The sequence below is a fragment of the Phyllobates terribilis genome, unplaced genomic scaffold, assembly GCF_046119375.1.
Source record: "Phyllobates terribilis strain yellow unplaced genomic scaffold, ASM4611937v1 Scaffold_2__4_contigs__length_985480577, whole genome shotgun sequence".
In the NCBI taxonomy this organism is placed as follows: domain Eukaryota; kingdom Metazoa; phylum Chordata; class Amphibia; order Anura; family Dendrobatidae; genus Phyllobates; species Phyllobates terribilis.
In genome coordinates, this window is record NW_027362762.1 from 613,051,673 (window position 1) to 613,123,761 (window position 72,089).

At 42.5% G+C, this 72,089-nt stretch overlaps 1 protein-coding gene across 2 annotated transcripts; it reads left to right on the forward strand.

Annotated features, from left to right (window-relative positions):
• Positions 1–15,357: 15,357 nt before the first annotated feature.
• On the forward strand, positions 15,358–51,102 carry HMGA1 (high mobility group AT-hook 1). 2 transcript variants are annotated; one of them, XM_073666515.1, is made up of 6 exons: positions 15,358–15,525; positions 20,709–20,820; positions 28,156–28,224; positions 32,753–32,848; positions 42,339–42,377; positions 50,083–51,102. In XM_073666515.1, exons 1-6 carry the CDS (start codon positions 15,371–15,373, stop codon positions 50,134–50,136), a joined length of 525 nt encoding a protein of 174 aa, XP_073522616.1. In that variant the 5' UTR covers positions 15,358–15,370; the 3' UTR covers positions 50,137–51,102. The 2 variants fall into 2 exon arrangements, with proteins under 2 accessions (XP_073522616.1, XP_073522617.1); XM_073666516.1 differs by lacking the exon at positions 15,358–15,525 and adding an exon at positions 15,595–15,747.
• Positions 51,103–72,089: the final 20,987 nt, after the last annotated feature.

The following is a 72,089-nucleotide window of genomic DNA, read 5'->3' on the forward strand; positions in this document are numbered from 1 at the left end:
TCTACAGAGCTTGACGCCTGGAGGTTTAAATGGGGAACTTCTATTCACCAGTTTTTATAAACAGTTGTGAGTTTGCCGAGTCTTCATTCTCACCCCCTGTGCTCTCTTTTTCACACAGGATGTTTATTGCATCAGCTCCACTTTATTGCATCAGCTCCACTGTATCTGAAATCTGTCCTCATTCAGGTTACTTCCCCTTTGAAGCTAACTGAAGATGGCCCAGGTCTCTTGGATCCCCTAAAGACATCTTCGACATACATCTATTGGGTCTTTGACGGTGGAAGGGATGATACTCACCGCTTGAGGGACCCCCAACCTCCTCGGAGCCATGGAGAGAGCGGGACTGAGGGGGGTGAGGAGGAATCTGGGAACCAAACTCTACAACCTTTACCTTTCTTCCTACCATTCATTCATCTCCAACATTTGATTGTTGACTGGAATTCCGACACGGCCAGCACAACCGGTATGTCTGGGCCCTGGTTGTTCCCGCGGCCTCAGAAGAATTGGGACGGATAGGACTCATACGATTTACTCGCGGTTCTCGTGGCACCGTTACTTGATGGAACCTATCACGTGGGCGCAGTTACTATGTACCCAAGAGGACAGTTGGGTCATCTATTTATATATCGACTATCTTTGTACACTTTTTCCACGTGGGCGCAGTCACTATGCACCCAAGAGGACAGTTGGGTCATTTATGTATATTGATGTATATTGATTATCTTTGTACATTTTTCCCTTGTTTATTATTTGCTCCTCTTGTTCGCCATTAGGCTTCATTATCTGTGGTGGTCAATAATGGCTATACTATATTGGATGCACACAGAGTAGCCATTGATAACCTTGTTGGGTAATAGAAAATATTCACCCACTAAAGCACACCTCGGTGAATAATTTGGGAATCTGTACTCCCATTTCACAAAGAGTGTACCTAAGGAAGAATCAATACTTATAACTGCGCCCATGTATGATATGAATTGAGTTGCATTATTTTGCAGTTTGATGGTGCCACAAGTGCTCCAATGGCGGAGTCGCGTTTATCATGCAATATCAGACGTTTAGTGAGGTCATTTATAAATCTCATTGAAAGTAGCATGTATATATTTTTCCTATGCTTCCTCTTTTTCTAGTAACAGAATATTCAATATTAATTGGACATCATTGAATTTTGAGGGACCCTGATCTAAATTAACAACTTTCTCCTTATAAGTACAAATGTCTATCTTTCAGAGGACACATAGGGGTTTGACCTTTGTACACGCTCTTATGTGTCTTATTATTATTATTATTTTTGACATGCTGCTATTGTCATGTCATAGTCTCACTCTGACTGAGTCGAATTTTATTACTGTACCCATGCTCAATTTGTTGGGTTTAGGTGGAGAGTTCTTGTTTTAGAATCCCCCATTTGATCGGGCCAGTATTTTCTTTGTGGCCAACATTGTGGACGCTTCTCATGAAGCCGCGCATGCGCCAATGTACGGGGACTGTTAGGTCTGTGCGCGTGGGTCTCCTTAGCAACTCAGGACGCATACTATACTGACCGCATTTGACATGTCTATGCCGGTGTGAGTACTTCCGGTTCAGACATACACACTTCCGTTCCGCGATGTCCGGGGCTCCGGCGTCTCTTGAGATACAGCTGTTCTCTGGGTAAATTACAAATTACTTATTACTTAAACTTTATATATATTGACACAAGGTATGGGATCATACATGCCCCTGATGAAGCCACCCTGCGTGGCGACACGCGTTGGGCACTGAGGTCCCAGCTTCACTTTCCAGAGCACATGCTGTCTTAAATTAAGTATATGCATTTAGGGTCATGTTGCGGGTGTAGATTGCCATATTGTGTGGCGAGTTACTTTTCCTGCCCTTATAGTCATGGTGACTAACTAATTTTTCTGTGGATATTTATTATTGGTATATTGTTTGCTTATTGAACAATCATTATCTGCACTTTGACTATTCTAACTGAACGTGTATTACACCTTTGGCCTGGCACCCGGGTACACGGGGAATAGGCATTTACCAATTGATTGAAAACTTTTACTCATTTTGATCATGTAAACATAGTGTGTAATTTACCACTTCTTGTTTTGGGTGTGTGCAATATAGGGCTTGTGCAAATATTGACCACTACAGATATTTTATACAGCCTGTGCGGCTGGTTTGATTATGTGCATTATTTGCACTCTATTCTTTAATACCATGGAAAGGTTTCTTGTGTAGCTGGCTCCTCATATAGTGGTTCACTCCACTTTTTTAATGGTGTTTTAAATTGTTGGTATGTCCTTTACTTGTGTCTGATGATGTTCAAATAAAATTAATTAATGCACTTTAAAATATATACATCTCTTTTTCTCATCTACTATTTTGGTGATCACTGCTTATTTGCACGTTCTTTCTCTGCTTGTTAGTTTATGTCATTTTTTTGCGTGCAGCAGGTGGATCCCAATTACCAGATGGTGCCCTCCTTAACTGGTTGTTGTTCATATCTCTGTAGTAAGCTTGGTTCTGCTCCCTTATCTCTGTACTAAGCTCCTTTCAGTTTCCAATTCTACAACCCCTAGCAAAAATTATGGACTCACCGGGCTCGGAGGATGTTCATTCCGTTGTTTAATGTTGTTGAAAAATAGCAGATCACAGACATGGCACAAAACTAAAGTAATTTCAAATGGCAACTTTATGGCTTTAAGAAACACTAAAAGAAATCAAGAAAAAAAATGTGGTACTCAGTAAGGGTGATTTTTTTCAGACCAAGTAGAGGGAAAAAATTATGGAATCACTTAATTCGGAGGAAAAAAATATGGAATCACCCTGTAAATTTTCCTTTTCAAAACTAACACCTGCATCAAATTAGATCTGCTCGTTAGTCGCCATCTAAAAAGGAGTGATCACACCTTGGAGAGCGGTTGCACCAAGTGGACTGACATGAATCATGGCTCCAACACGAGAGATGTCAATTGAAACAAAGGAGAGGATTATCAAACTCTTAAAAGAAGCTAAATCATCACGCAATGTTGCAAAAGATGTTGGTTGTTCACAGTCAGCTGTGTCTAAAATCTGGACCATATACAAACAACATGGGAAGGTTGTTAAAGGCAAACATACTGGCACACCAAGGAAGACATCAAAGCTGGAGTCAATGTCTGTGACCGAACTGTAAGAAACCGCCTAAAGGAAAAGGGATATACTTACAGAAAAGCTAAACAAAAGCCATCATTAACACCTAAACAAAAAAAATAAGGTTACAATGGGCTAAGGAAAAGCAATCGTGGACTGTGGATGACTGGATGAAAGTCATATTCAGTGATGAATCGCGAATCTGCATTGGACAAGGTGACGATGCTGGAACTTTTGTTTGGTGCCGTTCCAGTGAGATTTATAAAGATGAATGCAAGAAAAGAACATGCAAATTTCCATAGTCATTGATGATATGGGGCTGCATGTCAGGTAAAGGCACTGGGAAGATGGCTGTCATTACATCTTCAATAAATGCCTAAGTTTACATTGATATTTTGGACAGTTTTCTTATCCCATCAATTGAAAGGATGTTTGGGGATGATGACATCATTTTTCAAGATGATAATGCATCCTGCCATAGAGCAAAAACTGTGAAAACATTCCTTGAAAGAAGACACATAAGGTCAATGTCATGGCCTGCAAATAGTCCGGATCTCAATCCAATTGAAAATCTTTGGTGCAAGTTGAAGAAAATGGTCCATGACAAGGCTCCAACCTGCAAAGCTGATCTGGCAACAGCAATCAGAGAAAGTTGGAGCCAGATTGATGAAGAGTACTGTTTGTTACTCATTAAGTCCATGCCTCAGAGACTGCAAGCTGTTATTAAAGCCAGAGGTAGTGCAACAAAATACTAGTGATGTATTGGAGTGTTCTTTTGTGTGTTTGTTTTTCATGATTCCATAATTTTTTCCTCAGAATTTAGTGATCCCATAATTATTTCCCTCTGCTTGGTCTGAAAAAAATTACCCTTACTGATTACCACATTTTATTTCTTGATTTCTTTTAGTGTTTTTTAAAGCCCTAAAGTTGCCATTTGAAATGTTTTGTGCCATGTCTGTGATGTGCTTTTTTTCAACAATATTAAACAACTGAATGAACATCCTTCAAGCCCGGTGATTCCATAATTTTTGCCAGGGGATGTATGTAGCAATCTTGGTTCCGTTCTCATGTCTATGTAGTCAACTTGCTTCTGTTTTCTGTTGCAGTATCTATGTAGGCAGTAATCTCGGTTCTGCTCCCTTTTCTCTGTAGTAAGTTTGGTTCAGCTCCCTTATCTTTCCAGTGAGCACAGTTCTGCTCCCTTATGACTGTAGTAAGCACGGTTCTGCTCCCTTATCGCTGTAGTAAGCACGGTTCTGCTCCCTTATATCTGTAGTTAGCTCGGTTCTGCTCCCGTATTTCTCCCCTATCGCTGTAGTAAGCCCGGTTCTGTACCCTGAACTCTATAGTAAGCTCAGTTCTGCTCCCTTATCTCTGTAGTAAGCTCGGTTCTGCTCCCTTATCTCTGTAGTGAGCGCCTTTCAGTTTCCATTTCTATGTAGCAATCTTGGTTCCGTTCCGTGTCTATGTAGTTAGCTTGCTTCTGTTGCAGTATCTATGTAGGTAGCAATCTCCGTTCTGCTCCCTTATCTCTGTAGTAAGCTTGGTTCCGCTCCCTTATCTCTGTAGTAAGCTTAGTTCTGCTCCTTTATCTCTGTAGTAAGCTCGGTTCTGCTCCCTTATCTCTGTAGTATGCTTGGTTCTGCTCTGTTATCTCTGTAGTAAGACGGGTGTTGCTCCCTTATCTCTGTAGTAAGCTTGGTTCTGCTCCCTTATCTCTGTAGTAAGCTTAGTTCTGCTCCTTTATCTCTGTAGTAAGCTCGGTTCTGCTCCCTTATCTCTGTAGTATGCTTGGTTCTGCTCTGTTATCTCTGTAGTAAGACGGGTGTTGCTCCCTTATCTCTGTAGTAAGCTTGGTTCTGCTCCCTGATATCTGTAGTAAGCTCAGTTCTGCTTCCTTATCTCTGTAGTAAGCTCAGTTCTACTCCCTTATCTCTGAAGTACGCTCGGTTCTGCTCCCTAATCTCTGTAGTAAGCTCTGTTCTGCTTCCTTATCTCTGTAGTAAGCTCTGTTCTGTTTCCTTATCTCTGTAGTAAGCTCGGTGGTGCTCCTTTATCTCTGTAGTAAGCTTGTTTTTGCAACCTAATCTCTGTAGTAAGCTTGGTTCTGCTCCCCTATCTCTGTAGTAAGCTTGGTTCTGCTCCCTTATCTCTGTAGTAAGCTCGGTTCTGCTCCCTTAACTCAGTACTAAGCTCGATTCTGCTCCCTTATCTCTGTAGTAAGCTCGGTTCTGTTACCTTATCTCTGTGATAAGCTAGGTTCTGCTCCCTTATCTCTGTAGTAAGCTTGGTTCTGCTCCCTTATCTCTGTATTGAGCGGCTTTCAGTTTCCATTTCTATGTAGCAATCTTAGTTCCTTTCTCGTGTCTATGTAGTTAGTTTGCTTCTGTTGCAGTATCTATGTAGGCAGTAATCTCGGTTCTGCTGCCTTATCTCTGTAGTAAGCTCGGTTCTGCTCTCTTATCTCTGTATAAGGTTGGTTCTGCTCCAATATCTCTGTAGAAAGCCCGGTTCTGCTCCCTGATCTCTACAGTAAGCTTGGTTCTGCTCCCTTATCTCTGTAGTATGCTGGGTTCTGCTCCCTTATCTCTGTAGTAAGCTTGGTTCTGCTCCCTTATCTCTGTAGTAAGCCAGGTTCTGCTTTCCTATCTCTGTAGTAAGCTCGGTTCTGCTCCCTTATCTCTTTAGTAAGCTCGGATCTGCTCCCTTATCTCTGTAGTATGCTTGGTTCTACTCCCTTATCTCTGTAGTAAGCCGGGTGTTGCTCCCTTATCTCTGTAGTAAGCTCGGTTCTGATTTCTTATCGCTGTAGTAAGCTCAGTTCTGCTTCAATATCTCTGTAGTTAGCTCGGTTCTGCTCTCGTATGTCAGTAATAAGCCTGGTTCTGTACCCTGATGTCTATAGTAAGCTCAGTTCTGCTTCCTTATCTCTGTAGTAAGCTCGGTTCTGCTCCCTTATTACTGTAGTAAGCTCAGTTCTGCTCCCTTATTTCTGTAGTAAGCTCTTTTCTGTTCCCCTATCTTTTTAGTAAGCTCGGTTCCGCTCCCCTATCTCTGTAGTAAGCTTGGTTCTGCTAGTAAGCTTCTTTCAGTTTCCATTTCTTTGTAGCAATCTCGGATCTACTCCCTTATCTATGTAGTAAGCTCAGTTATGCTCACTTATCTCTGTTGTAAGCTTGGTTCTGCTCCCTTATCTCTATAGTAAGTACGGTTCTGCTTTCTTATCTCTGAAGTAAGCTTGGTTCTGCTCCCTGATCTCTGTTGTATGCTTGGTTCTGCTCCTTTATCTTTGTAGTAAGCTCGGTTCTGGTCCCTTATCTCTGTAGTGAGCGCCTTGGTTCCGTTCTCGTGTTTATGTAGTTAGCTTGCTTCTGTTGCAGTATCTATGTAGGCAGTAATCTCAGTTCTGCTCCCTTATCTCTGTAGTAAGCTCGGTTCTGCTCTAATATCTCTGTAGTAAGCCCGGTTCTGCTCCCTTATCGCTGTAGTTAGCTCGGTTCTGCTCCCATATGTCTGTAGAAAGCCTGGTTCTAATTCCCGATCTCTATAGTAAGCTCGGGTCTGCTCCCTTATCTCTGTATTAAGTTTGGTTCTGCTACCTTATCTCTGGAGTAAGCTCTGTTCTGCTCCCATATCTCTGGAGTAAGCCAGGTTCAGCTTTCCTATCTCTGTAGTAAGTTCGGTTCTGCTCCCTTATCTCTGTAGTAAGCTCGGTTCTGCTCCCTTATCTCTGTAGTAAGCTTGGTTCTGCTCCCTTATCTCTGTACTAAGCGCCTTTCAGTTTCCTTTTCTATGTAGCAATCTTGGTTCCGTTCTTGTGTCTATGTAGTCAACTTGCTTTTGTTTTCTGTTGCAGTATCTATGTAGGCAGTAATCTCGGTTTGCTCCCTTTTCTCTCTAGTAAGCTTGGTTCTGCTTCCTTATCTTTGCAGTGAGCTAGGTTCTGCTCCATTATCTCTGTAGTAAGCCCGGTTCTGCTCCAATATCTCTGTAGTTAGCTCGGTTCTGCTCCCGTATGTCTGTAATAAGCCCGGTTGTGTACCCTGATCTCTACAGTAAGCTCAGTTCTGCTCCCTTATCTCTGTAGTAAGCTCGGTTCTGCTCCATTATCTCTGTAGTAAGCTCAGTTCTGCTCCCTTATCTCTGTAATAAGCTGGGTTCTGCTCCCTTATCTCTGTAGTGAGCGCCTTTCAGTTTCCATTTCTATGTAGCAATCTTGGTTCCATTCTCTTGTCTATATAGTTAGCTTGCTTTTGTTACTGTATCTATGTAGGCAATAATCTCCGTTCTGCTCTCTTATCTCTGTAGTAAGTTTAGTTCCGTTCCCTTATCTCTGTAGTAAGCTCAGTTCTGCTCCTTGTGTCTGTAGTAAGCCAGGTTCTGCTTCCTGATCTCTATAATAAGCTCGGTTCCGCTCCCTTATCTCTGTATTAAGCTTGGTTCTGCTTCCTTATCTCTGTAGTAAGCTCGGTTCTGCTCCCTTATCTCTGTAGTAAGCCAGGTTCTGCTTTCTTATCTCTGTAGTAAGCTCGGTTCTGCTCCCTTATCTCTTTTGTAAGCTCGGATCTGCTCCCTTATCTCTGTACTAAGCTCGGTTCTGCTCCCTTATCTCTGCAGTAAGCTTGGTTTTGCTCCCTTACCTCTGTACTAAGCGCCTTTCAGTTTCCATTTCTATGTAGCAATCTTGGTTCCGTTCTCGTGTCTATGTAGTCAACTTGCTTCTGTTTTCTGTTGCTCTCTTATCTCTGTAGTAATCTCGGTTCTGCTCCCATATCTCTGTAGTAAGCTCGGTTCCGCTCCCTTATCTTTGCAGTGAGCTTGGTTCTGCTGCAATATGTCTGCAGTAAGCCCGGTACTGCTCTCTTATCGCTGTAGTAAGCTCGGTTCTGCTTCCTTATCACTGTACTAAGCTCGGTTCTGCTCCCTTATCTCTGTAGTAAGCTCGGTTCTGCTCCAACATCTCTGTAGTTAGCTCGGTTCTGCTCCCGTATGTCTGTAATAAGCCCGGTTCTGTACCCTGATCTCTATAGTAAGCTCAGTTCTGCTCCCTTATCACTGTAGTAAGCTCGGTTCTGCTCCCTTATCTCTGCAGTAAGAGCCTTTCAGTTTCCATTTTTATGTAGCAATCTTGGTTCCATTCTCGTGTCTATGTAGTTAGCTTGCATCTGTTGCAGTATCTATGTAGGCTGTAATCTCCGTTCTGCTCCCTTATCTCTGTAGTAAGCCCGATTCTGCTCCCTTATCACTGCAGTAAGCTAGATTCTGCTCCCATATCTCTGTAGTAAGTCCGGTTCTGCTCCCCTATCTCTGTAGTAAGCTCGGTTCTGTTCCCTCATCTCTGTAGTAAGCTTGGCTCTGCTCCCTTATCTCTGTAGTAAGCTCGGTTCTGCTCCCTTATCTCAGTACTAAGCTCGATTTTGCTCCTTTATCTCTGTAGTAAACTCGGTTCTGCTACCTTATCTCTGTGATAAGCTAGGTTCTGCTCCCTTATTTCTGTAGTAAGCTCTTTTCTGTTCCCCTATCTTTTTAGTAAGCTCGGTTCCGCTCCCCTATCTCTGTAGTAAGCTTGGTTCTGCTAGTAAGCTTCTTTCAGTTTCCATTTCTTTGTAGCAATCTGGGTTCTACTCCCTTATCTCTGTAGTAAGCTCGGTTCTGCTCCCTTATCTCTGTAGTAAGCTCGGTTCCGCTCCCCTATCTCTGTAGTAAGCTTGGTTCTGCTAGTAAGCTTCTTTCAGTTTCCATTTCTTTGTAGCAATCTGGGTTCTACTCCCTTATCTCTGTAGTAAGCTCGGTTCTGCTCCCTTATCTCTGTAGTAAGCTCGGTTCTGCTCCCTTATCACTGTAGTATGCTTGGTTCTGCTCCCTTACCTCTGTAGTAAGCGGAGTGTTGCTTCCTTATCTCTGTAGTAAGCTTGATTCAGCTCCCTTATCTCTGCATCAAAAAAAAACCCCATTAAAAGATAATTTTTAATAGATTACATTAAAATCTTGCCTTAAGGCTCACACTAAATACCAAATACCACAGAAATAGACAGAAGTGAACAATAAAAATAAAAAGTTTTGATCCGTCCACTGTCAGTAAATGATTACTTCAAGTGTTAGAGGGAAAGGACTGCAAGCTATCAGCAGGACACCTTAATAACTTTTTCTCTAATCTCTCCTCCTGATGAACCTTTAACATGGGGAAACGCGTCGAGGAATAAGGAACCCCACAGCATTTTGGGGAGGCAGGATTCCCGCATACAATGATAAGATAACAAGATAAGTAAAATCCTCTGCACCTTTATTCTATGTGTAACTATACTGGTGAATGTATTGCTTTCTAAAATGTATTGGGTGGACGGGACCCGTGCACACTATAATGAGTTTCTGGATATGTATTCTTATTACTGATGTTGGTAGCTGGGTAGGATAGATTTTGTCTTTATGCCTCTTTCTTGTCATATTTTGCGTGGGATGATACCTGCCATTATATACCAACTGGGGGAAACATTATCACATTGTTAGTCTGGAGTAGAATAAGGTTCCTACCTGGTAATTATTGCATTTAAAGACTGCACATGGATAGTCATCCTCTTTGGTTCATGTATTGAGACTATGAGGGTGAGACGAAGAAACATTGTGTGCATATAATATTTATTCCTTACCGGGTTCATCCTTAGAACCACAGCAGACCAGTGTCATTGACTGGCTGCACTCCTAGTGGTGTTTTGTATAATAATGATCCTTCACTGAGAAGGGTGAATAAGCTTTGATTGAGAGATATTCAAATTAATGTTTCTCTCTGGGGCTAATGTATATGTCACAATTTTCCCTCTAACACTTGAAGTAATCATTTACTGACAGTGGACGGATCAAAACTTTTTATTTTTATTGTTCACTTCTGTCTGTTTCTGTGGTATTTGGCATTTAGTGTGAGCCTTAAGGCAACGTTTTAATGTAATCTATTAAAAATTATCTTTTAATTGTTTTTTTTTCATGTGAGACATATTTATATACCCATGAATTCAATTTATTCTTGTAATCTGTCCCTTATCTCTGTAGTAAGCTCGGTTGTGCTCCCTTATCTCTGTAGTAAGCTCGGTTGTGCTCCCTTATCTCTGTATTAAGCTCCGTTCTGCTATCCTATCTCTGTAGTAAGCTCCTTTCAGTTTTTATTTCTATGTAGCAATCTTGGTTCCGTTTTCGTGTCTATGTAGTCAGTTTGCTTCTGTTGTAGTATCTATGTAGGCAGTAAGCTTGATTGTGCTCCCTTATCTCTGTAAAAAGCCCTTTTCTGCTCCAATATCTCTGTAGTAAGCTTGGTTCCGCTCCCCTATCTATGTAGTAAGCTCAGTTCTGCTCCCTTATTTCTGTAGTAAGCTCGATTCTGCTCCCCTATATCTGTAGTAAGCTTTGTTCTACTCCCTTATCTCTGTAGTAAGCTTGGTTCTGCTAGTAAGCTTCTTTCAGTTTCCATTTCTTTGTAGCAATCTCGGTTCTACTCCCTTATCTATGTAGTAAGCTCAGTTATGCTCACTTATCTCTGTTGTAAGCTTGGTTCTGCTCCCATATCTCTGTAGTAAGCTCGATTCTGCTCCCCTATCTCTGTAGTAAGCTCGGTTCCGCTCCCCTATCTCTGTAGTAAGCTTGGTTCTGCTAGTAAGCTTCTTTCAGTTTCCATTTCTTTGTAGCAATCTCGGTTCTACTCCCTTATCTATGTAGTAAGCTCAGTTATGCTCACTTATCTCTGTTGTAAGCTTGGTTCTGCTCCCTTATCTCTGTAGTAAGCTTGGTTCTGCTCCCAATTCTCTATAGTAAGCACGGTTCTGCTTTCTTATCTCTGTAGTAAGCTTGGTTCTGCTCCCTGATCTCTGTTGTATGCTTGGTTCTGCTCCTTTATCTTTGTAGTAAGCTTGGTTCTGCTCCCTTATCTCTGTAGTGAGCGCCTTTCAGTTTCCATTTCTATGTAGCAACTTTGGTTCCATTCTCGTGTTTATGTAGTTAGCTTGCTTCTGTTGCAGTATCTATGTAGGCAGTAATCTCAGTTCTGCTCCCATATCTCTGTAGTAAGCTCGGTTCTGCTCCCTTATCTCTGTAGTAAGCTCGGTTCTGCTCTAATATCTCTGTAGTAAGCCCGGTTCTGCTCCCTTATCGCTGTAGTTAGCTCGGTTCCGCTCCCATATGTCTGTATAAAGCCTGGTTCTAATTCCCGATCTCTATAGTAAGCTCGGGTCTGCTCCCTTATCTCTGTATTAAGCTTGGTTCTGCTCTAATATCTCTGTAGTAAGCCCGGTTCTGCTTCCTTATCGCTGTAGTTAGCTCGGTTCTGCTCCCATATGTTTGTAGAAAGCCTGGTTCTAATTCCCGATCTCTATAGTAAGCTCGGGTCTGCTCCCATATCTCTGGAGTAAGCAAGGTTCCGCTTTCCTATCTCTGTAGTAAGTTCGGTTCTGCTCCCTTATCTCTGTAGTAAGCTTGGTTCTGCTCCCTTATCTCTGTACTAAGCGCCTTTCAGTTTCCTTTTCTATGTAGCAATCTTGGTTCCGTTCTTGTGTCTATGTAGTCAACTTGCTTCTGTTTTCTGTTGCAGTATCTATGTAGGCAGTAATCTCGGTTTGCTCCCTTTTCTCTCTAGTAAGCTTGGTTCTGCTTCCTTATCTTTGCAGTGAGCTCGGTTCTGCTCCATTATCTCTGTAGTAAGCCCGTTTCTGCTCCAATATCTCTGTAGTTAGCTCGGTTCTGCTCCCGTATGTCTGTAATAAGCCCGGTTGTGTACCCTGATCTCTATAGTAAGCTCAGTTCTGCTCCCTTATATCTGTAGTAAGCTCAGTTCTGCTCCCTTATCTCTGTAGTAAGCTCGGTTCTGCTCCATTATCTCTGTAGTATGCTTGGTTCTGCTCCCTTATCTCTGTAGTAAGCTCAGTTCTGCTCCCTTATCTCTGTAGTAAGCTCGGTTCTGCTCCGTTATCTCTGTAATAAGCTCGGTTCTGCTCCCTTATCTCTGTAGTAAGCTCGGTTCTGCGCCCTTATCTCTGTAGTATGCTTGGTTCTGCTCCCTTATCTCTGTAGTAAGCTCGGTTCTGCTCCCTTATCTTTGTAGTAAGCCTTTTTCTGCTCCCCTATCTCTGTAGTAAGCTCGGTTCTGCTCCGTTATCTCTGTAGTAAGCACGGTTCTGCTCCCTTATCTCTGTAGTAAGCCCGGTTCTGCTCCCATTTCTCTGCAGTAAGCCCGTTTCTGTTCCCTTATCTCTGTAGTTAGCCCGATTCTGCTTCCATATCTCTTTAGTAAGCTCCTTTCATTTTCCGTTTCTGTGTAGTAATCTTGGTTCCGTTCTCGTGTCTATGTAGTCAGCTTGCTTCTGTTGCAGTATCTATGTAGGCAGTAAGCTCGGTTGTGCTCCCTTATCTCTGCAGTAAGCTCGGTACTGCTCCATTATCTCTGTAGTATGCTTGGTTCTGTTCCCTTATCTCTGTAGTATGCTCAGCTCTGCTCCCTTATCTCTGTATTAAGCTTGGTTCTGCTCCCTTATCTCGGTAGTAAGCTCGGTTCTGCTCCCATTTCTCTGCAGTAAACCCGGTTCTGTTCCCTTATCTCTGTAGTTAGCCCGGTTCTGCTCCCATATCTCTTTAGTAAGCTCCTTTCAGTTTCGGTTTCTATGTAGTAATCTTAGTTCCGTTCTCGTGTCTTCTGTTGCAGTATCTATGTAGGTAGTAAACTCGGTTCTGCTCCCATATGTATGCAGCAAGTTCCGTTTTGTTCCCATATCTAGGCACCAGTCTGTTTTTAAAGCCTGTTAATTCTGCTTTAATGCAGTGGCCAGAGATAAGCAGGCCAAAGGTGGTCCACCGCAACTCAAGGGCCGCTGCCTTGTGATTGCCCCCAGGCTCGGACTGGGACACCGGAGAATTCTCTGGTGGTCTCAGGTCCTCAGCAGGCCCCTGAGCAGGACGCACGTTGCCCGCTGGTTAACATGGCCGCTGGGACACCTGCACCCGGGCCCAGAGATGCAGGTGATCTGCTCATCGCTTGTATGCAGCAGAGGCAATCTGACAAGTGCTGGTTCTATTCTATGGAGACTATTGAAGCAAGCAGAAAGTGTAAAAAAAATGTTTTTAAAAATATTAAAAAACTATAAAAGTTTAAATCACCCCCCTTTCGCCCCATTCAAAATAAAATAATTAAAAACAAAAACCCACATACACATATTTGGTATCGCCGCGTTCAGAATCGCCCGATCTATCAATATAAAAAAAGAATTAATCTGATCAGTAAACGGTGTAACAAGAAAAAAATTCTAAACGCCAGAATTACATTTTTTTTGGTCGCCGCAGCATTGCAATAAAATGAAATAACGGGGTGATCAAAACATCGGATCTACCCCAAAATGGTATAAAAAAAAGTCAGCTCGGTGGAGCGATAAATAAGCCCTCACCCGGCCCCAGATCATTAAAAATGGAGACGCTAGGGGTCTCGGAATATGGCGCCATTATTTTTTTTTTAGCAAACTTTGGATTTTTTTATCACAACTTAAATAGAAAAGAACCTATACATGTTGACCTGGAGAATCATAATGGCAGGTCATTTTTAGCATTCAGTGAACGTGGTAAAAAAAAAACAACAAAAAAAAAACCCTGTGGAATTGCATTTCTTTGGGGAATTTCACCGCACTTGGAATTTTTTTCCCGTTTTCCAGTTCATGATATGGTAAAACCAGTGATGGCGTTTAAAAGTACAATTTGTCCCGCAAAAAATAAGCCCTCACATGGCCATATTGACAGAAAAATAAAAAGGCTATGGGTCTGGGAAGAAGGGGAGCAAAATACGAAAACACAAAAATGGAAAATCCAAAGGTCGCTAAGGGGTTAATTAGGGGAAGATTCTTTATTTCCATTAGTGATTAAATACTTGGAACACAGTAGGCTTAGTACTTAGGCTGTGTGCCCACAATGTGTTTTTTAAGCGTTTCCGCAGCGCCAAAAATGCTGCAGAAACGCTTAAAAAACGCTTGGTAGAAGGTCTGCCATGTTCCCCTATGATAATCCGCATGTGCTATGCACATGCTGCGGAAATTTCCGCTGCGGGTTATCGCTGCGGAAAAAAATGCTAACAATTATTTTGCGAAAGCGCTGCATTTTCGCCGCCATAGACTTGCATTGGAACACATGGATTCCGCATCACTGGATCTGTACATGCGGAATCCAAGAGTTTCAATGTGCGGATGGTACCCGGGTCTGGAGGAGAGGAGACTCCTCCGGACCCGGTTACCATAGTACCTTTATAAAAAAGAATAAAATAATAAATAAGCATTATATTTACCTTCTGATGGCCCGCGGTGCGCTTGTCTTCGCTTGCCGGCAGATCGCGGTGGACTGAAGGACCTGCGCTGACGTCATTTAGTCATGTGACGGGTCACGCGACGCTGACATCGGCAGGTCCTTCAGTGTACCGCGAGCTGCCTTCAAGCCAGGACGGAGCGAATAAAAACTGCAGGGGTCATCGGAGGGTAAGTATAGATTTATTTTTTACCATTCTTTCGGTCACAGTATATAAAGCCATGCCGGTTGCATGGATTTATATAGTGTGACCAAGTTGTCAAGCACTTTTCAAGTGATGCTAAAATCACTTGGAAACGCTTGTCAACCCGCATGCAAAAACGCATGTGAAGAACGCTTCACATCCACATGTCCCTGGCAGGAAAAATGCATGTACAATCTGCATGGGTTTTTCCTGCCAGGGAGATGCAGAAACACTCAGGAAAAATCCAGAGCATTTCTGCATCGTGGGCACATAGCCTAATTGTACATCCCAGTTATAGTGGTGCACAGTAGATGTGCAGGAGCCACCTGTGATTTACAGTCCACGCTCCACTATAACAGGGGTAATGGCTATCAGGTATTTGCATATAGCTGTAGGGTGGGCCCAAAGGATCAATTCCCACTGTGGGCCCCAGACACCCCAGTCTGACACTGATTGTCCCCAGGGTGTAAAGTGCCAGCCAGCCCCTGCTGACACATGATGATGTATGATTTCCCCTGCATAGTTTTATGCCCCACCAGCCATGGGATAGGGGGCACCGGCCCGCTCCCCAATGTGCCACATAGCAGCGCCAGCCACGTTGTCTCCATTAATGGTATGGCACTATGGATAATTTTGGGGTTTGGTGATGGGCTGTGAATTTATTTCAGGGTCAAGTAAAATGGTCGCTGAAGGACACGGAGTGCTGTCTGACCTCTGCTTGCCTCATAAGCAGGCAGGACACACATGTGCCTTCTGTGCTGTCGCCGGCAGGCTAAGGCGAGACGTACATGCACGCTGCACACGGCGCTGTCGGAGCAGGCCGCCCCACATGGCCACCGTCTGGCTGCAGGCGCGGGGGCACGGGAGGAGGGCGGCCCATTGTCAGGGGGAGCTCTGAGGTGATTTCCCGCGTCACCTGCTGTGCGGCCTATGGAGGCGCTGTCACGTGCTCCCCACGGCCGATGATAATAATAGCAGGTTGGCGCCGAGGATTAGACGACGCCTTTCTTTCCTCCTACAGATGACACAAACCCGCCCTCCAAGCCTTTAATCTTCTCCGCTAGTATAAATATAGGAGCGGGGGAGGGGCAGGGGTAATTGTCCTTTCCTGCACAGATAGGGTAAGCATTGTGTGCGGCTGCTGCCATGCTCCGAGCTGGCGGTGGGGTATTTGTGGGCTAGCCGGGCGCAGGACGATGCCATGTGTTCGGTGCAGAATTCCGGCCGCTAAACGCTTGTAGTAATGGCGCCCGGTGGCGGGTACAGAGGGAGCAGGATGGCTGCTGGGCTGCATTGTATGGGCTGTGGTATCGGGGAGGCCCCTGGCGGCATGGCCCCCTGGATGCTCGGCCCTTGGCGGCATGGCCCCCCTGGATGCTCGGCCTCCTGGCGGAGCAGTGCGTGCAGCTGGGGAGCGGGAGATGAATGGGTGCAGCGCGTGCTGGGCAATGGCTTCCTGCTGCCTGACTGCCACTTGTTCGCTCAAGTAACCGGTTCCTCGTGTGGGGGCAGTAATTCATGTATGGAGTGTAACTCCTGTGGGGGCTTCTAGGCCAGCCAGGTAGTAATGAAGTGGTGAACTCCTGCTGCCATTGTAGACACCTGTCTCCACTATGGAGGTCCATGCCTTCTAGTAGGGAGAGCCCTCATCAAGAGTCCTGTAAGAGGGGTTCTCTGGGACTTTGTGGGGTAAGAACTTGCCAGCAGGTAGTTGCCTGTTCTGCCGCACTGTTTTGGCACAGGCGGCCATTCTCCAGCCTCATTTTGCTATTGTAGACATTTATGAAAGTATCCAAATCGAACCCAAAGTACTGTGAATGGCGAGGGGGCTGCAAATGCGATGCTTTATTAATATACCTCTATGGGAGTTCCAAAAATGGTGACACGCGCTTGCTCTGCTTGTTTGCAGCGGTCCTATTAGTGATTAGAGCCACAAGTTTGTTTCCTCTTACAGCAGCACTAGATTAGGCCCCATTTTCTACATGTAGATTCCATAAATGGCTAACAGGAATACACCTAAAAGATGTGCGGGCAAGGCCCTCCCCCCAAACAACTTATGTTGCTCTTTCAAAAACAAATTCCACATTCTGTGACTTGGGCTCTGAATGCCACTATTTTTTATTTAAAATGAGATGCAATTAAAGTGTAGACTTTTAGGTTTAACCCCTTCACGACATGCATCGTACATGTACTGCGCATGCTGCGTCCCCGTTTCCCCTCCGTAGTGCGGGCTCCAGCGCTGAGCCCGTAGTTTTCCGGCCACATATCAGCTGATTCTTACAGCTGACATGTGCCCACAACAGCCGCGGGTGGAATCGCGATCCACCCGCGGCTGTCAATAGCTGAATGCTGCTGTCAAACTCTGTCAACGGCTTTTAACTCGCGCTTCCAGGAAGCGTGTTGTTGGCTCCACCCATCGGTGACCCCGGTCACATGATAGCAGGTCACCCATGGGTTGGCATGACAACCCGGGGTCTGGTTGAGACCCCTGTGGTTTTCATAGCCAATCTGCTATGAGAGCCACCCAGTGGTCATTGTTCATAGCAGAAGCAGATGAGCACTTTTGTTGCACATAGCTGGGCTGTAACAGAGGCGATGGGGCAATCACAGCTTTAAGTCTCCTAAGGAGACTATTGAAGCCAGTAGTAAGTAGAAAAAAATGTTTTTAAAAACAGAAGTTTAAATCCTCCTCCTTTCGCCCCATTCAAAATAAAACAATAAAATAAATCAAATCTACAAAAAAATTAATCAGATCGGTAAACAGCGTAATGATAAAAAAATCTAAACGCCAGAATTACGTGTTGTTTTTTTTTATCGCCACAACATTGCAATAACGGGCGATCAAAAGATCGTATCTGAATCGAAATGGTATCAATAAAAATGTCAACTCTGCGCGCAAAAAATAAGCCCTCACCCGGTCCCAGATCCCGAAAAATAGAGACGCTATTACGGGTCTCGGAAAGTGGCGACTTTTTTTTTTTTTCACCACTCAAATAAAAGAACCTATACATGTTTGGTGTCTATGAACTCGTAATGGCCTGGAGAATAATGATGGCAGCTCAGTTTTAGCATTTAGTGAACATTGTAAAAAAAAAAAAAAGTGGAATTGCACTTTTTTTTTTTGCAATTTCACTTCACTTGGAATTTGTTTCTCGTTTTCCAGTACATGTTATGGTAAAACCAGTGGTGGCGTTCAAAAGTACAGCTCGTCCTGCAAAAAACAAGCCCTCACATGGCCATATTGTCCGAAAAGTAAAAACGCTATGGCTCTGGGAAGAAGGGGAGCAAAAAATCAAAACTGAAAAGGGATGCAGGGTGAAGGGGTTAAAGGGTTTGAACACAATATCCTGTGAAACATTTAGTAATTGCAACCATTTTTCTATAGAGCCTCCTCATTTCAGGGGCCCAAAAGTATTTGGACAAGTTATCTCTCCCATAAAATGTTCATTTTTAATATTTTGTAGAGTATGTTTGACTACCTGAAGTCCAGAAGCCATGGACATCGCTCAACACTGGGTTTCCTCTGTGATGCCTTGCAAGGCCTTTACTGCTGCTGACTTCAGCTGTTCCTTCTTTGTGGATCTTTCTACCTCAAGTTTTGTCTTAAAGTGAACCTGTCACCAGGTTTGAACAATATGTGATAAGACTACCACCTTTCAGGCCTGATATACAGCATTCTATAATGCTGTATATATGGCCCAAACCCAGCCTGCAAGACAAAGAGCTTTTATTATACTCACCTGAGGGGCGGTCCAGCACCTCCCTTCTTTCCATGCTGTCCTTCTTGCTTTGTGTGGATGACTCATGCCTATGTCCCTGATGAGGGAAAAGTTCTGTAGTGTGCAGGCACCGGGAAAGGTCAAAGAGCGCCGACGCATGTGCACTGTAGTACTTTGTCCTAGCCAGGGCAGAGAAGTACGCCTGCGCAGAAGCGAGATGCTGGGCAGACTGTGGATGACGTAGGGACAAGTTATCCACACGAAGCTAGAAGGGCGGCATTGAAAGAAGGGAGGCGTGAGATCAGAGACACCCCACGTGAGTATAATAACTCTTTTTTTTTCGTCTTGCAGGTCGGGTTGCGGGCATATATACAGAATGCTGTATATAGGGCCTGACTGGTGGTAGTCTTATCTCTTATCGGTCAAAATTGGTGACAGGTTCCCTTTAAAGGGAATCTTTCACTCCTAGGGATGTATATACCTTATTAATATGGGCATACCGGTGATAGAAATGTTAATCAAGTCCTACCTGTATGCCTCTTTATTAGTGGTCTTGATGTTGTGAAATCTTATTACATCTTTATGGTAAGGATTCTTCCAGGCTGGTAAGGAATCCTGGCCTTCTCTCTTTATTTAAATTGTACCCAACTCATGAAGGGGGTCTTTTAACACCTTTAAACACTTAAATACTTCCATAAGTCGAGTTTCTATGGGGTTAATTAACCCCGATCGCTTTGAAAAAAGGCCGATGCCACAGGGTGTCAGTTGTAATAAACAGGACATAACACAGTTTTTTTTTCCTGCAGTGGAGCGCTATTCACCAATTTCTGACTGCCATTTTAAAACTGATCAGGAATAAGGCCCCTTAACCGCTGGTTTAATGCATACTGGTGATCTTTGAGGGGTTAAGAGATCCAGGCACAAGGAGAAATCTCGCTGCGATCATGCTGCAGAGCGAGTTTAAAAAGAACCTATTGGGTCTTGAAACATTTTTCTGCTTGTGTAGGGGTAACATGCTTTTAAATCCTGTTTAGCAGCTCACTGTCAGTCATTGTGGCAGTGTAGAGAGCATTGATTTACTGGCGGTGGGATTTTAAAAAAAAAATGGGGCCGGTGTCTGCGCATGCTCAGTTTTAGCAGAGCTCTAAAAAATGCTAATGCGCTGCCTCTAGCCATTTTTTCCCGAAGCCCATTGCCAGGGGATCAATGTGCTTAGCAGGGACTCTGCTCCTGCCTTGCACCACTGATATTTTGCTGAGGCTCTCTGCCGAGAGATCAATGTCTCCTGCCTCGCACTGCCGGAACACCCCTTCCTCTTGGCCCAGGGCCTGCAGCATTGCCCTATTCCTGCTGCCAGCTTTCTGCAGCGGTAACCCTGCCACCTGTGACACTGCACCGCCACCACCACCACCCTTCCTCCCTACCTGTAAGCTAAATTCAGGCTAATTAAAACTCCCATTTTCACATTAAAAAATATTTTTCCAATTTATTTTAAATTTGGGGTATTTCTTATGGTCCACAAAATATGGTAAATGTCCATTGGGCTATCAAACAGCGGAGCACTGAAGTCTGTCGACATTTGTCAGGTCGGTAATAAAAGCCGATCTGCAACATAAGGCCCCCTGCGAAGCTAATGCTTTAAAGGGAGCTGTCCTTACTGCACAACTTCTTTACAGTTAAAATGCTCCAGAATTTTAAAAAAACCTACCTCTTTGACTCGGCACTGCTTTTTTTTGCTGTCCCGCGGTGTTCATGTGTCATTGTCACATCACTCCTGTGGCTCTGAAAAGCTGCCGCCTTAAAGCTTCCGCGACGTCTGCTGTGACTGCGTTTTTAATTCCTTCACGTCCTTGCAATTTTCTGTCTTTGCGTTTCTGTTTTTTGCTCGCCTTCTTCCTAGACCAATAATTTTATTTTTTTCTGTCAATATGGCCATATGAGGGCTTGTTTTCTGCGGGACAAGTTGTACTTTTGAATGACACCATTTATATTACCATATTGTGTAGTGGAAGTCTGGAAAAATATTCCAAGTGAGGTGAAATTGCAAATAAAATGCATTTCCATAAGATTACCCAGGTCAGTACAAGTTCACAGATGACAAACATATAGCGCTTTCATTTTTCTGGGTATGGGTGATGGCTTATTTTTTGCAACGTGATTGACTTTTACGATCCCGTATGGATGCCGGCTGCAAGCCAGCGTTCACAGGAGATTCACAATGACAAGCATGGTGGCCTTCTGTGGATTGATTTCACTGCAGGCAGATAGTTGGGGGCAGTGACAAAGATACAGCACTGGACCCAAGGTTCTTCCTGAGCTGTCACAATACATGTTATTCAATTAAGGCTCTTGTTATATTCCAGTCTGTTTCAGATTGTCACCATGAGTGAATCAAAGGCTAAAACTGCTGCAAAAGGGGCTTCTGCAGAGCAGACTGAGAAACGAGGTAGAGGTCGTCCTCGGAAAAAGCCACAGGTAAGTGCTACAGTACAAGCTCTTATGTCTTTTTCCTGTCTAAAATAAAGAGAAAACAAAAAACGGAACCACTTGTGCTTTAAAGGGGTAGTCCAGTCCAAATCGATAAGTCTGTGGTCACTCAGCATGACTGCAGACTTGTGAATCACCCCAAGCACACGCACTGTGTGATGCTGGTTTCTTAGCAGGGATCAGTGGGTATGTATGCGTTATACATACTTCCGGCCAGAGCCCTCCTAGTAGGCGTGGCCTTGCTACATACAGCTGTATGGAACAAGTCCACACCCTCTGGCCAGGAGTATGTATAATGCATTTGGCTCAGACTGGCCAAATCTCCACAGCGCCCAATGCATACGCTGGGTGGGGATTCATAAGTCTGCAGACACAGTGACTCCAGACTTAACTATTTGGACCAGACAACCCCTTAAAGGGAATCTGTCATCCCTGGGACTTATCAGACCTCTAATATGGGCATACAGGTGATAGAAATGTAAATCTATACCTATCTGTATGCCTCATATTGGAGGTTTGCTTGCTTTGGTATTGCTTTTTAATAAATTAGTTTTAACGTGCTTCCCGTCTGGGGACGCAAAGAAATCCTTGCCTATCTGCTTAAGGCGCAGTAATTCCTGCTGTCTGTATCCTTGTGGAGCAGGGAACTTGTGCGCAGGTGAGTCGCTCAGCTTTCCCAGCACCTGTGCACAAGTTTTCTTAAAAAAAAAAAAACAAAACAAAAAAAAAAACTAAATTTTTCAAGATCTGGGGCCGGGTGAGGGCTTACTTTTTGTGCGCCGAGCTGATTTTTTGATTGATACCATTTTGGGGTAGATCAATGTTTTAATCGCCTGTTATTGCAATTTTGTGGCATCCAAATAAGCATATTTCTGGATTTTTTTTTTTCTCGTTACGCCGTTTATCGATCGGATTAATACTTTTTTTTTTTTTTTTTTATATCGAACAGGCGATTCTGAACGTAGCAATATCAAATGTATGTTTTGGTTTTTTTTTTTTGAATGGGGCGAAAGGGGGTGATTTAAACTTGATGATATATTTTTAAACCCTTTTTTTTTATTTTTTTTTATTTTACTTTTTTGCATCCTTCAATAGTCTCAAAGTGACACTAGAAGCAGCACTTGTCTGATCGCCTGTGCTACTCACAGGCGATCAGATCGCTTGTGTAGCAGATTTGCTCACTTACAATTAGCACCGATCACTAGGCGGCGCTCATAGCAATCTAGCAATGACAACCACAGGGGTCTCCTGCAGACCCCGGCTTGTCGGGCATATGACTACGCTCCATGTCATAAAGAGGTTAAAGAATTAAGTGTGTAGAAAAACTTGGCACTCAGGTAGACTTAAATCTTGAATACTTTTAATGATAAAGTAGCACCATGAAACAGATGTTACCGTCTTGTAAGACCTTCATCAGTGCACACATTGCTTAAAGCAAAATTAATGCACAGGGGAAGAATGCAGTGTCCAGCATCAGAATTTTTAGGTTTGCTGACCAGGGAGAGGACAATTTCGGTGGTGTGAAAAATCTGTGCAGGACATTGTTCAGGGGCCTAGACCAAAAAAAGCATAGATCCTATCCGTTAAATGAAAGGATCCAGATGTTAGCCCAGAAGGAATGGAGAAAGCTGGAAAAGAGGGCCTCTCTTCCCCATCCTTTTAAAATAAAATATCTTTTCGATGAGCCTTTCATCGTTATGGGACAAAGCCCCTAAACTGGATGCGGCAATTATAAAGTCCTTTCAAAAAGGCTGCTCTATCTTTTTGATATGGAGGCATTAAGGGATCCCCTTGATGAGGAAAACAGACATCCTTTCTTAGGGGTACATGGGAGGCATTGACCAGGGCCCTGAAACCTGCGGTGGCAACAATGTGCACGACCAGGTCCTTAATCTGGCTGGATCACTTGGAAACAGTTAAGACAAGAATGACAAGGGATATCCTCTTGTCCACTACTCCGCTTATTCGTGGAGCAGCGGCTTTCTTATCAGACTCCTCTGCGGACTCTGTTCGGCTGGCGACAAGGTCTGCTGCCCTTTCCAACGCAGCCCGCAGGGCCTTGTAGTTGAAGTGCTGGCCAGGGGATATTCAGGCCAGAGCAAGATTATGTAACATCTCATGTGAAGGAGTATGTGTTTGGCCCAAATCTAGACAAAATCCTGGAGAAAGCAGAATAACTATCCCTACAAACTGTGCAAACTCTCCAATGGTGGCTTGATAGATCAAACCTGTACAGGAGGATTCCTTGGGTTATTAAAGTCTCACGGGTTGTCAACACCGATATAGAAGGATTTGGTCCAGGGCGTCTGGACTAGAAGCAAAAGATCACTTTTGTCAAATTCAAATGAACTATTTTCTGTAGAGCGGGCAGTAAGTAGTTTCCTTGTATCACTTACAAGGTCAGCATGTTAGGAACCTCTCAGACCACCAAGAGTCAGTCGATTACATAAATCACCAGGGGGGAACTCTGTTCAAACCCTTGATGGAGTTGGCCGATGGCTTATTCCAGCCAACGGAGGGTCCTCTCCTTTCTGTTGACAGTTCTGCATATAAAAAGGAAAGGAAAATATCAAGGCGGACTTTCTAAGCCACAATCGTCTAAGACTGGGAGTGGGAGCTAAATCGGGACATCTTCAACCAGATGGCTCTACGCTCGGGAGACCCCACATTTGAACTGTTTGCCACCAAGCTAAACAGAAAGGTAAAAAAAGCTCCGTTCCCTGAACCCCAGGAAGATTCCCTAGTGGTAGACTCTCTTCTGATCCTGTGGGATTTCAGCATGGCTTGCGCCTTTCCTCCAGTAGCCCTGATCCTGTTAGTCATAAGAATGATCAGGGAGGACAGGGCAAGGATGGTGATAATCGCCCCCTTTTGGCCCAGAAGACCATGGTTTTCATGGCTAAGTAAAATGTTGGTGTCTGATCCATGTGTTCTTCTAGAAATCCCAAATCTTCTTTCTCAAGGGCCAGTGCACCATCCACAAGCAGTCAACCTCCACTTGACTGCGTTGAATTTCAGAGGGCGCTGTTAAAGGAAAGAGGGTTTTCTGTTAATCCCCTCTCCACCCTGCTTTAGAGTAAAGAAGGCAATCACGACCAGGATATATGCTAGGACTTGAAGAAAGGGTTTTTATCCTCTTCAGGTTCTAGGGTTGAGAATTGAGTGCTGGTAGAGCGCATATTGGAATTTTTGCAAAAGGGTCTCTATTTGAGTCTATCCACCAGTACCTTAAAGGTCCGGGTGATGGCACTCTGGGCTCTGTACCAGGGCTGTGGAGCCTGTAAGCCAAACATTCGACTGACTCAGACTCCCTCATACATGGCTCATGTTTAAGAGATAAATTTACGGTAGGACACACTTTTTTCAGCTAAAAATCTAGACCCTTAGATCAGGAATAGGGCAGACATTTATAGGACATTTCATAACTTTCCCAAATTCTTATGAAAAAATATTCCCCACAAACTGTATTGAATTACTGTACCCAATTTATTATAAATTTTAGGAGTCGGTCCATTTTATACCGACTTCGACTCCACCAAAATGGGCACACGACTCCCAACTTCACAGCCCTGCTCTGTACAGTTTTTGATTTAACTGGTAATTACTGGGTGTAATTAAAGCATCAACGAGATCTAGGCCCATTTCTAAAAAAAAAAAAAATAAATAAATAAATTGTAAAATGGGATTTGAACTTGGTCCTAACAGCCTTGACGAATGTATCTTTTGAGCACTTAGAATCTGCTCCCCTTAAGATTGAATTGTCACTTAAGACTTTAACATCTGCCAAAAGAGTCAGTGATGCGCAGGCTCTTTCTATGGCACCAACTTTTACTCAAATCCTATATGACAGAGTAATTTTTAAGCATAAGGAGAAAGGATTACCAGCTTCATGAATAGTTCAAACAATAGGTTTCTTTATTGTGAAAAAAGCTCTTTAATAACAGATTCCATAGTCAGTGTAGCCAGGGCAACGCGTCTCGAACGCTAAAGATGCGTTCTTTGTGAAGACTGGCTTGCAAATGGCATACCCATGATATATAAACCATTGTTCACCAATCGCATGCAAAATGGAAGTCACATGATACATAGATTTGCATACAAAAAATATAAAACCAATTTGCAGAGTATATGCATAGTAAAAACAATCACATCACAAAGAAGAAATCACATATGCATAGAAAAGTTACTCGCTATAATGAAACAGTAGTTCCTGCCGTAAATTTAGTCCATTTGGTTGGCAAGTGTTCAGATGATACATCCAAAATGCTTCTCGATCAAGTAGGCGTCTCCTATTATTATGCCTTCCCCGAGGATCAAAGGTAAGTTTTTCAATGCCAAAGACCTGAAATGAGGATGTCTCTCTATTATGCTGCTCAATAAAATGTCTGGAGGCGCAAGAAATGTTATGATTAGTGACATTAAGAATATCAGAACGATGTTCTGCCACTCGCTGTTTTAGTTTTCTTATGGTGCATCCCACATATAACAGATCGCAACTGGCACATCTTATGATGTAAACCACATAATTACTGTTGCAATTCAGACAGCTTTTTATATTGTGTTTCACCAGAATCTGCATTAGTGAAGTTTTTAGTGATTTTTACATAGCGACAAGTGCCGCATCTGGTGTAACCACACTTGTAAAACCCTTAAGCCAGGTATGCAGTTTTTGTCGATTCTTTGGGCGACTAGATGCCAATAGCCCCCCTATTGTTTGGGCTTTTTTTGCCACCACCAAAACTCCAGAATCAAGAATTTTAGGTAATACAGTATCCTCATATAAAATAGGAAGATGTTTCAGTATTATATTTTTGATCAGTTGAAATTGTGAACTATATCTAAAGGAAATAACAACATTTAGATTTTTATGTGCTGTAATATCATTGCGATTAATCCTTGTCCTAGACAGATCAATGAGATCCAGTCTGTTTTTACTGTCCACAATTTTTTCTGCTCTCTTTAAAGACCAATCCGGATAACCCCTAGATTTCAATTTATTTTTACACCTGATGAATTCTTCATCCAATTTATTTGCATTGTTACAGTTGCGTTTGATTCTTGTCAGTTCCCCCACAGGTATAGCTATTATAGCATGGCGCGGATCTCTGCTTTTGGCATGTAGAATGGTATTCCCAGATATGGGTTTGGAAAATGTGGAAGTAGTGATGGAACCGTCAAGAATCTCCAATTTTAGATCAAGAAATGATATACACTTAGAATCAAAGGTGTAAGTGAAAGAAAGATTGAATTCATTGTTATTTAAATACTTAATGAATTCTGGTATGGCAGACACATCACTCCAAATAAAGATCAAATCATCGATGTATCTGCCATACCAGAAAACATCACGGGCCCATGGATTGGCGAAGGTGTACAATGCAACATATTCCCAATGGGACATTACCATATTTGCCACCGATGGAGAATAGCTAGATCCCATGGATACTCCACTACATTGGAGATAATTCCTGATTGTACATAAAAAAATTATTAGTCATAAGATATTGTGTACAAGACAAAAGATAATTAAATCCAAGGTATAGTTACTATACCTATTAAGATTGAAATCCAATGCTTGCAGAGCGACATCATATGGTATACTTGTGTACAAAGACACTACATCACACCCCAACCATGTATATCCCTCCTGCCATGTGATATTTGTTAATTGGTGCAGAACGTCTCTTGAATCTTTAAGAAAGTGCAGAGACCTGCAGGTTAGCGGTTGAAATAATGTATCCATCCAATTTTTAAGCCTGATCCAGCCTACCTACCTTAAAAAAATAAATAGTGTCCTGATTTCACAGATTGCAGGAAGTGGTCATTCCTTCCTTTTGTTCTAATCCAAGGAATGGATACTTCATACTTTTAACGTTAAAAGATGTATAGTCAGATATCTCTCTGCTGCAGAAAACTGTAGAGAGGATAGTTTGTGTCCATCCAGGGTTTCAAAAAAAGGGGCTTAAAGCCTCAAAACACACAATTGCTAGGTGGATTAGGGAGGCAATTTCTTTAGCATACTTGGCAACTGGCAAAGTGGTCCCAGAAGGTTTAAAGGTGCATTCCACACGAGCTGTGGCAACCTCCTGGACGGAGAGATCGGACTTCGCAATCTAAGAGATTTGTAAGGCAGCAACCTGGTCCTCTCCTTCCACTTTCTATAGATATTCGACTGGATATGGGTTCTTGTGCAGATCTCCTCTTTTGGGAGAAAGGTGCTCCAGGCTGTGGTCCCTCCCTGAATTCATGAGTGATCGATAAAATCTTAGTTAGAAACCATGACTGCACCCTTATATTTCTCTCATTCACTTATGGGTGAGCACTAATTTCGCTAGGGTTGTAATTACACACTTTAAGTTTTGGGTCAGTTAACCCCTTTACCCCTGAAGGCTGTTTTGTCAGAATTGTAAAAATTGGCCTGGTCCTTATTGTGCAGGGTCACTTTGAGGCAATAACTCAAACGCTTTAAACAAGTCATCCTGTGTGGGGAAATATGCGTGCTCAGTGTGTCGGGGACACGACCTGTCAAATGTACGTCATATGTCGTGAAGGGATTAATGAGAATTATGGGCTAATAGGTCTTTGTGCTCCATTAGGATACTGGGCTGTAGTGCAACTACAGCAACCCTTGCACCTACTATAGTTTAAGGGTTTTTCCCACGAACAAAAGTTCATTTTAATCAATAGATCTTGGAATAAGTTCCACAATTGAATGTTTTTAAATAAAATGTTCCTGTGATGAGAATCTTGTATATGTTCCCCTGTGTAATGGCCGTGTCTGACATTGTACGGACATGGTCTGATCATACCACATCTCCTGGGCAGAGGGGGAAGCAAAAGAGTATACAGACATTACAGCAGGGGATCACAGCTGATTCTTTCCTTGAAGTAAAACATTGTTTAATTACAGGCAGTGAAACATCACAAAAACAATCCGCTGTAATGTCTGTATAGTCTTTTGCTTCCTCCCCTGCCCAGGAGCTGTGGTATGATCAGACCATGTTCCTGCATGGGCAGAAGCAGCCATTACACAGTACACAGCAGGGGCACATTTATAAGATTATCTCAGCACAGGAACATTTTATATAAACACATCCAATTGTGGAACTTATTCTAAGATCTATTGATTAAAATGAACTTTCGTTCGTAGGTAAACCCCTTTAAGCTCCTAACAATGAGGCCCAATTTGAGGAGTGCTCTCCTGCCTCTAGCACCTGTCAGCCAGCTACATGTTTCTTGCAATTGACTGGTGTAATTTTGATCTTGTACAATTTCTAACATGGTATGTGAATTGTGGATTGACCCAGTGTTTCTCTTACTTAGGAGCCTTCAAGTCTACCGACTAAAGTGTCCTCCCAACCGGAGGCAGTGATTGATTCAAAGGAAAGCAGGGTAAGCTCATTCTATGGCTTATGTTTTGAGAGTACACTACATAATTATAAATCCTTCCACTCTTGAACGAAGAGGATTTTTAATAGTGGTAAAATTGTGACGTGCTTTGTAACGAGGGTGGGGGAACCCTTTAAAGGGCTGTTAATATTTCACTACAGTGGTTCACCTTGTGCTGCTCCGCTAAATACAACAAAACTGCCTGTACCTGGGGTGGGGAACACTTTTAAGGGAATCTGTCACACCAGGTTCTTGCTACTCCATCTGAGAGCAGCATGATGTAGGGACAGAGACCCTGATTTCAGTAATGTGTCAATTTCTGAATTGCTTGCTGTCATTTTAATACAAACACTTTCAATTTCTATAGATCTATAAGTTCTCTGAATGCTGAGCTTTGTATAAGCCGACCCACAGCACTGATTGGCAGCTGTGTGCACCAAAAGCTGCTGCAAATCAATGGGGCTGGGGTTATACAGAGCTGATGAATATGCTTCGCTACCTGACAGAAGGTTTACTAGTCCTCTAGTGATAATTTAGTGATTTTTATAAAAACCATTAAACGGTCCAGTAAGTGATACATTCCTGGAATCTGGGTCTCTACGTTATGCTGCTTGAAAATTAGGTGGCAAATACCTGGTGACAGATACCCTTTAATGTAGAAAATACGGAGTTCTCTATTAATGTAGCACTTTTTTAATTACACTAGCACTTAAGCCCCGGAGCATTTTCCGTTTTTGCATTTTTGTTTTTTGCTCCCCTTGTTCCCAGAGCCATAGCGTTTTTATTTTTTAGGCAATATGGCCATGTGAGGGCTTATTTTTTGCGGGACGAGTTGTACTTTTCAACGCCATTACTAGTTTTACCATATCCTGTACGGGAAAACGGGAAAAAAATTCCAAGTGCGGTAAAATTGCAAAAAAAGTGCAATACCACAGTTGTTTGTTTTATTTTTTTTTACCACGTTCACTGAATGCTAAAACTGACCTGCCCTTATTCTCCAGGTCATTATGAGTTCATAGACACCAAACATGTATAGGTTCTTTTATATTTAAGTGGTGAAAAAAAATTCCAAAATTTGGTTAAAAAAAAAAAAAAATAGCGCCATTTTCTAAGACCCGTAGCGTCTCCATTTTTCGTGATCTGGGGCTGATTGATGGCTTATTTTTTGCGCACCGGGCTGACATTTTTTATTGATAACATTTGGGGTAGATCCGATGTTTTGATCGCCCTTTATTGCATTTTATTGCAATTTTGCGGCGACCAAAAAACGTAATTCTGGCGTTTAGAATTTTTTTCTCGTTACACCGTTTACCGATCGGATTAATTCTTTTTTTATATTGATCGGGCGATTCTGAACGCGGCGATACCAAATATGTCTATGTGGGTTTTATATTTTTTATTTTATTTTGAATGGGGCAAAAGGGGGATGATTTAAACTTTTATATTTTATTTTTTTTTATATTTTTAATTTTTTTTTTTCACTTTTTGCATGCTTCAATAGTGTCCATAGGAGACTAGAAGCAGCAGTTGTCTGATCGTCTCTGCTACATACAGGGGACGAGCAGGTCCCCTGCATGCAGCAGAAATGGTCCTGTGCTATGAGCGCCGACCTCTAGGTGGTGCTCATAGCGACAAGATCATGACAACCACAGGCGTCTGCTGCAGACCCTGGGTTGTCATGGCCGCCCATCGGCGACCCGCGATCACGTGACGGGGTGGGCGGGGCTTATGACGCGCTACCTGGAAGTGCGCGTTAAATGCCGCTGTCTGAGATTGACAGCTTTAACATGTTAACAGCCGCTGGTGGATCGCGATTCCACCCGCGGCTGTTGCGGGCACATGTCAGCTGTAAGAATCAGCTGATGTGCTCGGTTCAGTGCGGGCTCAGCGCAGCAGCCCTCACTGAACGGGCAGTATGCAAATATGCGTACTAATACGGCACCGGTAATTAAGGGGTTTTCTCACAAATGAAAGTTGATTTTTTAATCAATAGATCTTGGAATAATAACTTCCACAATTGGATGTGTTTATATAAAAAGTTCCTGTGCTGAGATCTTATAAATGTGTCCCTGCTGTGTACTGTGTAATGGCTGTGTCTAACTCTGTATGGAACGTGGTCTGATCATACCACATCTTCTGGGCAGGGGGTGGGGGAGTATAAAAGTATACAGACATTACAGCAGGGGATGGCAGCTGATTCTTTTTGTGAGGTAAAACATTTCCTTGCCTGTTTTCAAACTATTTTCTTGAAAGAAAGAATCAGCTGTGATCCCCTGCTGTAATGTCTGTATAGTCTTTTGCTTCCCCCCTCCCCAGGAGCTGTGGAACGATCAGACCAGGTCCCTGTACGGTCAGATACAGCCATTACACAGTAGGGGCACACTTACAAGGTTCTCAGCAGTTTATTTAAATATATTCAATTGTGGAAGTAATTATTATTCCCAGATCTATTGTTTAAAATGAACTTTTGTTCGTGGGAAAACCCCTTTTAACTAGACATTTTTCCAATTGATACTACTTTCTATATTCCAGTGTGCTTGAGACATGTATATTGGGCTCTGAATATCTTGCATTGCATTTTTTCTTGCATCTAATCAAATTATTTGTAAGTTATTAATTACCCGGCTATGCCTTCCTAGTTACACTGATGTCTTATCCATTGTGGGTTAGGTTTTATTTTCATGTGCATATGAACGCTAATCCTTGTTGGGATAATCTGTATTGAGTTTGGCACTTAAATATGCACTGCTTGCAAAAAGTTTTAATTTGGCTTTCAGGCAAAAAATATGGAAAACGTAACAAATTCATGCTACAGTGATATTTTATTATGAAATTAGGGCATTTAAGTAGAAACAGCAATGGTGACTTCCTCATCTAAAACCATTTATTGAAACAAAAGCCAAACAGTGGTGGATATACCACAACCAAAAATCTGTGTCTCAACTTGTCATGTGGCCTTTATCATCAATTACAGCTTGACAATGACGTCTCATGCTGTTCACAAGGAGTTATTGTCTGCTGAGGCATGGTATCCCACTCTTCTTGAATGGTGGCCCTCAGGTCATTGAGGTTCTGAAGTAGAGAGTTACGAGCCTATACATGGCGGCTCAGCTGATTCCATAGGTTTTCTATGGGATTCAGGTCTGGAGAAAGTGCAGGCCACTCCATTTGCGGTACCCCAATATCCAGCAGCCATTCCCTAATTAAACGACTTCGGTGAGCAAGTGTAGGGCAGTTCTATATTGACTAGACCCAAACTGTAACACCACCACCACCAAAGGCTCGTCTGGTGACAACAGATGCTGATGCATAGCTCTCTCCTTGGCATCTCCAACAACGTTGCCGGCCATCATTTTCTGCTCAGCGTGAACTCGCGTTCATCAGTGAACAGCACTGAGGTCCATTGGTCCCTCATCCAGCATAGATGCTCCCTGACCCATGCTAGATGATGCCTGTGCCAGGTGGTGTGGTCAGGAACCCTTGCAGTCCGTCTAGCACGCTGATGTAAACTGTTTTAAATGGTCTGACGTGACATTTGGGTGCATCCTCTCCCTTAAATTTGACTTGAGTTGTGTGGCATTCATCATCTGGTTCCAAAGGGCATTGTTGAGTGAAGCAGTCATCAGTGTGGTATGTGGCCAAAGAATGTCCACTTCTCTGCCTCTGAGACTCTTCCAGTTTCTGTATTTCTGTTGCAACCTGCTGATGACCCTCTGACACTAAGCTCAGTGGCATTTCTGTCTAACATCCTGCTTGAAGCCTCGTAATGGCGAGGTACTGTTGTTGGGTCTCGTCTTGGTCGCATGATGTCAGAAAAAAGAATGTTGTGGAAGATTGTTTAAATACCAATTCTAATTGAACCCTGAAATTTATTGGCCAATTCATGAATCAAACGCCTGTTGTGAATTTTACCATTTAAACTCCTTGATGGAGAACAGAAAGCTGTGCACAAGTACTGAAACACTGAACAGTTGGACATGTGCGTTTGGAAATTTAGAGAAGGTCCTAATAAGTTCACTTGAAAAGGTTAAGTACATTTTGTTTTCATCATGACATTTCACACAAGCCAAATATCCCTAACTCTTTCAGTAGTGTATGTTCTTAGGGGATGGCAGCAGTTCATAGCATTTCAACACTAAGCGGAGATATGTGACTTTTAGTGCACTTTCATTGTAGAGAAGGTAAATGTTAGAGTATAGTTTCTATAAACTCCACACTTATTCTGTTGACTGCATTGGACAGCTTCAGTCACTGGCAATGTAATCATTTTAAGTAGTGATTTATGCAGAACACTGACATAATTGATCGCATAGATTTTTTCCTCCACATCTAATTGTGAGAATAACCCTGCTTTTTCTGTCACTAATTGTTATGGGTTGGGTTACAAACTTCTCTTGCCCAAGTAGACTAATTGGGTTTTCCACATTTAACTGCAGAATTGTTCACTTCATTGGCAGACAACTATGAATCGTTTTGCATGATGCATCATTTTAAGCAACTAGTGTCTAAATGTTTTAAAATCTGTGTGCAGGAGCCAAGTGGTTCTCCTACTACCAAGCGTCCACGTGGTCGCCCTAAAGGCAGTACAAAGAAGGGAAAGGCCAACAAAGGAACTGCAAATAGTAAGGTGGGTATCAACTTAGGTGGATCACTGCTTTGTCTTTGTGTAGAACTTGTATGTCTCATCTGAGATTAAGACCAGACATATGAAAAATCGTATGAGTCTCAACCAGAAAACTCCGGAGTATGAACTTTTTTGTTCAGAGTAGTTCTCAAACTCCCCTTTTTTCCACTAAATTTTATCAAATTAACTTTTTTTTTTTAAAAAAAATTGTTTTATGAATTCACATATGTCTTGCATTGGTGGCCCAACACCTTGTATTCATGCTCCTGTGGAGGAAGTAAAGCTGCACTTTGAGATCATAAACACAGCAAGAAAAGCGGCAAAACCTGTTTTCTCTGCAGCTTTTTACTGCCAGTAGATCAGCTTTTGACTGCTGCAAAAAAGCAATGTGCGAACATAGCCTAAAAGCGTGTGATAGGAGAAAAAAAATTAACCTTCACCCAGCTGACTAGGAAGATTTAGATTTTTTTTTTCTCCAGCCTCTGTTCTCATTCCGCCAAAGGGAAGACTTTTTTTTTTTTTTTTTTTTTTTTTTTTTTCTTCCTTTCCTGTCGCACACTTCTACTTTTCTAATCAAGGTATGTGTGCTTACAATACAGTCCCTGTCAGTTGAGGCACAGGTCTCAGGAGCAGTGTTTCTTTAGACTACAGCCCACCTTGAAATGTGGCCCGGATGGGCTGCTGTTTGAATACCATTTTTAAACTCACTCTCTCATCGTGGCCACTTATCACCCTGGAAATTGGGGTCAATAGCTACAGCTGTATCTAAATGGCTAACAAAAGGCAGGTGTCTCTCTAACCCCATATTGACATGTGTATTGGTACATCATACGCTAACTGACTTGGATGCATACTCAAAAAAGGAGCATCTTTTCCATCTGCTGCTGTCAACAAATGCTGTGGTCAGTCTGTGACATCAATGTTTATAGTGCACACGTTGAGAGGGGGGAAAGGCTGCCGTTCTAAACGCCCAAATGAAAATTTACATACATGTGGTATCTCCACATTCCTAAAGTCGATTCTTTCAAAATGCAAAATTAACCCCTTAGTGACTAGCTAATTTTGACCTTACTGACCAGGCCAATTTTTTTTTAAATTTGACCAGTGTCACTTTGTGGTAATAACGCTGGAACGTTTCAACGGATCCCAGTGATTGAGATTTTGTTTGTCTTTTGATTTTTTTCATGACATATTTTACCACCATTGTGAAGGACAATTTGTTCAATATGACTTGCGTTTTTGTGAAAATATCAGAAATTTGGCGACCATGTCGCAATTTTCAAACCGAATTCCAGCAAACCAGAGTTAGTTCACACAAAAGTTGATAACCTTTCCCACATATCTACTTTACATCTGCATCATTTTTTAAACCTTTTTTTTCAGTAAGTTATAAGGGTTAGAATGTACTTTCCCTTATGAAAATAAAAATTTTGGGGCTAACAGCAGAGAATGGACCACAAAACGTGTTGTGCAATTGCTCTGGAATACACCGATACCCAAAATATATGTTGTAGAAACCTACTATTTGGGCGCACGACAGAGCTCTGATAGAAAGGAGTGACGTTTTGGAAAGCTGACTTTGAAGGAATGGTCTGTGGGCGTCATGTCGTGTTTGGAGAGTCTCAGATGTGCCTAAACAGTGGAAACCCCCCACAAGTTACCCCATTTTGGAAGCTACACCCCTCAAGGACTTTATCCAGGTGCACAGTGAGCATTTTGAACCCATAGGTACTACACAAAATTTGATAACATTAGGCTGACATACTGAAAATTAAATTTTTTCACAAAAATGTTTTGGCCCCAAATTTGCAATTTTCACAATGGATAATAGGAGAAAAACGGACCCCATAATTTGTTATGCAATTTCTCCCAAATGGCGCTATTCTTCTGGAATAGATTTTGAATGCCTTGTCGCATTTGGAGAGCCCCTGACATGTAAAAATATCAGTAACCTCCGACAAGTGGCCCTATTTTGGAAACCAGACCCCTCAAGGAATTCATCTAGGGGTGTACTGAGCATTTTTAACCTATAGGTGAATCTCAAAACTTTTTATAACTTCTAGATGTGAGAACAAAAACTTATTTTTTTTCCACTAAAATACGGTTTTAGCACCAAATTTATAATTTACACAAGGGTAATGGGAGAAAATGGACCCCATAATTTATGCTATTTTTAATGAACACAGTGATGCCCCATATGTGGTTGTGCACTACTGTTTGAGCACACAGAGGGATCGGATGGGAAGGAGCGCTATTTGGCTTTTAGAACTTAGATTTTGGTCTCCATTAGCTGAGTCACTGAGGTTCTAGATTAGCAGAACCCCCTCCCCAAGTGACCCCATATTGGAAACTTTACTGCCTAAGGAATTCATCTAGGGGTGTAGTGAGTATTTTGAACCCATAGGTGCCTCACAGAATTTTATAACATTGACACATGAAAATACATTTTTGTGGTAATGTGACTTTTGTATTTGCTGCAAATTTGTAAGGTACACAAGGGTTAATCTGTGAAACTGGACCCCATAATTGTGCAATCTCTCCCCAATGCTTTGATGCACCATGTGTTGTCAGAAATTACTGTAAGCTTCAAGTCAGGGCTGAGAAGGAAAGAGTGCTATTTGGCTTTTGGAGCACAGATCTTGCTAGAATAGTTTGCGGCATGGCTGTGGAGTTGGAGTCGTGGAGTTGGTGTCCATTTTGGTGGAGTCAGTCGGAATCTGAGTCGGTATAAAATGGACCAACTCCTAAAATATATAATAAATTGGGTACAGTAGTTCAATGCAGTTTGTGGGAATTTTTTTTTCATAAGAATTTGGGAAAGTTATGTAATGTCCTATTTCTGATCTAGGGGTCTAGACTTTTAGCTGAGATGAATCTGTGCTGCACTTTATGTACATAAGTGATGAAGCTCCTCCTCTACAGATAAGGGGGGGGGGTAAAAACACACAGGGAAGGAATACCTGTACTCATCTCAGAACTGCTGGAGTAAACAGGAAAGCAGGATTAATGGGGAATCTGTCACCCGCTGGGAGTTATCAGGCCTCTAAGGGTATACAGGTTATGGAAATGTAAATCTATACATACCTGTATGTCCCATATTAGCAGTCTAATTGCAGAGAAATGTCTTTTTATAAAATCCATTTTCATATGCTTGGCGCCCATGGGCATGCCCTTCCTCACTATTACATTTGCACGACCAGCTTTTATAGCTCTTAATGGAGAAATGGCCCACAAACTTGGTGTTTCTCTGGAAAGAGAGTATTAGAAAATTAGTTATTTGAAGAAGCCCTTAACCAAAATGAAGATCCTAAATAGACTCTCAAGAGACTGTTTCTTAAAATAAATGCCTGCACACGTCAGAGTACACTATTGCTATCAACATTCGATTAGTTTGTGACAACAAAAAAATTGTTACCAAGACTATGGCAGTAAAAGATGCTAAAGCTCATCACAACAGCCAGTTTCTCCTGGCCTTAGTGGAAAAAATTCTGCAAGATTATGAACTCAAGAACAGGTTCTTGCTATTCTAACTGATAATGCTGCAATCCTAAGTACAATTAAACTGATGAATGCGAATAATGAAGGTGAACAGCAGCTAGAAGAGCATTTCAGACTCATAATGTTGGAGATGGAAGGCCACCGTCCTATTCCCATAATGGAGGAACAAACAGATATATTCCAGAAGAACAGCAAAATGATTCTTTACAATTAGATCTTGTTGAAGCTGCTTCACACCTCTCTCCTATTCATCACATGCGCTGTGTGCACACGCTGCAGCTGGCAATAAGAGATGGTCTGCAAGAGGGACATGCTGCTGCAACTCTGATTAGCAAAGTGAGGAAATTGGCTATTTCTGCAAGGAACCCCTAAAATTGATTCCAGAGACTTGCTGGAAAAGGGGCAGTTGCTTACAAAGCCACTCGGTGGCGCAGCACCTATTTAATGATTGAGCGATTGCCTGAGCAGAAACCCTTTCTTGTACTTGGATATGGCGAACCCTCAGTTAACACTAAATGAAGGTCAATGGACACAGGTGGCTGAATTGAAGAAATTGCTTCATCGCCCATAGTGACTAAAAAATTGCAAGCTGAGGATTTAACTCCTGGCATTTTTATAAAGGAGTGGAAGAACTTGTTGTTTCGCCTGTCCCAGATGGGAGGTTTAATCGCAGATGGTGTTGCTGCTTCAATGAAACGGAGAGACGGCTATTAGAAAATAAAACTCTTCTGGCCGCTGTTTATGTGGACCCGAATCATTGTATATTGCTGGATGATCAACCGCTTACTAAAGGAAAAGCGGCAAGGGCAAGATCTGTGGTGGTCGCCCACACCTGTGCGCTAAAGGCACCTAAGATTATGAGACACTGCTGGAACAGAGACTAGTTCAAAATTTACAAAATCTGTTTCTTTAGGGACCTATTAAGATTTAAATGGTCTTTAACCCCTTCACGACATGCAGTGTACATTTACGGCGCGGCGAGAGGTGCGTTCCTGCGAACAGTCGTACATACTGCTTGAAGATCCTGCGGGCTCACGCCGAGCACCGCCATGATCAAATGCAGGTGTTGGCTCTATAGGAGAGCTTACACTCTGCAGCAATGCCCACAATCGCTAGCGTTTCACCCCTTTGATGCCGCGGTCAATAGTGACCGTGATATCGATCAACATTGCAGAGGGAGGTAGCTCCCTCTTGCACAACGTGATTGCGATCGTGTTGTGCTGATGTTCTCAATGGTGACCCCGGGACGAAAGACTTCCACGGGGTAACCCAGGGATGGGTGACCTGCAAGCTGAGAGCAGGTGCTGATACATTGCCTGCCTGCGAGACGCTGATCTGATGCCCTGCAATGCAAAAGTAGAGCAGGGAAAGTTGCTGTCCCATCCTGTTACAGTGTGAAAGTGTTTTTTTTTTTTGTTCTTTGTAAAAACAAAAAAAAACCTAGATTAATCCATTAAATGCACATATTTATGTAAAAACAAAGTACACATTTGGTATTGCTGTGTCCAGAACGACCCAACCTATAAAACTGACCCACTAGTTGACCCTTTCAGTGAACAATGTAAAAAAAATAAAAACCATGGCAAAAAACTCTGCTTTTTCATCATATCGGTGAGCAAAAAGTGGAATAAAACACGATCAAAAAGTTCAAATGTGAATAAAAATGGTATAGCTAAAATCATCTCGTCCCGCAAAAAATAAGCTTCAATACAGCTCTATCTACGCATAGTTTTAGAACTCTTAAAATAAAGCTATGCAAAAACAATTTTTTTTTTTCCTATAAGATTGTGTAAACGCACAAAAACATAAAAATGTTTTACAACTGCAATAGTTACTGACCCAAAGAATAAAGCTGCCTTATCACTTTTCCCACACGCGGAATGTCATACAAAAAAATTCCTGAATTGTTGGTTTTTGTTGATTCTGCCTCTCAAAACTCTGAATAGAAAGCGATCAAAAAAGTAATGCTCCTGAAAATGGTACCAATAAAAAGTCAACTTGTCCTGCAACGAACAAGCCCTCACATAACTTGGAATCTGGAAAAATTATAGCTATCAAAATGTGGCAATGCAAAAGGTGTTTTTCTGTCGGCGTCTGTCTTTTAGTGTGTGACAGCAGCCGTACAAAAAAAAAAAAAACACATAAATCTGGTATTGCTATAGTTGCACCGACCTGAAGAATAAAGTTGTCCAATCACTTATACGAGGAACGGCGTAAAAAAATAAATCCAATCCTTGCGATATGTTCATTCTGCCTCCCAAAGACCACAGTAAGGCTCTGCTCACATTTATCCTGCGCTGATATCTTAGATTCTGAGACAGATGGAGTCGCTGTGGATGCCATCTGGTCTATGATCCAGCTTTGGTCAACCAGTTTTGTGCACCTCTGTAAAGAATACTGCTGAGCAGAGACCAGACTGAGTCCAGGGTAAAGCCGATTTCCCACATCCATACATTTCCAATACCGGAAATATTGGTGTCCGTTGGTCACATGTGGCAACCGTGTGCTGCATCAGAATCACTTGTTCCCAAGCGCCGGGTCCTGAATACTGCCCTCATTATAGTTCCCTGCATTCAGCGGGCCCCGGAGTTGAGCTCAGGAGCGTTGTCCTGTCACTCATTGAGCGCAGCCCCAGATCTGCTTGCTGCAGCGCCTCATTCTCCCTGGGTCCTTGGAGTCAGAGGATTACAGCGGGGGACATCTCCGGACGCGTGAGTACAAGTATTTTTATTATTTTATACTTATTTTTACACATGGACACTGCGGGAGCAAACTACTACTGCCCTCATTGTCCCTGCTGGTGGTGATCGCAGCGCCGGCAGGGAACAATAAGAGCAGCGTTCAGCACCCGGCACTTGGCAACAGCGCTAATAGCACGGATTCCTAGGTGCCAGTAAGTGTTACACTGATGTAATCGGTGTGAGTTCAGCTTGAGACACTTTTGCGAACCATGCATCCGCAAAAAATGGACATGACAGCGTGTGGAGCACACGGACACTCGGTCTGTGGAAACACACTGACGTGTGCGCAGACCCATAGATTTGAATGGGTCTGCGTGTGTCAGTGTCTCCAGTAAGTGTGGAAACTGTCACCACTCTTACTGGAAACACGGACGTGTGAAATAGCCCGAACTTGCTGCCTCCATTATTGTGAATGGGTCCCTGGGGGGGGGGTTCCATCTGAATCAAGTCATTCGTAGATAGATTTAGATGAAAACTCCGATGTAAGTGCTCAGCAAATTTATGTAAAATATTCCTTAAGAAGAGCTTCAACTCAATCCACCAAAAAAGCAAGTCCCTACTGGGGTCCTTCATCAGTTATCAGAAATATAAGGGGCATTTCTGTAGCGGTGAGAGCTACATTTATATATAAATAAATTATGATAGATCTAGATCTCTATCACTTACAGCTGGGGTTTTGGGTTGGCGTTAAAGGGAACCTGTCACATCCCCCATGCCCTCAAACCAGCAGCAGTTGCATGTGCATATGAGTTCCCTGCCGAACAGTCCCTGTATTGTTAGAAATACTTTTTCTAAAGATCTGTTTGTGTGTAATGTAATACATGGACTGTTCAGCAGAGAACTTATATATGCACACGCAACTGCTGCTGGTTATGGGGGTTGGGGATGGGGCTTAGACCTTGAAGTTTGAGTCATAGGCTTTTTTCAAAAGTAAAAACAAAACCTGAGTATCACTGGTGCTTGAGTCACTGGCCCGCTTGTTTGGCAGCTGTTAGCTTTTAAACACTCGGGGGTTTGCCTGCCATACTCTGGCAATCCACGCATTTTCCGGGCAGTTAGTCACCCAAAAAAACAGGTGGGGCGGAGACTGTAACATGTCACTTGAATTGTGATTCTCTTTGCATACCTGAGCACCTGATGCAAACTTGAGTAGTGATCACTTGCGCTCAACACTAATGTGATATTCAATATGATGATCTAAATTCTGTGTTGTAACTTTTTGGGTGAAATCCTCACTATACCCCTGGATAATATCCTTGAGGGATGTCGTTTCCTAAATGGGGTCAGGTGTGTGTGTGTGTGTGTGTATGGGGATGGGGTTCTACTGTTTAAGCACCCTAGGGGCCCGTCAAATGTGACATGGTGCCCGCATTCTTTCCAACAACTTGTGTTCCAAAATTCAAATATTGCTCCTTCCATCCCGAACCCTGCCGTTTGTCTTAACAGAACTTTTTGACTACGTGTGGGGCATCACCGTGCTCATAAAGTGGGTAACAAACTGTGGGGTCCACCTTTTTGGTGTTAACTCTTGCAAGAGTTTTATAGAGGTCAAATTTTAATTTTTTTTCATTCCACTTTGCATTAATTCATGTGTAGCAACTGAAGAGAAATTTCTTGACAACAGTTTAGGTATTGGAGGGGTGTGTTTTTTAAAATGTTATCACTTTTGGAGGAGTTTCCAATATATACGCCCCTCAAAGTCCACTCTCCCAGAGGGTTATAGCACCCGCAAGCCATAACAGTATGATCTGCACTTAATTTATGGCTCTCCTTCCCTTTTGAGTTTTGCACTGTGCCTCAAAAGTAGTTGATGATTACATGTAGGCTATTGGCGCACTCAAAAGAAATTGCACAACAAACAAGGAGGTCCATTTTTTCCCATTTAGCTCTAATAAAAACTTGGGGCTAAAACAAAATTTTAGCAGTAAAAAAGTAATTATTCTTTCTTCACCGCCCATTGGTATAAATTTCTGTGGGTCATGTGGTGTCAACATGCTCACTGCACACCTAGATGAATTCATTGAGAGGTTTAGTTTGTAAAATTACGTCACTTATGGGGGGTTTCTGCTGTTCTACCTACTCAGGGGCTTTATCAATGTCAAGGCACCCTCAAACCATTACAGCAAAATCTGAACTCCAATAAGGCTCTTATTCCCTTCTAAGCTTTCCACTGTGCCTCAAATGTAGTTTTTGAACACGTGTGATTTCAGGATAAATTGTGCAACAAATTGTATGGTTGATTTTGCTGCTTTTACCCTTTGAGAAAATGAAAACTTTGTGACAATCTACATTTTCGTGGGAAATTTTTTTTTTTTCAATTTCACAGTTCAACGTTATAAACTTCTGTGAATCTGTGAAGCACCTGTGGGCTCAAGGTGCTCCCCACACATCTAGATAAATTCCTTGAGGGATCTAGTTTCCGAAATGGGGTCACTGGTGGGGAGTTTCCAATGTTTAGGCACATCAGGGGCTCTTCAAACACGATATGGCGTCCTTTCATGATTCCATGAAATTTTGCGTTCAAAAAGTCAAATAGCGCTCCTTCCCTTCCTTTCCCCCCACATATGGGTTATCGGCATACTCAGAAGGAATTTCACAACAAATTGTATGGTCCATTTTCTCCTGTTACCCTTGTGGAAATAAAAAAAATAAAAAATGAGTCTAAAGTAAAATTTTTGTGAAAAGTTAAATGTTCATTTTTTCCTTCCACATTGCTTCAGTTCCTACGAAGCACCTTAAGGTTGTTAATGTTCTTGAATGTAGTTTAGAGCACATTGAGGGGTGCAGTTTTTAGAATCGTGTCACTTTTGGGTATTTTCTCATACAGGTTCCTTGAAAGTCACTTCAAATGTGATGTGATCCCCCAAAAAAAAAATGGGGAGATTGTGCTGATGTAAAGTAGATATGTGAGAAATGTTTAACTATTTTGTGTGACATGTCTCTCTGATTGTAAAAATTCAACGTTTGAAAATTTTTGCCTAATTTCAATCACTTGCGTTTGTGAAAAAAAAAATCTGAAGAAACTTTACCACTATCATGAAGTGCAATATGTCACACAGTCAGTGAGATCCGTTGAAGTGTTCCAGAGTTATTACCACATAAAGTGACAGTGGTCATGAAGGTGAAAACAGGCTTGAGCAGAGGGGAGCGGTGGGTAAAGGGGTTAAAAACTTGTACTGCAAATCCAATGTACTGTATGTTACTTCAGTCTCTTTTCTAAGTGGAGGTTCATGTTGCATTTCTTTTCCCTTCAGAAATCTGAAAGTGGGAAAAATAAAGCACCTAAAAAGCAGGTAAGTGTCTTTAGAGTACAGTAAAAATTTAAAAAAAATTTTTTACAGTGAAGTCTTCTTTGTCTGCAGCATTTATTTAGACCTGTCCATGTTAAAGAAGCACTCCAGCAATTTTTAATGCTTTCTCACACACTGCTTACTCATCAAAGTTCTCGATTTACTTTTTCGTCTCACCTGTTACATCCCTCATTATATGAAGTTGGGTAAAATGAACCTTTGTCTGACAACCAAGTACATACACTATGTAGACAGGATTTTAGTCCTTCATCCTTTACAGCTCCCGTGAAGTCGTCACCTAGTCTGTTCCTCCTTTCCCTGCCCAGTGGTGTCCTTGTCCTTCAGTATGTCCTCCCATGCCGCTAAAGATGTATAGCTAAATAGCTCTTAATTTGTACCACCCCCTGATATCTGTGATGGGGGGGGGGGGGGGGGGAAGCAATTTAGCTAAAATTATAATGCCGCAGCTCTCGTCTTCATAGTGCCCCTATGGGAGGTTCAATGCATTTTATTTTGTGAGAGATTAACTTAAGAGCGCTTATTTGGGAGCAAAAAACATCCTAGTTAGTTTGGAGACTTTGCAGAGGGCAAGGACTCATTGCCAGTGCACGAACAACCAAGTGTCTAATGTCTGCCATTTATAAACCATACTATTCTCACATTTGAAGAGGTTGTCCAGGCTTGGGGTTCTATATCTGCAGTCTGACAGCAGACTTGTGAATCATCACAGCGCGCAGTGACTGGATTGTCTGGGAGCGGGGAGTAGAAACCAAGACCCTTTTCAGCCTCTGGAACCTCAATCAATTATAACTAACCTTGGCGGTACGCTCATGCTCTGTTAACTAAACTGAGGCGGGAAGAGAGGGCCACCCTTTTTAACCTGTAGGTTTCCTGTCCTTGATGGGCGGATCCTCTCTCACGTGGTGCTGTCATGGGCTCCGAAAAATCCCGTTACCGGTAAGTAACTAAGGCTTTCCTGTTGAGGCAAGGTCAAAGTGGGGAAAAGGGATGAGGGACCACTGTCTGAGGGGTTAGTTAGTCTAGAACTTCATTTCACTTGTCATCAATTTCACGATCTCAACCACAGACTTTCAGATATCTCTTCTGCAGGGCTTACATAACTCTAAACTTCTCTGTAAGGATATGTGCACACTAGTCTTTTTGCAGAGTTTTTAGCACAGAAACGGACCAGAACTGGCAAGTTTTTGAGAATTTGAAGTGCTTCTGCTCCAAAACTTCAAAAGAAGATTTAAAAAAAAAACAAAAAAAAAAACCCTCCCTATGTGTACATACAGTAAAATAGATAGCTAAGATGTGCTCCAGACAGGATTCTTGTCTTGTGCACATGTGGGATTGTGTAAACATCGGGGCCTTTTGGAACCGCTTTCTAGACTTGATTAAAGGTGTTGACCGGTCTAAATTGACAAGTCTGCAGTCACTGTGTGTGACAGCCGGCTTCTGAATCCCTGCAGCGCACACATCGTGCACTGCAAGGATTCGCCAGTTTCTGAGCTATGCTTTTACACATGCTCCCGACCAGGGCCTGTCTAGTGGTTGCAGCCTCTCTCCATACATTTGTAGTGAGTGAGGCCGCGTCTCTAGACGGGCATGTAGCGAGACTGCACCCACTAGTCGGGCTGTGGCCGGGAGTATGTATAACTCGTACATACCTGCCTGTCTCAGCGAATCCCAGCAATGCACAATGCGTGCGCTGGGGTCATTCAGAAGTCTGCAGTCACAGTGACTGTAGACTTCTCAATTTAGATCGGGCAACCCCTTTAATCAAGTACACGTGTACAAAATTGAAAAACCCAGTCACTAAAATAACTGGAAACTGAAAATAAATCTTAAATGTAAATGTATTCAATGTCCACTAATGAAAATAAGATTGCTTTAGATTTGTGGTTCAAAAGAAAAACAATAAACTATTGAAATTTCTTAAAAAAAATAAAATTTGACGATGGGTACAATTTTAAGGCTATGTGCCCACGTTGCATAAATGAAGCAGAAAATTTCTGCTTCATTTCTGCAAGTCCTCTCCCGGAAAAACGCATGCGGAATTCCGCACGCGTTTATCGCGCGTTTTTCGCGCATTTATCACGCGTTTTCCACATGCGGAATTGCCTTGCGTTTTTTATGCATTGGACAAAGGCAATTCTGCTTGCGGAAACGCAAAATTAAATGACATGCTGCGGATTTTTGAACGCGGCATAAACGCTGCGGAAAAATCCGCAGCATGTGCATAGAACTTGCGGAATCCCATTGGGGACCATGGGGTGCGGGTTACCAAGCGTTTTACAAGCGTTTCCGCTGCGGAAATTCCGCATCAAAAACGCTTGAAAAACGCTACGTGGGCACACAGCCTAACCCCTTGCCGACCAGGTCTTTGGTTTTTGCTTTTTCTTCAGAGTCATAAATTGAAATTTATTTTTTTACATTTTTCCATTGACCTAGCCAGGAGTTTGTTTTTACAGCACAAGTTGTACTTTTGAATGCCACTATTTAATTTTATTATGTATTGCAAAGCGGGTTAAAAATTTGTAACGAAAAAAAAATCCCAACTTCAAAGTTGTTTCGAGTTACTACAGTAAATTTACCCTGCAATATTATTCTCTAATGGCTCATGATTTTTTTTTTTTTTTTTTTAAAAAAAGAAAACAAAACCTTGCCTGAAAATTGAAGTTACGAGTCTAAAAAACAATACAGACGATATGACTGTGTGAAAGCTTTTTTTTTTTTTTTCTCTTCTGTGTGCACGGAGCTGACCAGTTTCTTTTTTTTTAAATACTGTTTTGGGGTAGATAAAATCCCCTTCCTATTGAATATTTTTTTCCACTATATTTGTTACTCCCCCTTTAAGGGACTTGAACCTGACTCCTATGAATGGAATACCGTCATGGCAACCAATTGGCGCCATACAATCGCGTCTTGGGGGTACCAATGGACGCATAGAATGACACGATTCACCGCCTTCCTAGCGGTGCGCTGTATATGATGTAACTGATGTCTGTATGGGGAATATGCTAATTACAGGACAAAGATTAGTTTCACAGGTGTCTATAATCTTGTAATCAGTCTGCCTATTTAAGGGGTGTAGAGTAGTCACTGTGCTGTTTGGTGTTATGGTGTGGACCACACTTAACATGGACAAAAGAAAGCTATGAAGAATTGTCTCCAGAGATTAGAAAGAAAATGTATAGACAATCATTTTAAAGGTAAAGGCTAAAAGACGATCTACAAACAGCTTGATGTTCCTCTTACTACAGTTGCAAATATTTTGTAATTTAAGGTCAATGGTGCTGTAGCCTCCCTGAACGTGGCCACAAGAGGAAATTTGGAGACAAATTAGAGAGACTATTATTTGCCTTTTTATCTGGAGATTGTTTCCCCCATCTATTTTTTTTTTGCATTAAGATTCTGAATTATTCACATTGTGTTGAGTTTTTATACTCACCAGTGGGGGGAGTGGTATCTGTAATTTCCTTGGCTCACGGCCTCCTTTTGTAAGCGATCTTATTGTATAATAGCCCGAGGAAGAAATCTGATTTTGAAACTTTTATCTCTTAATGTTCATTGTTTTTCTACACAATCCTTTGTCTTCATCGTGACAGCGCCAACCAAAACTTTTTTTTTTTTTTGCCTTCCAAAAAGACTTTATGGAAGGTGTCTGAGGAGGTAAGCCAAACGTGTGATTCATCTCACCTAAAAGCCTAGTACTTTAGAACAGGAATAGGACAGACATTTTGTAACTTTCCCAAATTCTTATGAAAAAATGTTCAGCACATACAGCATTGAACCCAGAATAGTATCCAATTTATTATACATTTTTGGAGTCAGTCCATCTTATACCAACTGACTCCACGATTCTGACTCCACAGCACTAGAGGAAACCACTGAAAACAAATCCTAAATTAAGACTGAATTTTGTTAAAACCTGTATTGACAAATCACAAAGACTCTGGGAGAATGGTCTTTGGACAAGAGTCAAAACTGCAGCTTTTTGTCAAGCCACATCAATTCTATACTCTTTTGCAAAACTGGAGCATGCAAGCAAAATAACATTGTACCTACTGTGAAACATTGAAGACGCTTAGTGGTTTTGGGTCTATTTCCTGCATCTGGGTGTCTTGAATCTGTGTAGGGTACATCGAAATTTCAAGACTATTAAGACATTCTGGAGCGAAATGTCTCCCAGTGCCGGAAAGTTTGGTCTGATTAATGGGTCCTCCAACAGTGTAATGACCCACTCATAGCCCAATTCTTTGCCTTTAGCCATTTTTGAATGTTTTCAGCTATTCTGAAGTGGTCTTCTATGATGCCTGATCTAAAGCCTATCGAACATCTGTAAAAGGAGCTGCAAACATGCAGTCTGGAGAAGGCGTCCTCAGACCTGAGACAACTGAAGTAGTTTGCTCACGAGCAGTGGGCCAAAATACCTCTGGACATATGCAGTAGTCTCTTCGAGTGTTGCATCAATTGTGTGTTTTTCAATGATTGCCTCAAAAGATTGTGAAAAATAAATATTAAGTTAAAGGGGTTGTTTAGCCTCAGGGTACTAGTCTGCTGTCACAGGGTGAGGATTCTCAAACAGTGGGCTGTCATGTGACCGCAAGTATGCGATTTTACATACTTCTGGCCACATTTCCACTATACGCATCCGACCTCTTAATACACTTGATTCTGCACCCATCTAGTTGGGTCATGACAGCACATAGGCACATCATGCTTGTGGTCAAGTGCTTGCCACTCCTGGCACTAGAGAATGATTGTGAGCAAACAGAAGAAAAGTCAGCTCACCCACAAGGAAGTCCGAGGCTCAGAACCAGCCGTGCCACAGGGTTAAAAGATGAAAGAGAAAAAAAATCGTTCCATTGTCAAGCATCTTCTAAAATCTTTACATTTATTAGAACAATTAAAATATGCATCAGTGGAAGTCACAACGAACCAGAATGGTTTTAGCATAGCAAACGCGTTTCAGATGCATCTTTAATCATTGCACTTCTAAAGAACTGGTAAGGCGTTCAATGTCACATCCTGTCAGTCCACATGATCCAACGCCTTCAATCAGAAGAGATAATATATAAAACACATAAAATCCAAAAAGAATCACGAAAAAAAAATCCACAAAGAAAAAATAAGTTCACAAAGTATAACAAAGGATAAGATCTACAACTTATTCTTAATGGTAGATAATGTCATGTCTGACATTCATCCCAGACTGCATTCTGGTATTAAGGATGTAAACCCACAAGGATTTTCTATTGAGGAGCTTTCTACAATAATAGTCTCCTCTGTGTGCTCTCTTAACCTTTTCAATACCTGTCACTAAGAAAGACGTATTGTTGCCTCCATGTTTCCAAGTAAAAGCATCTGAGAGATGACGTCTAATCTTATTTTGGGCCAGATGTACAGCCCACATACTATCTTACAAATGCTACAGGTTATCAGGTATGACATTAGAGGAGTTACAGTTCATGAAATTGCATATAGAATAAGTTTTATTAGTAGCAAAATATGTAAAATTGTATATTAGAATCCCTTGTAGTGCGTGTCATATCTATAGTCATATATTACTATATTGTAGTCCTATAGTATCTGCAGACTTGTACCCTAAGGCCAGACAATCCCTGTAAGAATACAATCATTTTTTGTCCAGCCAACTTCCATTAGGGTTGTCTGCTTTTGCATTGTGGTAAAAAATGAAAGGGAACTTTTTTTTTTTTTTTTTTTTTTTTTTATGTTCAGTTAATTTTAAATAGAAAATTGCTTTTGTCGGTTATAAGTTATTTCCGTGTCCATTGCGGCTTATTCTTTTAACAGACAGGTTCCAACAATTTTGTCCATGTGCTAGGTATTAAGTTGCAACCAGACCCTAGGATCTCTATATTGGGCCCTTTTAGGGAAGGGACTTGCCATTGTAGAATCCAAAACATTGGGCATTTTTTATTTTGTTTCATGCCAGGAAGTTGCCGGTCTCAATTGGATCCTTCACCTCCCTCTATTTCAGGGCTGAAGAATATAATGAACAACCTCAGACAGAGAGGCCCAGGAGTCCCATCCTTCATTATGCTATGCAACTGTCCTTTTGATCATTTACAGTACTGTATTCAGTTTTTAGTATAAATCAGTACACCCCTTTTTAATCAGTCTCACTTAAGTCTTTTTTTGGAAACTTTAGAGTTCCATAAAACATTTTTATCCGGTAAAGTTAATAAAATTTTCATTACAAAAGCTTAAATTTTGCTCCAAAGTCGTTAATGCAAAATTACACCCCACAGCAACTACTAAATTTAGGGGTTTTATATATCTGTGGTTCTCAAGGACGGCATCAAGGAGTACCCATTTATGCTGAGCACTGTATGACCAAATTTTATACTAAGAGTTAAAGGGGTGGTCCGAAGGCAAATCAATTTTGCTTGTAAATCCCTTTCTATATAGTCCTATGATCTAAGGGAATTTTTAAAGCAAGTATATTAGACAGTGTAGTTAGGGAACATAACGTAGATATTTTCTATTTCCAGTGTGATGACCGTTTGAGTACCCCCAGTGCATGTTGGGATCCTCGGTGTTATCAGGGCGCAGAGGCTGCAGTCATTGTCACAGCCCCTGCCCCCTTCCTGAAGCTAAGGGTCATCAGCAACGCTCGTTTCAGGGGCTGTGCTGTATCGCCTGTGCACGACTGTCCCTGGAATAGTAGTAAGGTTGGAATAGCGTGGTGTCGCTATACACAGCGGAGACCAGGAGCAGCCTGGCATCGCTCTGCTTCGACCTTTTACTATTCATAAGCCGACGACAGAGTGGCCCTGTGCACAAAGGAGCAAAGGAGACAGTCCAGGGTCGAGTGGCTTTTTTTTTTTTTTTCCCACAAATTTACTGCTTCCCTTTTTCATTAAATAACAGTGAGGGTAACTCCAGATTTGCCTTTTTTTTTCTCTAAATATCTCCTATTAAAAGTGCTTTTGTGTCCCCAGTCAGGGCCGGGTTACAGAATTCCGGCTAGCCGAAACATATCCTGCGGCCCCTGGCGTAGTGGAATGGAGATCTTTGCACTAACCTGGTAACATTCATTAGAGCAGTTATTAGGCTCTCCTCCACTTCTATCGCTGTCTTATTGCGAGGAGCGCAAGACAAGTTAGTTGGAACATGATCGCAGGTATGCAAATTGTGTTCTTGTGCTCATGTGACTAGCCCATGCGAGTGGCCATACAGGGTAATGGTCTCACTGTACATTGCAGTGCACGTTCAGCTTCAGCCACATTTGGACATGGTCACATTACTCCCAGTGAGAGCTATTTGAGATTGTAAGCGGCTCTCAATTGGGCAATGGTTCCAATCTTTAACAAAAGGGAGAATGCCCTTTGTGCCTTTCTGCCATGAAAACCCAACACTAGTGTCTAAGGATGCGTCCGATTTAATCAACATGAGCCACTGAGATTTTTAAGTGGTGCTAACCTGCACTAGATTAAAAGTTCTCTAGAACTGGCAACATTGGTAAATCTGCCCCAACATAATTAAAAAAAAAAAGATTAATCCGCTTAATATTAAGGAATTGCTATATGACTGAAATGTACACCAGCATATTTGTTTAAACAATGACTGGCTTTTGTAATTTCTGATCTTTACTGTACTTTATTTTCTAAAATGCTAAATGGGCCGCACCTAAAATCTGAAAAGCATGACTTTAAAAATGTTTTTTTTATCTTTTCAGGCAGACGATGAAGAGGAGGGGGCTACAGCAGAGGAGTCATCAGAAGATCAGTGACCTCACTACTTTATCACCTCATCCTCAATCAACCTCAGCTTCTAACTCAAGTCCACATTTTATAGTCAGACTCATCTGTGAGACCCACTAAACTACAGACAGGACAAACGTACTTATGCCTCCTGCTACAATACTCAGGTCTTTATTAGTGCTGGCAGTTCTGCTACCAACTGCTGTGCTGGTACTGTATATTGAATTTCTGCCTTCCCTTTGTCACTGCCAGCATTAATATAATCTTTAGATCATCAATTCTCATACTAGGAGCATGCAGTAGTAATGTCCATGCACAAACAAAGGAATATTTTTGTCTTTGTGTAAAGTACCAAACCTCTTTATATTTAATCAAACTTCCCGTGCAACTATTGCTTAACTTTTCGTGTATTGACTTTGCAATTACTTATCCACAGCAAATGATTCTCAGGCAAAGCCCATCTTGTCACCAGTAACGTGGTGTAGATCCATATGTGCCTGGGTTTCTATGAAAGTAGTGTGACTGTATGGGAACACTCAGTGCGCACTGTATAAATGGTGCTAATTTTGCCCATAACTTTGTGTTTTGCACTGCTTTGCTAGACACGTTTCCAAAAACATTATTTTAGGGTCCTTTTTTCTAAATTCATGGCTGACTTTACAGTGGATTATGTGTTACATCATGTGCTATTGGATTAAAGTGCTGTCAATAGATGAAATTGTGTGTATGTGTAGATGAACACATTTTTACTATCCAAGGCTAGTAAATGTTAACTAGTAGTGAATCTTGTTGATTGGCAGTCTGTGCTTTTGTTTTATGTCTGCAAATACAATGTGCTAGATGTCTTATTAAATTTCTGTATTCTAGTCCTATCTATTAAACTCTTGACTAAACGTTCCAAATGTGGCAAGAACACTTGAGGTCTGATCTGAATACTGCACTAGATGATCATGTTTGCGTAAAGTTACAATAAAGTACACAATTTTTTTTTTCTAGTGCAAATGTCCTCCTTTTATTCAACCTACAGTAATTAGGTTATCCTGGCCATATTTTTATAACATTCACTAAGGGGCATATTTTAGCATTTCTAACTATTCCTTCGGATTAGTAAATGTAGATTAGACAGCCAAAATGCATAAAATTTTAGTGTGGTGTGGGTCTAAGATAACCTCTGTTCCAGACTTCTTTTCAGGTTTTCTTATCCTGTCTTCCATTCTATGAACAGTTTAGCCATCCAGGTTTTCTTCAGCTCATGTGGCCTCACCAGCACCCTGTTCTGATTTTGGCAAGTTTGATTTTGGAGTATTTTCAAGTTATAAAGGACACTTGTCGGCAAACCTCTCATCCCTCTGTTTCTCACACTGCACAACTGTTGCCATTAACCTGCTTTGGTCATTTGATGCCTTCCTTTTGACATCTGCTTTCTTTCTACTAAGCAGTGGATAAGTGAGAGTAGGTTCCACACAGGTGTTTGTGCTGGCACCTTCCTCATGGCTTCATCTGTTCTTTTGGCAAGCGCCAATTATTTTCAGCGATATGCTTGGTTTCATATTCCTGAGCTCTACGTGCACCCTTGTTGCAAGAGCAACTCCTCTCTTGCTGCACCTTCTTTGGTGCCTACAATAACTACTATAGTAGGAGACTGTCCATTTCAGATGCTGCCATATCTGACAAACAGATCTTCCTATCAGACTAGGTTAATTACTCTTGTGGATAGGTAGTGTTGCACCATGAATGCTGTGAATCTCCCTTCCTTTGTGGGATCCCAGAGGATACACAGTGAGACCAGTACATCACAAAGAATTCAGCCTGGCTCCAGCTGTCTAGATGGTCCATTTATCTGTGTGTGTATGCGGACTAAAACAAATGTCTTCAGTTTGGCTGTCTGCTCCAAACCCCTCTGCAGCACCAGCACAACAATCATATGACAGGACATTTTCCACTATTATTTGAATGAACACCAGGCTTCTCAGCGCCACACAAGAGTTTACGATCCAGCGCGGTGTCTGAACAACTATCGCTAGCAACTTCTGCTTGTAAAATATCCCCTATAGGGAAAATGGAGGATGTCAAATTGGATGTCAGTATCTGCACCTACAGAGTGGAATCCTGAGATATGAGCGGTGGGGAAAGTGCACACAATAGGGTGACCCTATTTAAGGAGAAAGGAAAAAATAAAATGACAGAACTTCTATTTTTTTCATTTTTTATTTTTTTCATTTTTTACTCTTGATAAAGACGCTGGTACGGCATTGGAATGCAGTGTCTTTAATAAAAGAACCTTTGTCGTTCTCTTCTTGCAGCCTATTTTTACAGTTGTTTCTACTCCTTTTATGAAGTGGAATCCTGTGTTTCTTATGTAGAGGACAGAATGACTATCCTCTCCACAAATGTGATCACAATAACCAGAAAGGTGGATGCTTGACAACAAAGTGATCTCTTTAAGCGCGGTCTTCAGAAGGCCTATAATATGCACATTTTCCTGGCAGAGTATGCTGAGGGATACTGTAATATCCAGAGCACTTAAAAGGCATCTGTCATGTCAAAAATGCTATTAATCTACAGGTTAATAGTGTTCTGAATCTGCCCAGCACAAGCACTGACGGCCACGCTGCTACGAGGAAATTCCTTTATTTCCCCTCTGCAGCCTCAGGCTTTTGTGGCACCTCTGCGGGTCCAGTCGCCACAGAGGTACTGCATCTCAGCCAGAGGTGTGGCACCCCACTCTCGGGTAAGGAGGGAGCACTACCTGGGACCCCCACGCCCAACACCACATCACTCCAGTAGGGAAGGGCGAGATTGCTCCTGAGGGAGAGCACAGTCCCTGTCTGGAGGAGGGAACTAGGTAGAGGAGGTGGGTGGAGGAAGTAGTTTAGAGAAGGACTGAAGGTAGAGGGGACCACGTAGAGTGACTGTTAGTGATGTGGGTCACATGACAGGTAGTATAAAAGGAAAGGTAAAAAGATCTATAGAGGTCCTAGGAGCAAGAGCGCAGTGAGTGAGGACCGTTGGAGTAGGGTCCAGTCAGAGGGGCCCAGTAAGAGAAAGAACAAGAGGAGTTAGAGAAGGGCTCCAGAGAGAGGATCTTAGGGGCACGGGAAGTGCAGAGTCCACCCGTGCACGCAAGTTCATGCCGACCGTGAAGGGATCAGGTTGCAGTATGGGACCGGCCCCAGACTACTGGAGGACTGCAAGACACTCAGATAGCAAATTGGAGGTTGTGTTATCTCAGTGCCGTAGCCAAAACCACACACATTCGCTTAAAAGGTGGCCATATAGGACCAAGGGGACCGAGAGGACGTCGCCCGACAAGGCCCGCAGCCACTGACTTGGGACACTGTGAGGCGGAGGGCGAGAGCCAGCGCAGAGAAGCAACCCGGGAAGGTACATAAGAAGGGGGTCCCGATCAAGTGAACCTAAGTTATCCGAGAGTTGGCTGGATCACTTCCCCAGAGGACACAAGACTCGGTGGGCTGTTATAACATGGCCAGCAGTTGTAACCTGGAGCGCTGTAAGAACTGTGAGTAAAAACTTGAAGCCTGCACTACGCTGTGTCCTTTACTTAATTACTGCGTCACCTGCCTTGCACTACATCACCAACATCAAAAATTAACTCTAACTGCCCTGGGGCCTAGCTCTACTCGTGGAGACCTGAACCATCTCTACTGTGTCACCAACGGCCCCAGTGGATTTCAACAGCAGCGGCGGCCACCTATAACTGCATACCACGGGGTCGTGTTACAAAACTTTATTCCCCTCTTTTCTTTATTTATTGACCGCCCTGGGCCACGGACCGGGTCACGCCACTGTGACTACCCCAATAGAACTGACCGGCCCTGCTTCCGAGTACTCCATAGCCCCAGGGGGCACGTCACTTTCATAGTGGTGTGGCTGTCGCTGCTGCTGTCACCGCTCTGCGCACAGTGAGCGACACCCGTAACAGCACCCCTGTGGCATGGTTACAGCTGCTGCTTACAATGCACTGAGCAATGACTGAAGCTGCTTCCTCCCACCCCATGAATGAAAGACTGAGGCTATGAATACATTTTATTTCTTCCCAGTAACTGGGCTGTGTGAACAGCAGGCAAATTCAAAACACTATTAACTTGCAAATTAACCCAATTTCCGTGAGTTTTTTTTTTTTTTTTATTTTTTTTTTTTATACATAGGTTCCCTTTATAAAGGAGTTATCCACCGTTTTGGACAATTTTGTTTCTCAAACGCATGCAATTGGGGCTAAAAATTATTTTTGCAATTGTTTCATTAAAACTTTTGCACCGTTTCCCTCCTATAGCCACTGTATTATACTGCATATTGCTGGCTGCAGAATGAGTTACCGGGTTGGCCACATTATCTTTATTTTATCAGATGTGTCGGGGGCATGATTTTGTGGCACTTATTATTATTATAGGTTCTAGCTATTGAACCTGTTCTACGTCTGGGTGGAAATAATTTTTATTGGTATATGGTCTCCATCCTGGTCCATGCTCCCCCATCCTGTCATGCGCCGCCCCCATCCTCTCTTGTGCTGCCCCATCCTGCTCCCCCATCCGGAGGCCAGGGGAGGAGTGTGATGCCGGAGTACGCGCTTGCCCATACCGCGCTGTCCAGTGCCATTTTGTTGATGACACACTGCAAATGTTTCTTCACTAAGATGGTGCCGGATAGCGCGCCATGCGCATGCGCCAATTCCAACCCTGCACTCCTGCCCCGGCCTCTGACCCAAACAGAGGCGCCGCGGCAACACTCCTCCCGGTCAGGTATGTACTTATGGCATCAGAGATCACGGTACGCGTTCAGTTTCTACGGATACTGTGACCTCCGGCGCCATATACTCCTCTTAACTGTAATGGCTGGATGCGTTCTGTCTGGAGCCAGACTGTGCAGACGCATCTCGCTTGCGCAGTCTATAGAGGCTTCGGACAGACTGACACATCTATCGTTATATTATAGACTGGCTATTGAGCCCGTTCTACGCCTAGGTGCCGAGCATTTTTATTGGTACATTTTTAATTTCATAAATGGAGCAAGCACGTGCGCATACCGCGCTATCATGCGCCATTTTTTTTATAGACAGTCTGCGAATTGGCATATAAAGTGTCTTCAATAAAATGGCGCTGTAGTGCTTTATGCACACGTACTGACTTTGGCGCCTCACTGCGCAGGCACCACCCAGTCCGGCTTTGGACAGAAGGACGGGCCCAGCATATATAAGATGTACTAATAATGCAGGGGGGTCAGGGATTAAAAAATCTTCTTACAGATGTCTTCTGTCTTCTTCAGCAGCAGGAGCAGGCTTCTGTGGCATCACAAGGCCCAGCATGGTGCACAGACGGACAGTGACCGCCTGTACAAATCCTATACTATGAGGAAGTGCAGGGCGGTCACTGCCAGGTCATACAGCACCGATCCTAGGCTGGACATCAGTGTTTCAGGCAAACTGATTGCCTAAAACACTGAGAAATACTACGATTGGTTGTTCAGAATTGAGCAGCCAATCACAGCTATTGTAGTTGCAGGACAACGACGCCATCTGCCTTGAGGCAGTTGCGGTGCAGCATTAAAGGTGAGACGTAATTATTAGTGATGTTCGAGCGTGCTCAGTTGACCTTTCACCGAGCACGCTCTGGTGCTGCCCGAGTATTTTCGGCGTGCTCGACAACTATGTTCGAGCCGCCACGGCTGCCTGTGTCACAGTTGTCCAACAGCACCTATTTGAGGACCCATGTAACAAAATTGTTCAGCCCCATATGGAAATGGGAGCATATAGAAAAGCGCGCACGCATAACTAGATAAAATGTAGACCCTTTATTTCATATTTAAAATACAAACATTAAAAAATGTGGGCCAATAATGTATGGTGGTGAGCTAGAATATTTATAGTGGCATCACGGGTTTGCAGGCAACCATAGTAATGGCAGCAAAAATAAATGTAATCCATATCATGATAATAATTCAAAACAAGGAATAGTTAGCACTCCAATGACAACCCTGATCCAAATACTTAAGTGCACAGTGCATATACCATACAGTTCAGAAAGCATGCAGATGGCACTAAAATTGGAGATAGACATGTAATATGCTGCAAAAGTAGGTCAAATAATGTTACCTGAACCAAGCGATGGTGCCACAACCCCTACGCGCGTTTAGGTAACGTGACTTTATCTGGGGATGTGACTCTTTTTTTTTTTTTTTTTTTTTTTTGTTTTGTTTTGGATTATTATCATGATATGGATTAGATTTATTTTTGCTGCTATTACTATGGTTACCTGCCAACCCGTGGTACCACTATAAATATTCTGGCTCACCACCATAGATTATTGGCCCACATTTTTTAATGTTTGTATGTTAAATATGAAATAAAGAGTCTTTTTTATCTAGTTCTGTGTGCGCTCTTTTCTATATGCTTCCATTTCCTTAAGGTGCTGAACAATTTTGGGTCCTCAAATAGGTGCTAGGGATTTTATAATTGAATAATTATGAAACTATATACACTGCTCAAAAAAATAAAGGGAACACTTAAACAACACAATGTAACTCCAAGTCAATAACACTTCTGTGAAATCTACCTGTCCCGTTATTCAGAATAAGTGTTGCTTCATCAATTTCTCCTGTTGTTGTGCAAATGGAACAGACAACTGGTAGAAATGATAGGCAATTAGCAAGATACCCCCTATAAAGGAGTGGTTCTGCAGGTGGTGACCACAGACCATTCCTCTGTTCTCATCCTTTTTGGATGTTGTTTTGGGCACTTTTTCATTTTGACATTGCTCTCACCCCTAGAGGCACAGTAGCATGAGGCGGTGTCTACAGTACAACCCACAGAAGTTGCTCAGGTAGTGCAGTTCATCCAGGATGGCTCATCCGTGCGAGCTGTGGCAAGAAGGGTAGCTGTGTCTGTCAGCACCGTGTCCAGAGCATGGAGCAGATACCAGGAGATGTGGAGGGAGCCATAGGAGGGCAACAACCCAGCAGCAGAACAGTTACCTCCTCCTTTGTGCAATGAGGAACAGGAGGAGCACTGCCAGAGCCCTGCAAAATGACCTCCAGCAGGCCTCAAATGTGCATGTGTCTGCACAAACGGTTAGAAACCGACTCTGTAAGGGTGGTATGAGGGCCCGACATCCACAGATGGGGATTGTGCTCACAGCCCAACACCATGCAGGACGCTTGGCATATGCCACAGAACACCAGGATTGGCAACGTCGTCACTGGCTCCCTGTGCTCTTCACAAATGAAAGCAGGTTCACACTGAGCACTTGTGACAGAGTCTGGAGTTGCTGTGGGGAGCGATCTGCTGCCTGCAACATCCTTCAGCATGACCGGTTTGGCAGTGGGTCAGTAATGGTGTGGGGTGGCATTTCTTTGGAGGGCCACACAGCCCTCCATGTGCTCGCCAGAGGTAGCCTGACTGCCATTAGGTACCGAGATGAGATCCTCAGACCCCTTTTGAGACCATATGCTGGTGCGGTTGGCCCTGGATTCCCCCTAATGCAGGACAATGCCAGACCTCATGTGGCTGGAGTGTGTCAGCAGTTCCTGCAAGATGAAGGCATTGAAGCTATGGACTGGCCCGCCCGTTCCCTAGACCTGAATCCGATTGAGCACATCTGGGACATCATGTCTCGCTCCATCCACCAACGTCAAGTTGCACCACAGACTGTCCAGGAGTTGGCGGATGCTTTAGTCCAGGTCTGGGAGGAGATCCCACAGGAGACCATCCGCAACCTCATCAGGAGCATGCCCAGGCGTTGTAGGGAGGTCATACAGGCACGTGGAGGCCACACACAATACTGAGCCTCATTTTGACTTGTTTTAAGGACATTACATCAAAGTTGGATCAACCTGTAGTGTGTTTTTCCACTTTAATTTTGGGGGTGACTCCAAATCCAGGCCTCCATTGGTTAATAAATTTGATTTCCATTGATGATTTTTGTGTGATTTTGTTGTCAGCACATTCAACTTTGTACAGAACAAAGTATTCAATGAGAATATTTCATTCATTCAGATCTAGGATGTGCTATTTGAGTGTTCCCTTTATTTTTTTGAGCAGTGTATATAGATATAGCACCATATCCAGGGACTAATATTTGTTGAAAACAGAACAATTAGCTTAGTAGAAGGGTAAAATGAGCAATTCTAAGTACAGCGTGCTATACAATATGATTATTGCAATATATTAAGAGAATAGAAATTTTTATGTGAGTGCTTTTTTAAAAGCCTCTTTTTTAATATATTGGAATGCTGTAAAAAAGTCCCAGATCTCAGCAGATCCCTAAAAAAGACCTTTTATTATACTCACAGCCAAAGCGGTCTAGCCCGATGGGCATCTCTGGGCCTCCTCTTTTCTTTCAATCACCTTGCTCCTTCACTGCTTCATGTGAATGACGCATCCTTTGTCATCCATAAACTGTCCTAATTGCGCTCCTGAGCAAGTGCACTTCTCTCTGCCACACTTGCCCGCAGTGTCAATAGAATCAGTACATACTAATGAGAGGGTGGATCAAGAGATGTTAATCCCGTGTGTGCATGGTGTTGCCAGAAGCCAGGTAAAAGATGATGGGGGGGAAAAAAAGAAAGAAAGAAAAAGCAAGAATTGAATAAATAAACTAGACAGAACAGAAATAAATATAATAGAAATATGCACAAATGAAAAAAAAATGTGAGGCATGTATCATAACAGTATAAGTGCCCAAATAAAGATGCATGTAAGGGCAAAATTGGTGAATTTGTGTGGAATACGATAAAAATAGGAGAAATTAAAGAAAGAAGAGTAAAAAGAAAAACAAGAATAAAAGAGAAAAAAAGACAAATAGAAGCAAATGAAGAGAAAAAGGGGAGGGCGAAATGGGGCGAACCAAAAACAGAATTAGGGATAAAGTGAATTAAAAATAAATATAAAATGAACAGGAAAAGTAAGATGAAATGTAGATTCTTGAAAAAGGAGGGACAGCAGGACATGTGGAGTAAAATGACAAACGAATAAAAATACATGTGTGTAGGAAATACAAAAATAAGGCTGTGTGCCCACTATGCGTTTTTTAAGCGTTTCCGCAGCGGCAATTCCGCTGCAGAAAAGCTTAAAAAACGCTTGGTGGAGGGTCTGCCATGTTCCCCAATGATAATCCGTATGTGCTGTGCACATCCTGCGGAAATTTCCGCTGCGGGTTATCATTGCGGAAAAATCTGCAGCACTACCAATTATTTTGCAGAAGCGCTGCGTTTTCGCTGCCATTGACTTTCATTGGAACGCATGGATTCCGCATCACTGGATCTGTACATGCGGATTCCATGCGTTTCAAAGTGCGGATGGTACCTGGGTTTGGAAAAGAGGAGACTCTCCTCCGGACCCGGATACCATAGTACCTGTAAAAAAAAGAATAAAATAAAAAATAAATATTATACTTACCTTCTGATGGCCCCCGGTCTCCTTAGCGATTCGTCTTGGCTTGCCGGCAGTTCGCGATGGTCTGAAACGGACCTGCCATGACGTCATTTAGTCATGTGATGGGTCACGCGACCGCTGACGTCGGCGCACAGCCCTCCATGATCCTCAGACCCCTTTTGAGACCATATGCTGGTGCGTTGGCCCTGGGTTCCTCCTAATGCAGGACAATGCCAGACCTCATGTGGCTGGAGTGTGTCAGCAGTTTCTGCAAGTTGAAGGCATTGAAGCTATGGACTGGTTCGCCCGTTCCCCAGACCTGAATCCGATTGAGCACATCTGGGACATCATGTCTCGCTACATCCACCAACGTCACGTTGCACCACAGACTGTCCAAGGGTTGCCGGATGCTTTAGTCCAGGTCTCATCAGGAGCATGCCCAGGCGTTGTAGGGAGGTCATACAGGCACGTGGAGGCCACACACAATACTCAGCCTCATTTTGACTTGTTTTAAGGACATTACATCAAAGTTCGATCAGCTTGTACTGTGTTTTTCCACTTTAATTTTGGGGGTGACTCCAAATCCAGGCCTCCATTGGTTAATAAATTTGATTTCCATTGATGATTTTTGTGTGATTTTGTTGTCAGCACATTCGACTTTGTACAGAATAAAGTATTCAATGAGAATATTTCATTCATTCAGATCTAGGATGTGTTATTTGAGTGTTCCCTTTATTTTTTTTGAGCAGTGTATATCAAAATATACCGTAGGATATATATGTATATAATACTGTCTCACCTTAATATTAAACCTGTGCTGAACCTCTACCTGACAGCGGAGGTTGGCACCGTAGGGGAAGATGAGATGGTGAGAAGGACTCCCCTAAACTTTGCTCCATGTTTGATATATTATCAGTATGTCAATCAGAATAGGGCAACAGCCCACACTTTTTCAGAAAATAAGGATAGACAGTCCCTTTTGCAGAATCAACAAAGGGAAATAGAAGATCAAAATTATATTACAAGGATTATTGGCACGTTCGATAGCCAACATGACCGTGTCTGTGATGTACTTAGGAGACATTGGGATATTCTGAGGATGGATCAAGACCTGAGAGAGGTGGTGGCGAGTATTCCCACCATCACCTACAGGAGAGGACGATCCATTAAAGATCACTTAGTACATAGTCACTATAAAAAACCTACGCACAGGAGTACATGGTTGGACAGAAAGATGTGTAGGTTCTTCAAATGTGGGGACTGTCATTTCTGAAAATGATTGAGACCAAATAAATCTTTTACAGGTTTATCCACTGGGAGAACATTCTATCAGAAGGACTTCTCAAATTGTAAAACTGCGGGTTTAGTCTATGTGACCACATATCCCTGTCCCCTGGACTACGTGGGGAAAACCAAGAGGGAGTTCAGGAGGAGGGTGAGCGAACATTTGGGTGATATAAGGAATGGCCATGATACCCAACTAGCGAAGTATATGAGAGGGACACACCATGGTGAGATGAACAAGATATGCTTTTCAGTGATAGAGGTGGTTAAAGCTAATTCCAGGGGGGAGATCAGAATAAAAATATACTGAAAAGGGAGAGTGAGTGGATTTTCAGAATGGATTCACTTACCCCAAAAGTATTAAATGAACAAATATTTTATGCCTGTTTTCTGTAAACATAACTTGGTATTGGACCTGTCATCTGGATTTTCTTCAAACCATTTGCTATTCTACCCCTTTTATTTAAGGGTGCACATATTTATGTGCTGTATCTATAAGTATCAAGGATTTATACATATCCATATTACTACCTAAATCCATCTGGTTATAGCTTGGAAAATCGGAAAATGGTGGCAATTGTCCCTGTTCTGTTTCACCTTATATATGTATAGCCCCGCAGGCTTTCCCATTTATAATCGTTAGCTACTATTGATGTTACCTATACATAGACCGCTTCCTGGGAGGTGCTTAGCGCTTCGAGCTGGAGTGCGCGTAACAGCATCCTAAGCGTTCCAGTCTGAGACGCAATTATTTAATATGAGAATACCTAACTTCCAGTCTGTGCGTTCCAGCGTTGAGCTATAATACACATTAGAAGATGGGAAAACAAGGAGAGAAAAAAAAACAAAGGAGTCTGGAATCAGAGTATTATTAAAAATATATATATTTTTTAATGCGAATCAGGGAGATAAAAACATACAACAAGGAAGGGGACGCACGTGCAAAATATCAGAGAATATAAAAATATTTTGTCAACAATGAAAAAAGGAGGGGGGTCCCATACCAAATAGACCTAATACACAAATATTTATGTATGATGCATAAAATATCCAAAACACTTAATATACAGCATTGTGCAATCAGAGTATATGGAACACACATTAAACTGCATTATAAATCTATAGCATTGCATATAGTAAAACAATGTAAACAGTACTTACTGAAGTGAGATGATCGGGGGACCCTAGACAGCGTGGTGCGCACCCCAACATGTCTTCTGGCGTTTCTGTTGCTCGTATTAAGGTCATGTATTGTTGTGCTTGCAGGACTTTGAGGGGCATTAGAGGGACAGCCGCCAAGGAGCAGGGACGCCAATGACCCCCGCTCGTAGGTAGTTTTCAGAGGATAGGGCAAGATAAGTACTCCCAAAAAGATCAAACAAATGAATATTTGTTATATCATATTTTCATTTATGTGAATGGGTATTATTGTTCTTCTCACCCTTTTAGTGCTGTGAAATTGGTATTGTGTATAGACAGTGGTTTCCCTATTTTCTGATTTATCATATCTGTTTGTTCTGTGATGTTGTTAATATGGATCTGGATAGAGCACACTAGGACCAAGGAGCGGGGATGAGACAGTATTATATACACAATATCCTACGATGTCTTTTGATATATGTGTGTATTGTGTTTTTTGTCAGTATGACAATTTTAGGTGGATTTGATAAATTTATACATTTTAGCAATTTAGGTCTATACATATGATTTTTTCCTAATTGAGACCTTGCTCCTCACAATCATTTTTTTTTCAATAGTTTTTACAAGGTTAATAGGAAAAAATGGACATTGTTTGTAGTGCACTTTCTTCTGAGTGTGCCAATACCCTACATGTAATCGGGAAGTACTTTTCAGTCACAGTGGAAAGCTCAGAATGGAAGAAGCACCATATTATAGTGCTGATTTTGCTCCTATGGTTTGCGGGTACTATGACCCACTGAAAGAGCCTCTGAAGTGCCAGAACAGCAGAACACCCCATAAGTGACCCCATTTTACAAACTACACTTCTCAATGAATTAATCTAGGGGTGAAGTGATCATATTGACACCACGGAAGTGTCACAAAAGAAAAAATAATTCATTTTTTTCTACAAAAATGTTGTTTTAGCCCCAGATTTTACATTTTCACATGGGGAAAAATGGCACCAAAATTTGTCACACAATTTCTGCTGAATGTGGCAAGACTCCATATGTGACTGTATAGTACTGTTTAGCCACACGTCAAGCCTCGGGAGGGAAGGAACACTTTGTTCACTTTTGGAGAACAAATTATTGTAGAATAGTTTGCGGACAGAGCCCCTAATTGCCAGAAGAGCAGAATTCTCCCTGAAGTGACCCCATTTTGGACATTAAACTCCCGGGGAATTTATCTACAGGTGTGATGATTTTGACTCCATGGGTGTTTTCCAGAAACAAGTAGCAGTAGATGTTGTAGGGCCCGTACATTGCAGTGCCCATACATTGTGCCCAGCTTGTGCTTCTGAAGACATGGACCCCATAAATTAAGCAGGCTCTCATCCCTACAAAAATGCTAAACATGTGGATGCTAAGGCTATGTGCCCATGATGCAGAAATGCTCCGCATTTTTCCTGAGCGTTTCTGCATCTCTCTGGCAGAAAAAACGCATGCGGATTTTATGTGTTTTTCCTGCCAGGGACAAGCGTTTGTGAAGCGTTTTTAGCATGCGATATCGCATGCGGGTTGTCAAGCGCTTTCCAAGCGATTTTAAGATAACTTGGAAAAATGCTTGACAACTTGGTCACACTACACTGTGTTCCAAATTATTATGCAAATAATATTTTCTCAGATTTTCCCAAATTACCTATATGAATTGCAGTCATTGTAATTTTCCAGTCAAATAACTATTAGAGTACAATTGAAAGGTTTTTGTACAAACTGCCTATGATAACAGTATATTTTAAAAAAAATAAAAAACTCAAACTGCACTCAAAATGCATGTTCCAAATTATTATGCACAGCAGAGTTTTCAACCTTTTCATTTTAATAAAGAACAAAAAAATGGTCATTTTTGAAATTATAAGCATTAGCAGGTTATTACAAACTGAAATCAAACAGTTTTCAACTCAAAACTTTATTCTAGGTGATGTTACATTTGCACATAGGACCCCTTGTTCGAAAGGAGCTTCTGAATTCTCTCGTCCATTAAATTTGTCAGGTTTTGGATGGTTTCTGCCTTAATTGTTTTGCATGAGGACAGAATACCCTCCCAGAGCTGTTGCTTAGATGTGAACTGCCTCCCGCCATCATAGACACTCCTTTTGATGATGCTCCAGAGGTTCTCAATGGGGTTGAGGTCAGGGGAGCATGGGTGCCACACCATAAGTTTGTCCCCTTTTATGCCCATAGCAGCCAGAGATGCAGATGTGTTATGTGCAGCATGAGACGGGGCATTATCAGGCATGAAATGATCTCGATGGTCCAGATGGATAGAGTGGAGGATGGCTGTCTTGATGGACACCCTATGCAAACACGGCTACGGCGCTAACAAGGAGGAGGTGGAGTAATGTTTTGAGCTGGAATCATGGGGAGAGAGATTGTCGGCCCTTTTAGGATCCCTGAAGGGGTAAAGATGAACTCTATAATGTATGTTGAGTTTCTCAAACGGCACTTCCTTCCATGGTTCAAGAAGAAGAACCGTGCATTCTGCAGCAAGATCATTTTTCTGCATGATAATGCCCCGTCTCATGCTGCACATAACACATCTGCATCTCTCGCTGCTATGGGCATAAAAGGGGACAAACTTATGGTCTGGCCCCCATGCTCCCCTGACCTCAACCCCATTGAGAACCTCTGGAGCATCATCACAAGGAGCGTCTATGATGGCGGGAGGCAGTTCACATCTAAGCAACAGCTCTGGGAGGGTATTCTGTCCTCATGCAAAACAATTGAAGCAGAAACCATCCAAAACCTGACAAATTCAATGGATGAGAGAGTTCAGAAGCTCCTTTCAAACAAGGGGTCCTATGTGCAAATGTAATATCACCTAGAATAAAGTTTTGAGTTGAATACTGTTTGATTTCAGTTTGTAATAACCTGCTAATGCTTATAATTTCAAAAATGACAATTTTTTTGTTCTTTATTAAAATGAAAAGGTTGAAAACTCTGCTGTGCATAATATTTTGGAACATGCATTTTGAGTGCAGTTTGAGTGTTTTATTTTTTTTTTAAATATCCTGTTATCATAGGCAGTTTGTACAAAAACCTTTCAATTGTACTCTAATAATTATTTGACTGGAAAATTACAATGACTGCAATTCATATAGGTAATTTGGGAAAATCTGAGAAAATATTATTTGCATAATAATTTGGAACACCGTGTATATAAATTAATGCAACCGGCATGGATTTTATTTAGTGTGACCAAGTTAGTAAAAAAAAAGAATAAAAATGGTAAAAAAAAAACATATATTCACCTTCCGATGGCCCCCGGTCTCCTTCTCCAATGCGTCCAGTCTCCCCGGTGTCTCGTGGTGGTGTAAAAGGACCTTCCATGATGTCATTTAGTCATGTGACAGGTCACGCGACCGCCGATGTCAGCGGGGAGCCAAGACATACCGGATAGAAGACCGCGAGACATCAGAAGGTGAGTATAATGTATTTTTTTTATTTTAAATTCTCTTTTTTTTTTTTTACAGGTACTATGGTACCCGGGTCTGGATGAGAGTCTCCTCTTTTCCTGACCCAGGTACCATCCGTACATTGAATCGCTTAATATCCGCATGTGCACATGTAGTCATGCTTATATTAAGCGATTCAATGCAAGTCAATGGCAGGAATTACGATGCGTGTCCGCAAAATAATTGGTAGTGCTGCGGAAATTTCCACAGCTTGTGCACAGCACATGCGGATTATCATTGGGGAACATAGCAGACCTATTACCTAGTGTTTTTTAAGCGTTTCTGTGGCGGAAACGCTTAAAAAACGCATAGTGGACACACAGCCTAAATGTGGTTTAGGCACACTGTGAAGCTCCGAAGGGATATGGCTTTTTGATTTGGGAGCGCAGAATTTGCTGGATTTCTTTTGGGGGGAGAGGAGTCATAGTGCTTTTCCAGAGTCTTTGTGCTACCAGTAACATGGAATCCCCCTATATTTCCAGTGACAGATGACAGACCTTAGTGGTGACTGTTTTTGTGGATTGAGTTGAAGCTTTTATTGAGAACATTTTGCATAACATTTTGGATCATATTTATCCTGTGCTCTACACTGAGCACTTACATCTGGGTTTCCATCTAAATCTCCGAATGACTTGCTACAAATGAAATGCCTGAGGGATCTATTCACTACGATCTTTGGGAGGCAGAGTGAACAAATCAACAGCAGGTCAAGAATAGGTTTTATTTATTTTTGACGCCTTTCCTCGTGCGGTGTAAGTGATTTGACAACTCTATTCTCTAGCTCAGTGTGATATGGTTTTATATGTTTTGGCTGCTTTAAAAAACTAAAAACACTGTTTTGCAAAAACAAGTTTTTGCATCACCATATTTTTAGAACTATAATGTTCTTTATTTTCTGTATTTCTAGCCATGTGAGGAATTGTTTTTTGCGGGACCAGTTGATATTTTTAATGTCACCATTTTTGGGCACATATCATTTTTTGATCGCTTTCTATTCCGATTTTTGATAGGCAGAATTAACAAAAACCAGCAATTCAGGATTTTTTTTTTCTTTTTCTTTATGCCATTCACCGTTTGGTAAAAGTGATAAGAAAGTCTTATTTTTCGGGTCAGTACAATTACAGCAATACCGCATTTATATATTTTTTTTATGTTTTGCCGTATATAGGTACATCAAAGGTCATGAATGGATTAAACTATAGAAGTGTCCATTATGGAAAATTTGTATTACCATTGCGGAAAATGGGTCAAAAACTTTATAGCTAACTTCAGGGTATTAGGAAAAATTTTACAGATATACAGAATTATAAATTCCAATCGTAAACTCTGTTTAGAAGATTTAGGAAAAAAGGGTATCGAAGGTTATTAATAAGTTCAGCAAGCCAACTAAACTTTGAAACCTTGCCGGAGGACTATTTGAAAAATGGATCACATGCTAGAGAGATGAAAAAGGATAGCAAATTCCAAAATATTTTTTAATATGGGCAATAAATCCATAAGAGAGTTCATGAACAGGCATTGCGGCATTTTAAAATTCTACCACGTCCTGAGAAACCCAAGTTTTAGAAGGGCACAGACCATGTTATAGCTCTGTCGACCTAGGAGAGCCCATCAAAGGGCAATCAAGTTTCCTACCAGCATTGGTGCTACCTTTGTTGTCAGTTGGCAGCAGTTTGAAAAAAAAAAACCTTTCTGAATTGTAGTTTTATTTTTATGGTTTATATTATTGAATACGCATATAGACTACAACATAGTGGTAAAACCATCCAAATTTGAGATACAGTCTCAGCAGCCATCATTTTAGTATAAAATGGGGTTTCCTAAACCTCAGCTTGTCCCAACATTTTTTGGGGTACATAAAAATATCTATGGAGGGTCTGTGAATAATCCCTATAGAAAGTATCCCATCTTAGGTTTCAGATAGGTATAAATTATTTATTAGATGTGAATCCTACTGGATTTTATGATTAGAATTTACACCCAGATGATCTAATGAGGCAATTGAATTAACCTGATAAAGGGGACCTAGTACCATTGGAGGATGTTTGAAATAAGACTGAATGAACTGGAGAAGGAAGACAAACGTTTTTTTAATCTATTCATTTATTTATAAACCAGTTTATTCTATTTTTTTCTGTGTACTATTCTATTTATGAATTAATTTATTTAAATGGTGTCAAAAGCAATTATGAGAACGATGGGTAGATTTATTATACAGTTGATAATATTTGTGATTCAATTATTGAAAAGGTGGTGAGAGAAAATATGTGAGTGAGGGACAATGAGCAAGGTAAAGACAAAACATTAGAAGCAGGAAACCATAGGTTTGAATAAATACTACCCCAACAACTGCAAGAGGTAAGCACTATCCTTAAGTATTAGTCTTTTGATCATTACACTTTTCACTTAAGGAATCTCATCACGCTAGTGTTTGGAGAAGTGGTGACAAGGCTCCTTATAGGGACAATATTGACTTTTAGGATTGCTACCTACAATAGGTTGCACTAGAGTTCAAGTTCTCTTCCTTTCTAAAAAGCTATTTCTAGTGATGGGCGAGCACTAAAATGTTCGGGTGCTCAATGCTCGGGTCGAGCAAATTGGAATGCTCGGGTGCTCGACCCGAGCAACGAGCCCAATGTAAGTCTGTGGGAAACTCGAGCATTTTTCAGGCGGCTCCCCCTGGCGGTCTGCAGAGGGCCTAAAAATTGCCCAAATCGATGGGAACAGTGCTCAAATGACATGGGAACAGCATGGGGAAGACCCCTGAAAGCATTTCTGACTCCCAGGTCACTGCTGTCAATAACATTGTCAGAGGTATTACGCCACTTTTACAGACTCACAATAAAACATACAAAAACGAAACCAAAATGGATTTTCCTGGGAAATATGTTAAGGAACATCTTTTCCAGGGTAATGACTTGTATATAAGGCAAAATAAATATACAAAAACAAAAATGCTCCTCCGCACCTTGGGCTATGTTCACACGTAGCGTTTTTGATGTGTTTTTGCACTTTTGCATTGCTTTCAACCAAGACAAATGCATTCACTGGGAAATGTAATTTTAACATTTTACAACCTTATCTGGCCATGTGGTGTGTGACACATCATCAGACACATGCATACAGTGCTGAAAAGACATGGGAACAGCATGGGGAAGACCCCTGGAAGCATCTCTGACTCCCAGGTCACTGCCTAAAAGTGTGTCCATCATAAGTGATCCTTGGCGCATGCGAGGATGCCTCCCGCCATGCACCTGTCGTTGCAGACTTGCAACAATCACCGTCCACGTCCTTGTCCCAGTACAGCATTCAGTTGTCCCTACCCCATTCCTTGGAATGCAAGCGCAAGTATGCAACCAGCCCCCCACCAACCCACAGGCTGCAATACTATACTACCAAATTTTTTACAGCTGCTTGCACTTGAAATGTGGCCTTTCAGGCTCGTGGAGGCGGAAGCTGTCCACAACCTTATGGCGGCGGCGACCGGGTGTCCATACTCGGTCCCCAGCCGCCACTATTTCTCCCGCCTTCCACAAGCACGGGTCCTACAACATTACCTGTGCCCTCCCCAGTGCACTTACTGGGAAGGACAGCCTAACCACAAACACGTGGTCAGTGAATGTGGCCAGGGACCATACAGAGCCAGTCCACAGCTTGTCGGTGAGTTGTATTTCACCACAGCCATATTTAAGAAATGAAGGTCAGTCAGTCCGAAAAATTGGGCAAACTTTGAAAGTGTCCCCAAGTGCAGTTGCAAAAACCATCAAGCGCTACAAAGAAACTGGCTCACATGAGGACCGCCCCAGGAAAGGAAGACCAAGAGTCACCTCTGCTTCTGAAGATAAGTTTATCTGAGTCACCAGACTCAGAAATCGCAGGTTAACAGCAGCTCAGATTAGAGAACAGGTCAATGCCACACAGAGTTCTAGCAGCAGACACATCTCTACAACAACTGTTAAGAGGTGACTTTGTGCAGCTGGCCTTCATGGTAAAATAGCTGCTAGGAAACCACTGCTAAAGACAGGCATCAAGCAGAAGAGACTTGTTTGGGCTAAAGAACACAAGGAATGGACATTAGACCAGTGGAAATCTGTGCTTTGGTCTGTTGAGTCCAAATTTGAGATCTTTGGTTCCAACCACCGTGTCTTTGTGCGACGCAGAAAAGGTGAACGGATGGACTCTAGATGCCTGGTTCCCACCGTGAAGCATGGAGCAGAAGGTGTGATGGTGTGGGGGTGCTTTGCTGGTGACACTGTTGGGGATTTATTCAAAATTGAAGGCATACTGAACCAGCATGGCTACCACAGCATCTTGCAGCGGCATGCTATTCCATCCGGTTTGCGTTTAGTTGGACCATCATTTATTTTTCAACAGGACAATGACCCCAAACACACCTCCAGGCTATTTGACCAAGATGGAGAGTGATGGAGTGCTACGCCAGATAATCTGGCCTCCACAGTCACCAGACCTTAACCCAATCGAGATGGTTTGGGGTGAGCTGGACCGCAGAGTGAAGGCAAAAGGGCTAACAAGTGCTAAGCATCTCTGGGAACTCCTTCAAGACCATTTTAGGTGACTACCTCTTGAAGCTCATCAAGAGAATGCCAAGAGTGTGCAAAGCAGTCATCAAAGCAAAAGGTGGCTACTTTGAAGAACCTAGAATATAAGACATATGGATATTCTCCCTGGGTTCCCAAGACCTCTACTCCGGGCCAAACCCCTTCCAATCCACCAGAAAAAAGGTTTTTCCTTTTACCCTTTTGGTGGCCAAAATGTTCTCTACCTCATAGACGTCCTCAGCGGAGACTAGAGCTGGAGTGATACCTGGATCGTTAGAAAAAGAATTAAGAACAACTGGTTTGAGGAGAGATACGTGGAAGGAGTTGGGAATCCGTAAGGTGGCTGGGAGTTTTAGCTTGTAAGCCACGGGATTGATTTGCTTGAGAACCTCAAATGGTCCGATGAACCGCGGACCCAACTTATACGATGGTATTTTGAGCCGAACATGTTTGGAGGAGAGCCAGACCATATTTCCCGGACGGAATTGAGGCAGATCCGGACGTCTGTTATCGGCATGTTTCTTCATCCACTCAGAGGACTGAAGAAGTGCGGATCTAGTGTCTTCCCAAATAGTAGAAAATTCGCTGACCAGAGACTCCGCGGCAGGATTGTCCACAGAAGCGGAAACGGGAAACGGAATCCGGGGGTGTTGACTGTAGACCACAAAGAACGGGGATTTGGAAGAAGACTCACTCTCTTGGTTGTTATAGGAGAACTCGGCCCATGGTAGGAGCTCAACCCAATCGTTATGGTGAGCATTGGCGAAATGCCGGAGAAAGCTGGTAAGGACCTGGTTGATACGTTCCACTTGACCATTGGACTGAGGATGATAAGCAGAGGAGAAATCCAGGGTGACATCCAGCAGCTTACACGTAGCTCTCCAGAAGCGCGAAGTGAACTGAACCCCGCCATCAGACACAATGTGGAGGGGTAGGCTGTGGAGACGAAAGATGTGATGGATGAAGTCCTTGGCCAGCACAGATGCGGACGGGAGACCAGGCAGAGGGATGAAGTGGGCTATTTTAGAAAAGCGGTCAGCGACCACCCAAACGACAGTACAACCAGCAGAAACAGGGAGATCTGTAATAAAGTCCATAGCAATGTGTTGCCACGGAGCAGAAGGTATGGGTAGAGCAGGAGACGGCCAGCGGGAAGATGCCTGGGAACTTTGTTACGGGCACAAGAGGAACAAGCCGAGACGAAATCCGCAACATCCTTGCGTAGAGAAGGCCACCAGTAATGCCGGGCGATGAGCAGGAAGGTCTTCCTCTGGCCAGCATGGCTGGCTAGTTTGGACGAATGACCCCAGAGAAGAACCTTCTTATTATCCGGAACAGCTGCAAAAGTCTTACCGGGTGGAAGACGAGACAGGTCAAACGGGGCCACAGTCATTACACTGGAGGGATCGATGATATGCAGAGGCTCCTCCTCTTGGTTGGAGGACAGGAATGAATGGGATAGAGCGTTTTCTTTAACGTTCTTGTCCGCAGGGCAGTAATGTAGAGTAAAGCAGAATCGGGCAAAGAACAGACCACCGGGCCTGACGCGGATTGAATCTCTGGGCGTTTTGTAAATAGGCCAGGTTTTTGTGATCAATGTAGATGATCACCGGGTGAGGAGCCCCTTCCAGCAGGTAGCGTCACTCCTCCAGTGCCAATTTGATGGCAAGCAGCTCACGATCTCCTATGGAGTACTTGTGCTCGGATATGAGGGGAAGAGCTTGGAGAAGAAGCCGCAGGTTACTATTCTCCCAGACGGGGATTTCTGGGTGAGCAGCGCTCCGGCTCCGGAGGAGGAAGCATCAACCTCCAGGAAGAACTGCTTGTTGCAATCCGGACGGTGCAGCACAGGGGCGGATGAGAAGGCTTGTTTTAGGGAGACGAAGGCCTCCTCCATTTCGTAAGTCCATTCTTTTGGATTTTCTCCCTTACGGGAGAGCAGTCTGGGAGGAGAAGTGAGGGATGAAGAGGCGGTAATAATTAGCGAAGCCCAGGAATCGCTGAATCGCCTTCAACCCCTCCGGTCGGGGCCATTTTAAGACGGCAGAAACCTTCTCGGGGTCCATCCGAAAACCAGTCTCTGAGATAATATACATAGTTTACATAGTTTTACATAGT

Coding starts and splice junctions, on each gene's coding strand:
- HMGA1 (XM_073666515.1), top strand. CDS start 15,371: ATGTGCCTTCTGTGCTGTCGCCGGCAGGCTAAGGCGAGACGTACATGC. Junction 15,526..20,708: donor TTGTCAGGGGGAGCTCTGAG/GTGATTTCCCGC, acceptor GTTATATTCCAG/TCTGTTTCAGATTGTCACCA. Junction 32,849..42,338: donor AAGGAACTGCAAATAGTAAG/GTGGGTATCAAC, acceptor TTTTCCCTTCAG/AAATCTGAAAGTGGGAAAAA.